The sequence below is a fragment of the Sinohyriopsis cumingii genome, chromosome 14 (genome assembly GCF_028554795.1).
Source record: "Sinohyriopsis cumingii isolate HCF-2022 chromosome 14, ASM2855479v2, whole genome shotgun sequence".
Lineage (NCBI taxonomy): Eukaryota > Metazoa > Mollusca > Bivalvia > Unionida > Unionidae > Sinohyriopsis > Sinohyriopsis cumingii.
Window position 1 is genome coordinate 12,805,000 of NC_142974.1, and position 72,089 is coordinate 12,877,088.

The 72,089-nt window shown below is 36.4% G+C and overlaps 1 protein-coding gene across 1 annotated transcript; it reads left to right on the forward strand.

Annotated features, from left to right (window-relative positions):
* The first annotated feature begins 13,162 nt into the window (after window positions 1-13,162).
* Window positions 13,163-52,344, forward strand: LOC149783272 (uncharacterized). Its single transcript, XM_089931502.1, has 10 exons — window positions 13,163-13,253; window positions 23,554-24,232; window positions 39,290-39,599; window positions 42,720-42,830; window positions 43,700-43,900; window positions 44,498-44,785; window positions 46,383-46,609; window positions 47,583-47,725; window positions 50,418-50,478; window positions 52,206-52,344. Exons 2-10 carry the CDS (start codon window positions 23,561-23,563, stop codon window positions 52,305-52,307), a joined length of 2,115 nt encoding a protein of 704 aa, XP_089787628.1. The 5' UTR covers window positions 13,163-13,253; window positions 23,554-23,560; the 3' UTR covers window positions 52,308-52,344.
* The last annotated feature ends 19,745 nt before the right edge of the window (window positions 52,345-72,089 follow it).

Sequence of the window (72,089 nt, forward strand, 5' to 3'; positions counted from 1 at the left end):
ATTCGATTTAAGATCATAGATTCGCAACAGCATTTATATCGGCAAAGGATATTGTCTAGTACTTTGAATCTTTGCTGCTTGAAAAGAATGGAATCCCGAACCTTAACGATTAAGGGTTTTTGATTTAAAAAAACAAAAAAACAATGAATATTTCTACGTAGTTTCGAAACCCTCTGGACTTAAAATAGTTAAATATAGATAATTTATAATTTTAACAGAATTTGTTTGGATAAAGATAAAAAAGCCACTTTATTATAAACGCTTCACAAAGAAGTCCCTTTATGAAAAATACATCTCATTTCTTAAAGATGAGTAATCTGCTAAGACATCAAGAACTTGACATTAGAGTAGCAATACTTTAAGGTGTCTTTAAACTTTGGTTTCAATTCCAGGATGGGGCCAATTCCAGATGAATTATCTGAAAAAATTGACTCATTTATGTTCATCGGTTGACAAATTACAGATAATACAGTATCAAAAAACTTCCAAGCAGAAACACGCGTGAGAAATATAAAATATACTGTGCCAATCACTGAAACGACAGAATTCTGAGCAATCTGTTTATTATCTTTATATCGTATAATGAAATGCAGTTATATTCAAATATCCATTATAATGTACCGTATTTTCCAGTCATGTGTGAAAAAATAGAAAGGTTGAGTTAATAGCTTTTCCGCTTGCTTTGCCGTTGATTTCTAATTTTCTCTTATTTTTGCTTCTTTTTTTGCTATGGCCGGGGTACTATGAACATATATCAGGATGGTAATACATTACCAATGGGGTGAGGCAGGGGAACCCTTTCCCATTTTGTATTTAATATATTGTTATGTATATTTTATTTAATTATATCTGATTTAATATATATTTATTTCAATTTAATTGTTTGTCAGTTTTAAAAGTTTTATTTTTCATTACATGATATTGTAACGTAAATTTATTCATTAGAGATTATATTTTTTTTATAGAAAATAGTTTGACCTTGACTGTTAGCTTATAAACACCAGGTGTTGATCTAAATCCTGACCTTCTTTAAGGGCTTGTAGCAACCTTCGTAAAAAAAGTTCTATTTTCATTGAAAATGATTGGTTGTTTCCAAGGTCATGATGGGATCTTGTCTTTAAGATATAAACAATTTGTTTTTGTTTCTTAGAGTAAAAATGGTTGGTTTTCGTCTGGGTCACACTGGGTAAAAGTGAGCTGTAAAAAGTATTTGTTTCTATAAACTTCTAGATGATGATCACGTGATCCTTGTTTAAGTTTTTGGAGAATTAACCAGTAGAGGTTGGGCTGTTAAACTGTTAGTTTGTATGTTGTGCTGTTTGGAGTTATTTCAAATTACTTGATAAGGAGTTATTTCAAATACTTGGATTCAAAATGATTAATACCATTATGTTTCTGGAAATAACATGTGCTCATGTAATACTGAGGAACAGGAACATTTTTCTTTAAATACAATTTTAGTCACCTGTCAGAAACCGGAGTGATAATTTTTATTTCTACAAGGAACTGTAGACTTTAATACTACAGATTGCAGCATACGTCATCGTCTTCCATCTTGGATTCTTCGTCGGGATTCGAACGTGAAATGAGAAGAACAGTTTTTTATTAGGACTACTAAAATTTTATGCTTGGAAAATTCTCGAATTGTTATTGGATTTGATTCTATAAATCCGTCAGTTCATATTTTTTCTCTCATTTTTACATAATTTTTCCAGGGAAATAAATTATTCTATTTTTTCAAAGCTTGTTGTTTTTACTCTTTCTTGTATTACTGTTTATTCGAGCCTAAACAAGTGACATAAGAATATATATATATATATATATATATATATATATATATATATATATATATATATCATACATACAAGATATGCTGTTTCGTATGTCAACAGTCATTCGTATTTGGGTCATATTTTGAAATCCAATCGGTCAGATAATAAAGATATGATGAGACATTACCGATTTTTGTGTACTCAAACGAACATGCTTCTACGTAAATTTAAGAATTATACATTGAATATCAAAATTAGATTATTCAAATCTTATTGCTGCACTATGTATTGTGCTTCTCTTTGGGCACAGTGAATGTATGAAAAGAAAACTAGTCATTGGTTATAATAATAATCTTCGTTTTCTATTAGGTCTTCCTAGATGGAACACTGCCTCCAACATGTGTGTAAGTTATAGTGTATTCAGTTTTGATGAAGCACTGAGAAAGTATGTATTCTCAATGATGACAAAAATATCTAGTATTAAGAACTGTATATTCAAATCTCTTTGGAAATATGACATTCGTTTAAATTCTCATATTATTAGTAGATGGAACAAGTTAGTCTTTAAATGTGCCACTTAATTTCATTCTTAACAATGCAGAGCACAGTTAATTGTGTAGATGTATCTGTATACTTGTACGTATGATATATATATTCATTTATGTTTACAATGTTTTTACTTTATATCTATATTTTAATTTAGATGTATGGACTACGTAGACTGAAATAAACAATTCTTATCTTATCTTATTACCAAAATTGATTTTCTTATTTACGTCTTGTGTATTAAATAGAACAAAGAGAATATAGGCTTTTCACTCGTTATTAGCTAATTTTCGATTCAGTGAAAATATTCCAACAAGACACTGGCAATCACTTATGGTACAGTAATTATTATGCTCTAGAATAATGAAGCGGTGTTTGTTTCTCAGAGGCAGTTTTGGATTTTCGGACATGTTTGACAGAAATTCATTAAGACAGCTAAGTTGCCTTATATCCTCGTTTTACAAGTCCATGTGCAACTGAGCAGACCCAGTTCTACCATTGTATAATGCAGTCCGTTACAAGTAATCAGTAAAACAAACAAAACAGACCCTGATATGTGGGCACATTATATGATGCGTTGTTGGCACTTGGAATAGACGTATAAGCGAGTCTATGCGGTATATTAAAATTTATCAGTCATATAATGTATCACGTGACAAATTTTGACAGCCACTTTCTAGGTCACACATCTGTATCTAAGATCATATTTGTGTAATTTTAAAGAATGACAATTCGACTGCTTCTGATCGTTCGTGACTTGACTTTGTGTCGCAATGAGGTGTTCGTTTTAACCATGTGTATCCATATATACCGATATCCATTCCAGTCATGCGTATCTAGACTATCCATTCAAAGGGTTCGTTTCTATTACACTCATTCTAACACTGCATGTTGAGCATATCCATTCAAGTCATGCGTACATAGAATATTAATCCCATCATCTTGTACCTAGAATATTCAACGCATTTGTGTTACCTTGTACATCAATTCAACGCAAGTGTGTTACCTTGTACATCAATGCAAGTCATGCGTGCATAGAATATTAATCCCATCCTGTTGTACCTAAAATATTCAACGCAAGTGTGTTACCTTGTACATCAATGCAAGTCATGCGTGCATAGAATATTCATTCACACTGTTTGTAAATGAAATATCCATTCCATCAGTGAGTGCCATGTGTATTTATTTCAATTTTGTACGTCTTTAATATGCATCAGAACTCCGCGTGTAACAGAATAAAATATGTGAGAATAGCTCTTGGGAAACCACAAAATCAAGTATATATTTTAACAAATTAAAATCCTACCTTACCAATGCTCACAAGGATTTTAAATGGATTAAACAAAATGGTGTCGTTTTCAAAGAATACGTTCAATACATAGTTAATCAGTAAATTTTATAAACTGTATCAGTCTTCAAAGGATACCGTCAATGCATGGTTTTATCAACATACATGAATAATGTGTTTAATATTAACATACTCTACAACATCATATATGATGATTTCATCTCATGACATACCGACGATTATTCGTGTTACTCCCAGTCCACAGTTCACGATGAGTGGGAGAGGTATGATCTCGTGTAGTCCAGTCCACCGGCCTGCTGAAGGATTCGTTGCAAACCCATTAGTCTACCACCCCTGGCCCCTCCCACTGAGTCGACCAGCAAACTCTGGCTAACCAGCATCACTGAGGTCATCATAAGAACAGTATCTGGCTCAAATGATCCCAGATAGATCAACGTTAACGAATCTGTCTATAATAAGAAAACTCACACTGGGTTATACGATCTCAACGTTCCTCGTTTCCTGTATTTGAATTTAGGTCAAATAGGTGAGGGGGGTCTGGGTAGAGGAACAGATCACTCACACTTCTCGTCTGTCCGTATGGGTTCAAGTCTTGTCTCGACCGATGTGGGCATGTGAGAGGTATTGCAAATAGGTTTCTATATGTCGTTGGTTTTACGGGTGTCTTTCTGGGCTCTACCTTCATCAAAATATGCTGGCTGATATGTTTGGGCTATCATGCTCTCACAATGGCATTTCTACCCGAAAATCAGAAATCACGCATCAGCTATAAAAATGTTAGCCTGAAAAATGACTGTATTCTGCATTAGCATGGCATTAGTTGGACGTTTAAAAAACTGTAGAATAAATTGGAAAACCTTCAATATATAAACAATTTTCTCACCAAACATAAGAATGTTTTATATTTTCGCATACATCTACATTGAAGATTGCTTCCTTAAAGTTGACAGCTACCTGACAGTGCTCCATGCATTCGACAGCAATAAAAGCAGACACAGTGGGTCTTTCTAGAAATTTGAATAAAAAACATGCAATTTGTTTCGTTGATGCAAAAATATTTCCATTCACACACTTCTCTGATACGTAGTGTATATAGCACAAGCGTTTGTACGTAGAATATCAATGCCCATGTCACTGCGTATTTGCAGTGCTACACATAAATACGATGGCATGTTCTAGTGTTCTCACTAACTTTAATGCACTGAAACAGAACAATCAGATTACTTTAGGAAAATTCGAACTAAATGTCATTTTCTATACATTTCGTCTATATACCACCCCAGTATTTGTATCTCCCTGCCACAGCTTTCAGTGTCCAGTTTTATACGCATTATTTTGTATGCAAAAGGTACAGTCCTCTAGATATCTGTGCTGACTCCTGTATTTTCATTGGACAGTTCTGTGCATTTAAACTGCTGCCGGAATTAAAGTAATACTTCTAAACCAGATGTCTCAGAATGGTAGCCGATAAATCACCAATCCTCGTCGTGACAGACTTCATGAAAGAGTACAGGATCCATGCTTTGCCACTTCTTTCATACAGCTCTAATTTGAATCAGTGTAGCAAAGGATTCGAATTTCAACATCGCGTGAGAAATACTGCTGACCTTTCCATTTTCGTCCTTTCCCGTGTCGTCGCCAATACAGTCAAACGAGTGATGAAAGTTACACCTAAGAAATAATTTACAGTTTATTTATTAACTTTGATTGATTGTCAGATAAATGTCATCGTAGATGTTTCATCTTATATATGAACATCCATATTTGTAATTATCTCTCTCTCACGCGCGCGTGTGTGTGTGTATGTGTGTGTGCGAGTGTTGCTACGTGTTTAGGCTCTAATAAACAGTAACACAGAAAAAGTGAAAACAACAAGTCTTGTAAAATTTAACAAATAATTTATTTCCCTGGAGAAAGATTGTAAATATGAAAATATGAAAACTTACAGTTTCAAGAAACAAATCCAAACATAATCCAAGAATAATCCAGGAATTAAATTTTAGAATCCTAATAATAAAATGTTCTAATATATTCACGTTCAAGTGCCGACGAAGAATAATAGATGGAAGGCGATGACGTATGATGCAGACAGCACTGAGCTTATCTACATTTTATTGTAGATATACAAACAATAACACTTCGTTGTTGGAAATCTGAATTAAATTTGTAAGCAATGTCTTTCCAAAAATTCTACATGAGCGCATCAAATATTTCAAGATAAACGAATTAATCTTTTAAAATCAAAATGATCTCAAGAACAATTAACATAACCCGAAACACTGGCTACAACAGAAGAACTTGACATCAAGTGTAAAAAGCCCAAAACTGAAATAATGTCTCTAAAACAATGATTATACAGAAATCTAAGACGTAGTTTCGGAAATCTCTGGATTGCGAAATGGAGGGTCATGTGACCGTGTTCACATATAACAAATCACGTACACAGAATATGGCCTTGATTAGATCAATGATTTACTCCGAGAATAAAAAAAATGGTTTACTTGAGTAAAACTATTTACAAGTAAAGAGTCACGTATCCAATACAGGCTCGATCTCAACACTTCGTATTCCCTCAGTACAAAAAGAACTTGTTTCCGTGGCTGCTACTAATTTGGAATCAAGGTCAGGATCCAGACTAACACCTGGTGTTTACGAAAGAATGATTCATGTCAACCGATTTTCTGGAAAACGTTTATCTCCAGTGAATAAATTTACATTACAATAGCATGTAATAAAAAAAAAAAAAAAAAACAAAAAAACAACTGAAAAACAAACGTTACATTTAAATAAATGTATATTAAATCAGATACACGTAACACTTCTACCGATAAAGAAAAAGAAAGATTTATAATGATAAAGCTTTCTTTTTACATAGATTAATTATACATGAGGTTTAAGAAAAACATAAGATGTCCTCTTATGAATTATCAACAGTGTACATGAAATAACACATTTCTATACACGGGAAAGCGCATCTGCTATTAAATTATTTCACCCCTAGATGTGCCTGATATCAAGATTATAGTCATGTAACAACAAACATCACCTTTGTAGTCTTCCATTTTATTTTTCATCTTGCCGATGAAAGTAAGGGGGTTTTGGTCACTAAACACAATACTCGAAGAAGGAGCTGAACTAACGTAAACTTCAAAGTGTTGTAATGCCAGTAGCAAAGCCAAACATTCCTTCTCGATTGTTGATTAATTTCTTTTAGTGCTTATTTAATTTGTTTAGAAAAATAACACACTGGATGATCAATACCATTTTATCTTTAATCAAAACTGCTCCAACCAAAACATCACTTGCATCAACAGACAATTTAAAAGATTGGCTGAAATTTGGAGCTGTAAGAACTGGCGCGCTTAAAAGTATGGCTTTAAACTTGTCAAAAGCCTCCTGACATTGTTCAGTCCAAAGGAACTTGTTTTTCTTACTCAATAAATTTTGTCAGGTGTTCTGCAATTATAGAAAGGTTTGAACACAATTTCAGATAGTACCCAAATTTTAGATAGTACCCAGCCATACCTAAATATCTTATCAGTTTATTTACAGGCACAGGGAAATCAAACATAGCCTCGACCTTAGCATCTATAGGTTCAACTTGTCCATGTCCCACAATATGTCCTAGTAAAGTTACACTAGCACGGCATAATTTACATTTAGATAAATTAATTGTCAATCTTGATGCTTTGAGTCTGTCAAGAATTTCCAAATAGTTATAGTTGCAAAATGTTCTTTCCGGGTGTCGTTGTAGATGTTACATCATCGATGTAAACATCACAATTGTCTAGACCAGAGATAATCATATTCATGAGACGTTGAAATGAACTTGGCGACCCTTTCATTCCAAACGGCATTAATGTATATTGGTAAAGTCCATTTGGAGTCACGAATGCCGAAATACCCTTTGCTCTTTCCGTTAGTGGAATTTGACGGAATCCTTTCAGAAGGTCCAATTTGGTGACATACTTGGCATTTCCGATCTTATCAATACAGTCATCGATTCTTGGTAATGGAAATGAATCTGCTTTTGTCACACTATTCACCTTCCCATAAACAGTACACATACACGTTTTATCTGGTTTTGGAACAAATATTTTGTTCGTTCTTGTAAGAACATCTGAAAATAGGTGCTCATATTCAAACACGAACTGTTTGAGTTCATTTCTTTCTTCCACTTGCAAATGTGAACGTTCCTGTTCCAGATCTTTCAAAGTTTCTAAATTCCGAAGATTTGCCACTCCAACATCAGTAGAATCCGATAATATTCCTTCACTTAAATGTTCACTGAGTGGGACAGGTTTTAACATGGCTATCTCTTTCAATATACTCTTTTAGGGTTGTCTTTGTTTTTGCCTCCCAGGATTATTTATGATATAATTTAAGTCATTTATTTTCCTGCCAACTTTGTAGGGACCATAATACTAGGTCTGAAGAGTATTTTGGGCAGACTCTATAACCAGACTGAAAACTATGTTCCTTCGAATTTGTATCATATTGATTTCATTGTTAATTAAGTGCATACAAGCCTTTGACAACTTTGACAAGTTATACTTAAAATTAGAAACATAATCAAGAAGATTGATTTCAGTATCTTCATTGAAAAGACGTTTCTCTTTCAACAACTTCAATGGTCCACGCACAGTGTGTCCAAAAACCAGTTCAAAGACACTGAAGTCTAGATATTCATGAACTGATTCCCTAACAGCGAACAATAGTAAATGAATGCCTTCATCACAATCGTTACCCGTATTAAAACAATATAAAATAATCATATTTTTCAAACTCTGATGGAATCTTTCTAATGCACCTTGGCTCTCAGGGTGATAGCCAGATGATTTGAATGATTGGATGTCTAATTGATACATAGCTTTGCTTGAAAATTTCATACATGACGTTTGAGCCTTGAACGGACAGGAAAGATTTGGGAAGGCCAAACTGAGTATAACAAAAACCTTATCAAAGCTTTTACTATTGATTTAGATTTAATATATCTCAAAAGAATTGCCTCTGGAAACCTTGTTGACGGATTTTGAGACTAAGTCTGTTGACAAATTTACACAATGGATAGGAACATTAACAAAGCTGCACTCTACTCCCAGAACAAGATCATGTTCTTTAGAAGAAGATTTCTCAGATACAAGGCAGAGTACCTGACAATAAGAGGCTCTGAGAAGCTCCTGTGTCCCTTAAAATTTTAATAGCGGTGGGATTGGCGGAAACATCCAAGAGTGATATAGAATCCTTCGATATGAATGGTTCATAATTCTTCGTAATAAAATCAGACTGGGGTTTATTAGACCCAACAAAGGTATTGCTTTTAATACATGACCAGGATTTTGACCTCTTAGAAATACGAGCATTTTGAATTGGTCTGTCTTTATTCTGATGCCTAATTTTAAATTTGTAGCAGTCAGAAATAGCGTGTCTTTTTGTCTTGCAATAGATATACGTAGGAAGAGACAAGGATCATGAACCAAACTTCCCTGAAATATGATATCTAGAAGTTGTGCCAGTTTGAGTTTTAGAAGAGCTTGTATTAGGCTGAAATACATTTCTACTAGAAGACTGTTGAATAAAAGTCTAATTTACAAAAGGAAATTTATGAGTCAAAGACTCATAAGCAGCTCGAGCAGCATTTTCCAAAGTTTCGATCTTGTGTTCGTCAACATAAGTCTTAAAATCACTGTAGACACAGTTTGTGAAATCTTCAAATAATGCCAGTTATCTGAGACTTTCATAATCGTTTTCAACTTTCTTGGCTATTCACCAACTATAAAAAACTGCTCATATTCTCTAGCACATTCGACATGAGTTTGTCCAGCTTCTTTTTTTATAGTTTCTGAATATTTGCCGATACGCCTCAGGGAGTAACTAATAACCCTTTCAGAGGCATTCTTTAACCACATCATGGTCACCACTTTGTTGAACCGACAGTGAACGGTAAATTTCACTAGGTTTACCAGTGAAAAAACATTGCAATAATTGAGTCAAATGCTCCCTTGGCCATTTCAATTTTTCAGCAACATTTTCAAAATAAGGAAAATATTTCTCTGCATCTCTTTCGCTAAAACGGGGCACTAATCTAATATTCTCTGCAACATCGAAACTAAAATTTGTATTTGAAGTGGAAATATGCATTTCACTTGCTAGCTCCATTTTATTTATTTTAAATTGATATTCCCTCTCTTCCGTCTCTCTTTGCATTTTCATCTCTATCTTTCTCTCTTTTTTCCATTTGCATTTGTATTTGTTTTTCCTCTTTCTGTAACTGCATTTGTTCTCTTTGTAATTGCATTTGTCTTTCTTTCTCTTTTTCTTCCATTTCTAAATGCATTTGCTTTTCTTTCTCTCCTTCAGTCTCTCTCTCCACATTTTCATATGGTAACTGCATTAGTTTTTCTTCTTTTTGTAATAACATTTGTTATTTTACTTTCTCCAATTTCATTTGTTCTTTCTCTTTTTCCAATTGCAACTGCAACTGCATTTGTTTTCTTCTTTTTCTTTCTGACATTCCAGCTTCCTCAACTCCAATTCAATCTTGCATTTTAGTTCCAATTCCTCTACTTTAATGTCAGAGTCTGATGCAGACTTACTGATTGAAACCAAAACACTTTTATCCAAAACATTCTTGTTTACCAAATATTGAACTAAAATATTTATGTCTTGTTTCGTTATGGAAGCCTTCATCTCAGAAAGATCGTATTTTCTGGCAAGTTGAATCAATTAATCTTTTTATGAAAATATCTAATTGTTACTCGGTAGGATTTGAAAGGAAGATTTCGACTTTTGATGCCAGTTTAGATAAAGCTTGTCGATCTCACTAAAGATTTCAAAAACTAGGAGAATTCAAATTGCAATAAACACAAAGTTTTCTGAAATATTTTAGCCAAAATTCAAATCTCGCGGACGAGCTACCCAATTTGTATCTTACGTGTTTATGCTCTAATAAACAGTAACACAGAAAAAGTGAAAACAACTAGCTCGGTTAAATTAACAATTAATTTATTTTCCTGGACAAAGATTGCAAAAATGAAAAAAATAAGAACTTACGGTTTTTACAACCAAATCGAAACATGATACAAGAATAATCCATGAATAAAATTTTAGAAGTCCTAATAATAAAATGTTCTAATGAATTGAAGTTCGAGTCCCGACAAAGAACCCAAGATGGAAGGCGATGATGTAGTTAGTACTCGAAACACTGGCTACAACAGAAGAACTTGACATCAAGTGCAAATAACCCAAAACTGAAATTATTTCTCTAAAACAATGATTATACAGTAATCTAAGACGTAGTTTCGGAAATTCCTGGATTGCGAAATGGAGGATCACGTGACCGTGTTTACATATAAATAATCACATACATAGAATATGGCCTTGATTAGACCAATGATTTTACTCAGAGAATAAAAAAAAAAGGGTTTACTTGAGTAAAACTATTTACAAGTAAAGAGTCACGTATCCAACATAGCCTCGATCTCAGCCATTATGTTCCCGGGGGCCCCGAGTGGCCGATTGGTCTAAAGCGCTCTCCGTTACGGATCACTGCCATCTCAACTCTGTCTGCATGGGTTCGAGTCTAGGATTCGGCCAGTGTTGGCATGTGAGAAACCTTGCCAGTAGCTTCTCGTGGGTCGGTGGTTCTTCCCGGGGTTTTCCTGGGTTCTTCTTCCACCATTAACACTGGCCGCCATGCATAGCCTATCGTGTGCTGAATAATGGCGTTAAACCCCACAACAACAACTTATTATTCCCTCAGTAAAAAAGAACTTGCTTACGTGGCCACTACTAATTTGGAACCATGGTCAGGATCCAGGCCAACAACGGGTTTTTACGAAAGAATGATTCAGGTCAACCGTGAATAAATTTACATTACAATAGCATGTAATGAAAAATATATATAAAAAATATAACTGACAAACAAACAGTTAAATTAAAATAAATATATATTAAATCAGATATACGTAACAGTGTGTCCTGGCTGCCACACAAGATTACCAATTCGAAACTCGCGGCCGCATACTATTTTTTGTCTTTTTTAAAAATTTGTATTTTCAAACTTTCTTTTGAACTAGCTCTCTTAAACTAGTTTATCCCAATATGTTGTTTTTAAAAAAAATTCTTTTAATATTTATGTTGATTTTTTTTATATAGAACATACGAGAAAAATAAACCTAGCCCCATTTTCTTTTCACAATACAATGCTCTAATTGGGGTTGTCCTGGTCATCAGCCTAGGAAATGATTAAGATTATTCGACAATTTACATAAATTTCGTTTCAAATGAGCACATTGTTGTATACTATTTATGAATATTACCAGAATATCAAACACAATAGCGAGTAATTAGGGTTGATAACAATATTAATAATATTCAGAATGAAAACGAAGATAACCGCAAAGACGAGATCGAAGATCATAGTAAAAGAAAAAAGGTTTTTTTTAAGACGGTTAGAAACATTATAGAAAATTATCTTGATAGGAATTCAAATGTTTTGAGTGATACAGATATAACTCTAAGGTTGATACAAATAGAGAAACAAAACCTTAAATTCTTTTTATTCACTTTCTTCACCTTAAATTTGATTTTTCCTATAGATCCAGAACAGTTTACCCTTGTGATGTTACCCTTTCACCAATCGATCGTGTTTTACCTGTAGGCAATAACTTCCAAATTAAGTAGACGTATTAAGAAATTGCTTAAGACAATAATTTCCTAATTAATAAATTAAGTAATCCGTTTTCTGATATCTATAAATAATAACTGCTAAGTCTAAGTAGATGTACTTGTGTTAAGTAATCAGTCGCGTGTTCCATACAGACAATAACTTACAACTTAAATAAACGTAACAATTAATCAGTCGTGTTTTGAATATATGCAGTACAATGCTATCAAAATAAAAGCAATAAGTAAAATATGTTTTCATAGTTTTGATATGTATCTTTTAAACTGTAAATGTATTTATACACACAGACAATTACACTGACATATTTGTTATAAAAAGTGCAATTGAATTTGAAGGTCATGTTTTCTCTGTGTGTGTGAGAGAGAGAGAGAGAGAGAGAGAGAGAGAGAGAGAGACTCAAATATTTAATTAAACCCTGATCAATATACTCTTATTCAAAACAGATATTTGCCCTTAATATGGAGATCGACCTAACAAACTGAAAAGGCATATACGTCTGAATAGAGGTATTAAAGTATACTTGTATTCAACATGTCAATGCAAAGGCGATAAATGTAAACAACTCACCTATTATTGACTTAATAGGGGTTGCTATAAAGTGTCTTCTGAATGGTCCTGATCTCTGTATGCTGCTTTCAGAATGTTACATACCTGATCACCCTATATGTCACAATAGACCTGACCGGCAATCGAATTGTCAGCACCGTATTGATCTGTTGAACATACTATATCAGACTGAATGAAGGCATGCATATCTGTGTAAGCGTTAACTATGTTGTGATTTTGTTGCATAGGAACAATGGTTGAAGGTCGGGACAAGGTGGGTTTCTTATTCAAAATAAAGTCTTTTCGGGAACCGCAGGCTTATCATTGTGTCAGTATTTCTTTCCGATGACCAGGAATTAACATGTTAAATATATGTACGTGAACGGCAAAGGTAAGCATATACCACAAGAAGTTAATTCGCAAACGTGTACCTGATTCATGCTCTATTTTTGCCAAACTTTTCAACATTCTCGCTCTCTGTCACTGTGCTTGTTTCATCATCTCCTCGCGTTTTATCCGTTCAACGTTAGGTCTTATTTCATAGTATTATTGGTATTCGCTAGCAAGAAGGGTGACACTTTGACCCATGTCCCATTGTACAAAAAAAAAAAGAGTCAGATGTTACATCTACACACATTTTCAATCACATTGACATTTTCAAACATTTTCTTAACAGATTTTATATATACAATAAAGGCTGAAAGACGCGTTATATAAGTGAATAATGTTGCATTATACGGTGCATCTGTCAGGTGTATTGCTGAGTAGCGAGAGGTAGGGGTGAAACATGCAAGAAAATGCGTGGAGTTTTGCGCAGATAAACATTGCATTTTCTCTAGTTATTATTATTATTATTATTGCTGTCTTTCTAATCTTCTTAATGGTATACTATTTTTCTCTCAGCCGATCGAGGTACTGCATTTAGACTTTCATCAGCATCATATTTGTTTCAAATAGTGGTGTTCTGTAATATGTGTGGCTTGAATAATGCTAGTAGCTAGTAGCTCCTTTAGATTGCACAACAGTTTGATATCCCATAATAATTCATACTGTCACACGTATGAACCGGGGTGAGTGGAATATATATATATATATATATATATATATATATATATATATATATATATATATATATATATATATATATATATATGTGTGTATTTATAGATAGATAGATAGATAGAGAGAGAGAGAGAGAGAGAGAGAGAGAGAGAGAGAGAGAGAGAAAGTAGTCTAATATATCTAGGGTATGTGCTATTTGTGTGTGTCGCCATATTATAGATCTAATAAATTTAGTGATTCAATGTTTAGATATAGGAAGTTGGTGTTTGGGTAATCGAGTAATTAACCACTAAGTATAAACGTCACAGAGTGCTGTACTGATGATTTAATTAGTTCCGTGGTTGAATTCAGTTCAGAGCAGGATAATTAGACTTTTAGCCAATTAGTTCCTTTGTAAATTTAAATGTGTTGATTGGTTCTGTATTTCCATATGAAATATTTGTGAAAGGGTCTGATAGTTTGTACAATGGAATATTCTCGAGGGGGTTGTTACATTGTCTGGAGACGACGTTTATTGTTAGCATGATGGTAAATGAGTGAAAAGTCACATGTAAGATGAGGCTCGAAACATTGTTCGGCTAACTCGTGGATAGAGTAGGAAAATAGTTCCATGTATTTTTTTGTTTGTTTGATTTGTAATTTCCATTTCATGGTGTGAAGTATTGACGTTACGCTACGGAATCATATCAAACAGAAGCCAGGCCATTGTGAAGTTATATCGCAAATATAAAGTTGTGATATTTTGTGGTTACTTATTGATTAGACGAAAACTATTTGTAGCCTTGTTACAATATGAGAAACTTCCAATTGACAACGACTGTTTTCTAGAAGTCATTTGAATTAGGAAAAAACAAAGGGACTTCGGACAGAACTCACGCGAGTGTTTCATTCGCTCGGTAAAGTGACCCCGTGCGTATATTAACAGATTTTAGAAGGCATGCTATTCAAAAGATAAGTTAAGAATGTGTGCTATTCAAAAGATAAGTTGTAGAAAGAGTGCTATTCAAATGAGCTGTAGAAAGTGTGCTATTCAAATAAGTTGTAGAAAGTGTTCTATACAAATGAAAAGTTGTAGAAAGTGTACTATTCAAATAAGTTGTAGAAAGTGTTCTATACAAATGAAAAGTTGTAGAAAGTGTACTATTCAAATAAGTTGTAGAAAGTGTTCTATACAAATGAAAAGTTGTAGAAAGTGTGCTGTTGAAATGGCATCACTCAGAAAGTGTGCTATTCAAATGATATGTTGAAGAAAGTGTGCTATTTAAATTCTTGGCATCCGTCCGTCTACGAGAGACGATGGCATAGCTCCAAAGTACGCTTTTGCTTATCCTTCTTTTTAGCTCTCTTTTCAGCTTGCTTTATTCTTCTCTTTTCCTCTGCGTTTTGAACTCCCTGCCTGACAGCTAGACGCCAGCTGGAACGGTTGTTTGCACAGCTCTCCCAGTCGTTGACATTGATGTTTGCTGTCTTCATATCCTTCTTGCAAACATCTTTGTAGCGCAGATGTGGTCGTCCAGTTGGTCGTGCACCTTCTGCTAACTCCCCATATAACAGGTCCTTGGGAATGCGACCTGGGTCCATTCTCTTGACATGGCCGAGCCAGCGAAGGCGCCTCTCGCTGAGTATGGAGAACATGCTGTTCATGTTGGCGCGTTCTAGAACCTCTGTGTTGGGTACTTTGTCCTGCCACTGGATGTGCAGAATGCGCCGCAGACATCTCAGGTGGAAGCTGTTGAGTTTCCTCTCGTGTCTTGCATAGGTGGTCCATGTTTCGCTGCTGTAGAGAAGTGAGCTGAGCACGCACGCTTGGTAGACACGCAGTTTGGTCTTCTCTGTGAGGTTGGGGTTGTTCCAGACCCTCTGGTTAAGTCTGGCCATCACTGCTGCTGCCTTGGCAATCCTGCCGCCCACCTCAGAATCAATGGAGAGTGAGCTGGAGATGTTAGACCCGAGGTATGTGAAGTTCTCGACAACTTCCAAATTGTACCCATCGATGGAGACAGAGGGAGGGGAGTCTGTGTCCTGTGCCATGACATTTGTTTTCTTCAAACTGATGGTCAGTCCAAATTCCTTACATGCATGGGAGAGGCAGCATACCAGCTGCTGGAGTCCATCTTCCGTGTGTGATGTCAAGGCTGCATCGTCGGCAAAGAGCAATTCACGGATGAGTACCTCTGTGACTTTAGTCTTAGCATGGAGACGGGCGATGTTGAACAGCTTGCCGTCAGCCCTGGTATGGATGTACACTCCCTCGCTGCAGTCCTTGAATGCGTACTGGAGAAGCATGGAGAAGAAGATGGCAAAGAGCGTCGGTGCAAGGACACAGCCTTGTTTGACTCCGCTAACGACTGGGAATGCTTCAGATGTTGCGCCATTGAAGCACACTGTGCTGTGCATGTTCTCGTGGAACGACATAATGACAGCAAGCAGACGTGGGGGGCAGCCGATCTTCTGCAGGAGTCTGAAGAGTCCACTCCGACTAACCATGTCAAACGCCTTCGTCAGGTCTATGAAGGCAATGTAGAGGGGCATCCGCTGCTCGCGACACTTCTCCTGCAGCTGACGTAGTGAGAAGATCATGTCTACAGTTGACCTGCCGGCTCGAAATCCACACTGGGATTCTGGGTAGACGCGGGAGGCTAGGATCTGCAAGCGTGCCAAGGCAACACGGGCGAAGGCCTTTCCGACGATGCTGAGGAGGGAGATGCCCCGATAGTTGTTGCAGTCGCTACGGTCTCCTTTGTTTTTGTACAAAGTGACGATGTTGGCATCACGCATGTCCTGTGGGATGTATCCCTGTTCCCAGCAAAGGCAGAGGAGTGTGTGTAGGGGCTGGAGCAGTGCTGGTTTTCCGCTCTTGAGGACTTCAGGCGGAATGCCGTCGCTTCCAGGAGCCTTCCCACAGGCAAGGCAATCGATGGCTTTTCCGAGCTCTTCCAGGGTGGGCTGTGTGTCTAGCTCCTCCATGACAGGCAGGTCTGGAATGGCGTCCAGGGCAGTTCCAGTGACATTGTTTTGGGTTGCATATAGCTCAAGATAGTGCTCAACCCATCGCTGCAGTTGTTTCCCCTGGTCTGTGATGACTTCGCCCGTCTTGGACTTGAGGGGGGCGGTCTTGTCGCTGGGGGGGCCTGTCGCTTTTTTGATACCCTCATACATTCCTCTTGTATCCCCGGTGTCAGCAGCTGTCTGTATACTGTTGCAAAGGTTCAGCCAGTAGGTGTTGGCACAGCGGCGGGCGGTCTTCTGGGCGTTATTCCTTGCAATCCTGAGGGCTTGTAGTGTTCTGGGGCTAGGTGCAGCCTTGTATGCCAGAAGGGCTTTCCTCTTTGCCTCAGTCACGGGCTCCATCTCCTCCCAGTTTGCTTCATACCAGTCGACATTCTTTCGCTCCCTCTTCCCGTAAGCTGTGATGGCTGAATTGTACACAGAGTCACGGATATGGGACCACTTGGAATCAATGGTGTCATCAGGTGTCACTTTGGTGAGGGCTTCCTTCAGTTTGCTGATGAACTGCTGTGTTTTCTCTGGGTTGCTTGCACAGTAGGTGTTGATACGTGGGTGACCCTTCTTCTTAGCGTGGTGCAGCTTCTTGGGTAATATTCGCACCTTGCTGGCCACGAGGGAATGGTCCGTGTCACAATCGGCACTGTGGTAGCTGCGGGTAAGGAGGACACTGGCCAGTTCTGCACGCCTGGTGATGACGAGGTCTAGCTGGTGCCAGTGGCGTGAACGTGGGTGTCTCCACGACACCTGGTGGATTTCCTTGCATTTGAAGAAAGTGTTTGTCACACATAGGCTGTGGGAGCAGCACATCTGCAGCAGTCGCTGACCATTCTCGTTGATCTTGCCCCTTCCGTAAAAGCCGAGACAGGTGGACCAGGCCTCATGGTCAGCTCCCACTCTAGCATTGAAGTCTCCTAGTAAGTAAAGGCTTTCATTGTTGGGGATACTGGATATTGCCTGATCCAGAGCCTCATAAAACTTGTCTTTCTCCTCGTAGGTGGAGTAGAGGGTTGGGGCGTACACACTGAAGATGTTGACCGGGCCTAAGGATGTTGACAGCCGGAGGGCAAGGATTCTCTCAGTACCTGATGATGGAGGTTCAATGAAGGCGATTAGCGTGTTCTTGACGGCAAAGCCTACACCATGCTGCCTAGGTTCATCCAAGGGCTTCCCCTGCCAAAAGAATGTGTAATTGGCTTCCCTGATGGTGCCGCTGTCAGCCAGTCGGGTCTCCTGGAGGCAGGCAATGTCGATGTTCAGTCGGGAGAGTTCTCTGTCAATGACGGCAGTCTTCCGTGCATCGTCGATCTGCTGTAGGTCAGTGGTCAATCCAGGACACATGGTCCTGATGTTCCAGGTTGCAAAACGAAGAGTTGGAGTCTTTTTATTTCTTCTTTTAGTCTTTCCTGGTGCAGAGTTTTGTGGCCCACTTGTCGAGATGGTTCTCTAAGCTCCACGCACCCAGTGAAGCAGGCAGGCCATGGCGGGCAGCACCTTACTGACTGGGGGCTGCCCAGCTTGAGGCGGGCGGTAGCTGTCCAGTGAGACCTGATGATCTCTCCCACCGTCAGAAGTAACCCCTGGCGCCAAGCTCTACGCCAATCGAGCTTTGACTTAGAACCGGTAAACTGCTACTTCTCGTGTTGTGCCGACGCCGTACGACGACGCTGGAGTGTCCTCTCCAATGGAGCTATGAAGCCTGGCAGGGTGGTATGGAGAATCAGCTGTTGCCCATGCAGCAGATCCCCCCTCTCCACGCAGTTATATATAATTATATGTTGAAGAAAGTGTGCTATTGAAAGGATAAGTTGTAGAGAGTATGCTGTTTAAATGGCATCGTTCAGAAAGTGTGCTATTGAAAGGATAAGTTGTACAAAGTGTGTTGTTCAAAAAAGTTGTAGAAAGTGTGCTATTCAAATGATAGCTGAATAAAGAGAGCTATTCAAATCGCACCGCTCAGAAAGTGTGCTATTAAAATGAAAATTTGTAGAAAGTGTGCTATTCAAATGATAAGTTGTAGAAAGTGTACTATTCAAATAAGTTGTAGAAAGTGTGCTATTCAAATGATAGCTGAAGAAAGTGTGATATTCAAATGGCATGGTTCAGAAAGTGTGCTATTAAAATGATAATTTTTAGAAAGTGTGCTATTCAAATGACAAGTTGTAGAAAGTGTGCTATTCATTTCGCATCGTTCAGAAAGTGTGATATTAAAATGATAAGTTGTAAAAAAAAGTGCTATTCAAATGACATCTTTCAGAAAATAGCCATTCAAATGATAAGTTGTAGAAAGTGTGTTATTCATATTGTAGAATGTTTGGTATTCATAAGATAAGTTGTAAAATGTGTACTATTCAAATGATAAGTTTTAGAAAGTGTGCTATTGAAATGGCATCTTTCATAAAGTGTGCTATTCGAACAATGTGTTGTAAAAAGTGTGCTATTCAAATTATAAGTTATAGAAAGTGAACTATTCAATGATATGTTGTCCAAAGTGTGCTATTCAAATGGCATCATTCAGAAAGTGTGCTACTCAAATGATGTTGTACTTTGCTCAACCAGTTTTTAATTTCCAACGCAAGCTCAGCTACATTTAGACAATTGCTTTCTGATTCTGGACCTTGCCAATCATTAAACTGATACCTTAATTTTTCTTTAATATTATGATACAGTCTATAGAAAGCCATCTGATAAAAGACGAAGTCCCCGTGAAAAGTGAAAATCATGGCTCTTGCATCAGCTATTTATATATAAATATGAAGAATATATATATATATATATATATATATATATATATATATATATATATATATATATATATATATATATATATATACTAATGAGAAAATCACGGGATTTAATCAAGTCTTAATATGTTATATTTGTCAATAAATAAATTCATAAACAGAGAGTGGCACTGAGTGGCCGAGTGGTCTAAGGTGCTCTCCGTCAAGGATCACTGCCATCTCACATCTGTCTGCGTGGGTTCGAGTCTCGGGCTCGGCCAATGTGGATATGTGAGAAAGCTTGCCGGTATCTTCTCGTGGGTCAGTGGTTCTTTCCGGGGTTATCCCCGGGTTCTTCCTCCACCATTAAAACTGGCCGCCATGTATAGCCTATCTTGTGCTGAAAAATGGCGTTAAACCCTATAACAACAACAACAACATAAACAAAAATTATATGTTCTCTTATTATGCTCCATCCATGACATGAAATGTATTAATAACAATCTTAACAACTTGTATTAAATAATAATATTGATCACAAAGAATTTGACAAGAATAATCATAGCAGTAACATAACAATCCTAGTAATGAACAAATTCAACTCTTTACAATTATCATGTGAAATGGATGACCATTTCTGTTACATTAAAACTGTATGGAGTCATGAAAATTTACAGAAATAGAATACGTTTTACGTAGGCCGAATGAACCTACTTACAAGTAATCTTCTTTATATATTTGGCTTTGGTTTTCTATAGTACAGAATTTTTTTTTGTATTTAAGAAATTAATAGTATTTTCAAATATGATTACTTTAAATTAATTTCCATCTAGAAAATGATATAATTCCATGTTACTATTTTTATCGGGTTTGCAAAACATTAGTACAGTATTTATATGTTACCGCATTTGTATGGGAAAATATGAACGAGTTTATTTGGATGGAATACTGCACGAACTTGTGAGTGCAGTATATCCTTCCGACAAAACGAGTTCATATTTTCCCATACAAATGCAGTAACCTTTTAGTATATGCTCATTTTTTTAAATTCTACCTAAGGTTTAATTATATAAACAAAATACACTACAAGAAACAACATAAATGAATGAATGCCGTATTCCAAACTAAATACACAAGCGCAGATTTGTCATTACACAATGACATCATTATTAATGCGCACATAACTCCGCCCAGATAAATTTGAACTTAGTCCCGCGCTCGACATAACTCTCGAAAGAAAATGGCATGTCTAGTTAAAATTGAAATTTGCAGTCATATTGTGAATGAATGTGCATTGCAACAACTGTTCCATTTGATCTGGAATGAATATATTTTGGTATTTTGTTTTGATTGACGAAAGTTTGTGAATTTGGACTGGATTCATCTGTGCAAATTATACAAGAAATACATCGGATTGAAGTGGCGCAATAGAAGCGTGTTTACGTCTGCAAATGTGTCTGTTTCTGTCATTGAATGTTTGAAATCATAATGTGGGAAAAATATGAAGTCTTTCAATTGCAATTATCAAAAAGACGCTATGGAATTTAATGCTTATTTCATTTTGAGTGCAATAAGGAGGATGCAGTTGCACTTATCATCGAAATTACAGCACAATTTCGAAATGTGTAATCCAGATTGAAAACTGATGACATGGCTTATGTAATTCGGATTTGAAAAATTAAGAAAATAAATTTTAAGGAAATTCAGGATGTAAAACTGTAAGTATATTTTATTTTGCCATTCTTATCACCAGCTAAAGAAAACAGTATATGCCTTGTCACTTGTATGTTATTTGTAAGGACCTAATCTTCCGTCATTTATATAATGTAGCTAGCCTAAATCCGAAACATTCTATCAACGCGGAATGTGCCAAAAAAGCTGTTTTTTGTGGGTTTTTTTGCAGTCCACGAAACATGTTTTAGTTCATTCAGAAACAAATTTAAACAACCACAACGTAAAGAGCATCTCGAGCCAGTGTACATGATTTGTTTACAAATCAAAAGTGCTGGCGTCTGAGTCCATTGTTTGTTTACAAAAGAAAGGAGTTCCTTGATTCACGTGAATGCTATATGTGTATTGTCGCGAGCATTCAGTATTGGGGAATACTGAACGATTATGACAATGTAAAGTTAACGGGTAAAGAAATGAGCATGCAATAAGTATTGTTATTGCATACGAACTTGATGCCGGTCAAATATAAACTTTTGGGTGTGCACGACACCCCTATTTATGATCCTTGACTACGTTACACCTTACAATACTCCCCGAAATTATTGGATATTGCTAAGACAAAATAAATATTAACTACCGTTAAAATATTGTGATTCAGGCAAATATTGAATGCTACTTATATTATTACAGTTTAGTTACAAAGATATGATCAAATTCTAAAATCATTGTGTAAGATGTATTACAGTAAACACTGGCCTCCAACTTAGGTTGGTATTGCGGGAAAATTAGAGCCTGCACGATGCGGATGTGACATCTTAGAGGGAGATAGCAAGAGCATTACTGTATTGCAGCGCAAATAATTCTATGTAAACATCGTTAAATAAACTAGTTAATGTTCGAATATGCTTGCACATATGGCAGAGGGGAAACTGGATAACCATCCAATGCTTCCAAAACAAAGATGGCGGGCATACTTCAATACATGTACGACTTCGATCGTAGCACATATTAAAAATCGTTGGTCTATCATACAGAACATTCTTTGGCAGAACATCGTACTGAAAAGGGTCTTAAAATACTCATCTGTACATGAATTTTCTAGAAATACTATTATATTTGTAATGTACAGCATTCAAACAATGCAACTAAATGATGTTAAACTAAATGCCTACCGTGCTTTATACACACTCATGCGACAAGATAATGGTACATATTAATAGAGCACAACAAATCTCTCCAAAAAGAGTAAATCTTTTGAATATATGTAAAATGTGTAAAATATGTCGCAGAAGGAGCTCTGCCCAATAATTTGCTGCAGAAGGTGTCATATTAAATTTATAATTATCCTATTCAAACACATGTTGCAGAAAACGTCTTATTCAAGTAGCATGTTACAGGATTTGTTCCATTCAAAAAACAGGTGACAGTAAATGTCCTTTTCAAGTAATAGGTTTGTAGACTATATATATATATATATATATATATATATATATATATATATATATATATATATATATATATATATCTGTGTGAGTACTGTTTTCTCTGGTCACTATCCACGTGAGTCCTCAGTACAGCACGGTGGTGGACGCAGTTGGTAAACCTTCCCCATTGGTTAATTGGGTTGCAATCATCAAACCACAGCAACGCTGAGCTATCCACGATTGCCTTCAATCGGCTTGTTTCAGCCTTAGTGTTACCATTTACAAATGGATAGTTTATACCACCTTCCCAATTTGCTGCACTTACTGTTGAGATAATTCATCATTTTATCATTGTCCTTACTCATTATGCACAAAGGCGAGAAACCTTGGTTTTCAGACCTAATTTCAATTTCCAATCTAAGCGTGCCCGGTTCTAAAATCTTATCGCTTCACTCTCTACTTCTGTTCTTCAAGTTGACGACATTTTCAAGTGTCTTTTGTACTTCCATTATTTAGTAGTAGTAGTAGTACCTATTTAGGCTTCAACGAAAGACCAAATAATACCTTATACATTAACTCTTTACGTCTGTATCGGCAAACAGTGATATTAGTTATATGCTTTGTTTTTATTCAACATTTGATTGAATTAGTAAATACAGTGTTTAAACAGAAGAAAAAAAACCATTCTTTATATCCCAGGGAAAGATATCGCTATTTCAGTCACTGTTTGATAATATGATGATATAAAAAATGCATTTTAATTTTCAGAGACGATATTTTCTATTACTGAATGTTTCTCTTCTAGAATTGCCATGGGAAGCTCGAGTTCTATTCCAGCGTCTGTAGCTTCCTCGACCACGCCTGTTCTCTATCATGAAACGATGAAAACAATAAAAACTTCACAAATGGAAGAGGACATCAAAATTGTTAATGAAAGTGTGATAAGAGAATCGGGGAAGGAAATGTTACTGGAAGAATCTGAAGTAAAGGAAACGAACCATGGAATAACAGATGAAGTTAAATCAAAAACGGAGAACATTTTTCGACAACTGAATGATGCCATAGAAAAAATTCAGAATCTACAAAATTTAAGGGAGGCAGAGATGAAATGTAATGAAGATTTTCTAAATACCATCCAAGTGATAAGTAAAATATTTCATGATATCCAGAAGATCGACACCTTGTCTTATGACGTTGTGCTAAGGTATCGACTAGAAGCTGGACGGCGTTTGTTGGAGACAAAAACTCTAAGCGTTATGTGTAACGTCATTATCGACGTTTGGGGGGTGGGTTTTAAGGATGAAGAAGAAAATATTGTACATTATAATTTTGAAGTCATGAGACTAACATTGTCATCTTTACTGAACTACTCGGATAGAAATCCTGACGTCATAAATTATCTTGTGGCGGAGAAAGACTTTCTGGAGACACTCAAGAACATATTGATATCGTACCTTCCAGAAAATATCCCGGAAAAGAAAAAGGTAAATAGTTCGTGCAGCATATATTTGTGAATAATTACAGTACACAACAAAAAAGTACTTATGCTGGTGGTAAGAACATAATGAAAAGAATAAATGATGAAAACAACATTTTAATTCACACGATATACCTCAGTCTAAACATATAATCTATTATAATTGTCTACAGTATATCTGCATTATTTATTCGTAAGCTGAAATACATTTATTTGAAATATTACAAATACATGAAAGCTTTAACTAGAAGGATGATAATGTGGCAAGTCTGTAGCATACTGAACTTTAAAATGTGTACAAACACTCTTTTGAAATAATTATCTATTATATTATCTAACGGAAAGTCTATAATGCAAGATGCTATTAGTTTATGTATACAAGAGAATCCCTGTTGTATTCTCTCTCTCTCTCTCTCTCCCTCTCTGATCCATTTAATTTTTTAACATGTCAGCTGTTTGCTTTTTGTTTATTGTTATAATCAAAACTGCCTCAGAAAAGAAAGAAAACAGCAACATCGCTATTAAGGAATTTATGACATCTGACGTTTAGAATAATTGTTCATTAAAACACAATAATTTAATAGTTTAAGAAATGACGTAGTTTACCTTGCACCAAGTCCCCTTTGCATCAATACATTTAGAAGTTTCTTTGATTTGACCACTTTAAGCATTGTATATAATGCGCTGTGATTCGTACCTTTTTTATTTTACCACTTTAAGCATTGTAGATAATGCGCTGTGGTTCGTACCTTTTTTATTTGAACACTTTAAGCATTTTAGGTAAGGCGCTGTGGTTCGTACCTTTTTATTTGACCACTTTAAGTATTCTGGATAGTGCGCTGTGGTTCGTACCTTTTTTATTTTACCACTTTAAGCATCATAGATAATGCGCTGTGGTTCGTACCTTTTTATTTTACCACTTTAAGCATTGTAGATAATGCGTTGTGGTTCGTACCTTTTTTATTTGAACACTTTAAGCATTGTAGGTAAGGCGCTGTGGTTCGTACCTTTTTATTTGACCACTTTAAGTATTGTGGATAGTGCGCTGTGGTTCGTACCGTTTTTATTTGACCACTTTAAGCACTGTAGATAATGCGCTGTGGTTCGTACCTTTTTTATTTGGCCGCTTTAAGCATTGTAGATAATGCGCTGTGGTTCGTACCTGTTACATTTGACCACTTTAAGCATTGTAGATAATGCGCTGTGGTTCGTACCGTTTTTATTTGACCACTTTAAGCACTGTAGATAATGCGCTGTGGTTCGTACCTTTTTTATTTGACCGCTTTAAGCATTGTAGATAATGTGCTGTGGTTTGTAACTTTTCTACTGGACCAATTTAAGCATCGTAGATAATGCGCTGTGGTTCGTACCTTTTTTATTTGACCACTTTAAGCATTGTAGATAATGCGCTGTGGTTCGTACCTGTTACATTTGACCACTTTAAGCATTGTAGATAATGCGTTGTGGTTCGTACCTTTTTCATTTGACCACGTTAAGCGTTGTAGATAATGCGCTGTGGTTCGTACCTCTTTTATTTTGATACTGATTTTTCTTTTTCAGAGAAAAGCATATCGCATCTTATTCGATGTTGCCGAGTGATCTAAGGCGCTCGCCATTACCAATCACTGACATCTCACCTCTGTCCTCGTGGGTTCGAGTCTCGAATTCGGCCAACGATGGTATGTGAGAAAGCCTGCCAGTATTTTCCTTTGGTCGGTGGTTCTACCTGGGGTTTTCCAGGGTTCTTCTCCACCAACTATACTGGCTGCAATATATAACCTATCATCTACTGAAACATGGCGTTAAACCCAAAACAACATAAATCTACTTCAAGGTAGCCTCACTATAATAAAACATTTACATTTCATACCATTATAACAAAATTAATTATATGTCATGAAACATCATTTTAACATGACCCTTATACGCTATTCTTGTTTTTACGTACTTGCTTTTAACACGATGTATATTTGTACTTTATTTACTAGTACACCATATCATTCATCTTTCCTAGTCAAGGTTCTGACATCGGAACCTTGAGCAGCAGAGGGGGCGAACCCACCTCATTTTATAAGGTCCATTTTTGAAAACTAAAGCCTCCTACGAAAATGAAAAAAGGTCAATAAGGACAAACCTAAGCCTCTAAGTGACCGAGAGTTTCTCTCGTAGAGTCTCCAGGAGTCTCTCTTCGGGGTTAGTTATTAAGATAATGTTTTTTTGTCGTTGTCGTTTTTTTCAAGTACGCGCGTGCGTTTTATCGTTTGTCAGCTGGTCCAACAATGATGTTTGCTAAAGACACTTCAGACTTAAGACTAAAGACACTTCAGACTTAAGAATAAATGGGCATCAAGAACTATCTCAAGATATATTGTTAAATTTTGAATTAAATCATGTAGGACTGGTATATTATCGTTTAATGGCTTTTATGGGACGTGATCAAAATATAGATACTGGTTTACAAATAGAGTTAGATTTTACAAATCTATATTCGATATACTTTTCGCTGAAACATCTTGATTTATCTAGTCAATCTGTCGTTGATGTTAATTTTCGAGCTCGCCTAAACAGAGACGCTGGAGCTATTCCTGTTTACAGACCAATTGCTGTTATACTCAGCGATAAATCAATGTTACTTGAAGGTGCTGGTGGACGAATGAGAGTTATTGATGTACCAGTAGAAAACATGTTATTGAATGTCATATAGTCACGTTGATGTCACTCTGACTTTCGGTCAGGTGAAAAAATTACAATCAAAACTTGCAGGAAATTGCAGAGCAGCAATAACGTTAAAGCGGGACCATATTTCTAGTGGCGGTCCAAACAAGTTATCACTGACCAAGACTCAGCTCAAACATTTTAATAAGGCGCTAGAATCAAAAACTGGAGTTCAACTCAATCTTTCTCCGAGCGCTATTAAAGACATGGTTAAAACAGGTGGTATATTTCCACTTCTTGCGGCGATACCAGCATTAAGTGCCGCTGCTGCTCCAGCAGTTGCAAAAGCAGCTGCCTTAGTTTCTGTTGAAGCAGTTGCTGGAATGGCATTAAAGAAAGCGACAGGGCGAGGATATAAAAAAGGGAAGATGTCGAACATTACCAGTAACCCCTCATCGAGAAAAAGGTCTGAGACTTCCATGAATAATACCACGTTGATGGAACCGCTAGATGTTCTACATATGTCAAATATTGATTTACTTGACGCTGCTAAGCAACTAAATATAAAAACATTTAGAGGTGTTTTTATGCGCGATCAGTGACAGCGTAAACCAAGCAGCGTTGAAACAGGAATTATTAATCTTGATGACAGTTTTGGTCCACGAACTCACTGGGTTGCCTACGCGATTGATCCACGTGGAATCGATTATTTTGATTCGTATGGGCTAGCACCACCAAATGAATTTCTCACGTATAACGATACAATCGCAGCGCCAATCTGGTATTCAACAATACGAACACAAACAATGACAGATCCACCGATATGTGGCCGTGAAGTAATTGCAGTACTTGACGCTATATCAAAATCAACCAAACCACTGCACGAGTATACAAGTAGACGGTTTAACCATCCATCGTCGTTTTAAACAGATATTAAAGAATAACAATGATTGATATTTACGGAAGATCTTCTAAAACTACTAAAAATATAAAAAGAAGAGGATATTGATTTATCGAATTACGCTACTAAAGATGAACTTGCTGATATTGTCCACCTCTCTAGACTTGACCGAGATGAAGTTGTTGTTTTGCAGGATATATACGGTGTTTTGAAAACGAGTAATATCAAAAGAAATGACATAGTTAGACGAGTTCTTCTTGCTACCACCGATAACCCGATAACATCCTTGTGTTTACTGACGGTAGTAGAATCAGAGTCTCAAATATATCGTTTATAACCATCAGAGACGAAATTGCGAAAACTGTAGCCGGTCGTTTGAAGAATACCGAAGACACAATGACAGGTGAACTCAGCATGAACGGAAATAAAATAGTCGCCGTAGGAGATCCAACATCTGATGAAGATGCTGCACCAAAAAAAATGTAGACGTTAACTACAGTACCGTAGACACTAACTTATCCACGTTGCGAACGTTCATGTAAATGTGTTTGCAAATCTTCGTAGAAACTTTCGAAAACTTGATGAAATCGCAGATGATTTCTGTGGAAGTCCGTTGACCATTGACGAGAAACTCTCTGATATCAAGACGAGCATAGAAACGATTTAAAAAAAAACACTAGAAGACGTCGTAAGTGGAATTCCTGATATCGTTAACAAAACCAAGCTGATTTAAATTCCCCACAAGCAGATTGTCAATAACGTATACACAGTGTCTTCGGGATTCTCAACATGGTCACAGCAAAATAATACTATCAAAAATACCGCAACAGTTACTGGTGTGTACAGACTATCAGTATTTAGCAGTGCGAAATTTAGTATATACACTACATATCCCTGGCGTTATTCAACCGATAAGTTTTCCGGGGTTGTGACTGTTGTGTTAAACAGCGGCAACGAACAAACATTTATACTGGAAGCAGCTGATAAGAAATTAAACGCAGCATCTTACTGGTGGTGTCTGGAATTTGTTGCTGAAACGCCTCAATTGCTTACTGTATAAAATATAATGGACGTTCAAAAATTTAGATATGATCAAGTACGTGAATGGCAAACAGCGCCATAAACTATCTTTGAACAATATACCGCGAAAGTAAAATAAATATCGAAGACGTGTAGTTGCCATGGATGTTTTAGTGTACTCGGTATATACACTTGTTGCGTCCATCGGTGTAGTGTTATCAGGGCTGACCCCGCTAACGGTAGCATTAGCAACGATATGTGTTTCATCATCGGCGGCCATCGCTTGGATTTATAACATTATTGCGAAAAATATATCCACGTGCACGAGCACAAAACTAAAGGATTACATGTGAAGATTAAACACGGCAACACGCGCGTACTCGAAATCATCGTCGTTGATATCATCCAGCCTTGACGATACAACGATATCAGATTCCGAATTCACCGAGATGATTAAGAAATACAATGAAGTTATTGATGTAGAACAACGCCATTTGGAAAATGGAAATTTAAATAATGACAGAACTACTTCAGCAGATAGCTGCAAATAAAAATCCGCTGAAAACCACGATGATATCAGTAAGCTCAACCAACCATAAATTCAGTATTAATTTTCCAACCGCGATTCCAGTTAAAGAAATAGCTCTTGCACAGTTGCGAGTATACTACATTTGGCCCAATATTAGATTAAAGTCGTTTGGTGGTCTGCAATCAAATAATTCGTTGGTGTTTGCAAATAAAAATAAACCCGATGGTACACCCGACTGTAACGTTGTTGGAATATCCACGGGCAGCTATAAAATCGAACAAATCAATGATGAATTTCAGCGCAGAATAAAAAATATCACCGAGAAGGAATCCAAGATAGCAATAACAGTCCATGAACCAACACTTTCTGCCGCGATAGAGATAAACTCGCCCGATTACGCCGTGGATATCTATCAGTCATCGATCACATCAGTGCTAGGATGGCCTGATTTTTCCCCCGAGACACCACCATCAATAACTGAACCAAAAAAGTCTGATTGTATCACGGATATACAGTCATATTGCGAAGTTACTCCATTATACAAAAGTCATTTACTAGATATGAAAAATGCAACACTGACTTGTCGTCTTATCTTCATTAACAAGGACGATGTAACATGGCATATTGTTCAGGAACATCTCGGTTATTGAGTATTTACATATATAAATGTTCGCCTAGATGAAATTACTGCAAACTTTAAAAGTTTTAATGAAGAACATAAAATACAACGAGAGTGACTACAGCAAAGTTTCCAAGAACATCTTTTTGATATAACATCGCGAAAGGAAATCATAAAACAAATTGAAATATTAAATCAGCTTGTATCTGATTTGAAAGTATTAACCATCGAGTAATTCAGGTAAGAGTTAATACTACACCAACCACAAACAACAATTTTAACTGCATATTCGATGACAGAAGCTGATCTGCAGAATTTAAAACTTCCCGGGTATAACGCAGACGAACTGAAAAACCTGCTGACGAAATCATCAGTGAGTTGTTTCCTACAATACTTGAACAATGGAGAAAAACACTGCCTCTGGCAAGTATTCTCAGATACAACAATAAGCCACAAAAAGAAAGCCGCCACGTTTCTCCCAGAATCGTAAACATAACCTCGGTGATCGCGGTCAATCTTGTATGTGACGTAATTGATGGAAGTTATCAGACAAATACTGAAATATCCACACCAGCACAACAAGGATATATTTTGTATGCGTTTACAACGCAAGTTTCACCCGGATATCTGATTGTGCAAGAACCGATCAATCCGGTTTATCTACGGTGTCATAATCCTCTATTATCAAGAATACATTTCAGACTAACTGACCAGTCCAGCAACTTGCTGCATTTAAGGACTCAAAAACGCTAAGGATTTAAGGATTGAAACGCTAAGGATTTAAGGATTGAAACGCTAAGTCTGAATAATTTATATGTGAAATCGTAACAGTCTACGATTTTCGAGGGTTTCCAATCTTAAAATTCTACGATTTTCGAGTGTCAAGAGACAGCATATACTTGAAAAACAGGAGATAAAAATGCATTATGATTCCCCGCCTTGATCATTGACACAGTCCTTGATAAAATCAACGGGGATATTGTTATTACTCAACTAAAACTTTGTATACTTTCACTTTAATTTCCAGGATTGAGTCTAACTTTCATTTTCATTACCAATAACAGTTTCTGACATATTTGTTTTTAATTGTCTTATGCGAGTATTGATTGAATTTTTTGCTTCGTATTCACGAGATAGTTTTGATCTATTTTTTCGATTGCACGAGATAGAGAGACGAATTCTCCCACTTCATTTTCTTTTACTGTATCCAACGACTGAAAAATCGCCGTTTGAATTTTTTTACGAATGGATATTGTGATGGTAACGTAGATCCTCCTTCCTCCTTCCTTTCCTGTAAGGCTTCAAAATCAGAAGTAATTTTGCAGGATTTAGTTTATCAGATATATTTATGTCGTCTTTTTCTAATTTTTAATAGCAGTAATAATATCATTGATATTTTCGTAATTCATTATATACTAAGTATACGTTTAAAAGAAAAATATTTTACACCCTTACGTGAACATCTAGGATATCATATAACATTCTAGCAAGTCCAGAAGGGTGTTTTCTTTTACACCAAGACGACACAACCCCATGTGAAAACCTACGGTGCCCATATGACATCCTCGTAGGCTCAAGGGCGCACGAAACAACAGTCTAGCAGGCTCAGGGGGCGTGTATAGTGAGGACGACACAGTACATAAATCTTAATTATAAATCTTGATTCTAATCACGAACCCCTATATGAACCCCTAGCCTGTCAAACAACAGTCTAGCAGGCTTAAGAGGGCATGTTTAGTAAAGGATGGCACAGTACATTTAGCATTTACAATATTTACAGTAAGGACGGCAAGTACATATAGTATTTACAATATGTACAGCATTGTATTTACAGTGTATGCAAACTTAATTATATGGACGGCGCAACACATATAGTATATACAAACTTAATTCTATGGACGGCACAGCACATCTAGTAATTACAATATTTACAACACAGTACATACACGGGAGCAATTCTCTAGATTCAACATATTTTTGTATACACACACCCGAAATCAACCACGGGATGGTGCAAAAGAACACCCCCATGTGGTGACATAACGGTGTGTTTGTGTGGGTTTTCTTTGTTGAGTTTCGAGGCGGAGGCTGGGCCCCTAATTATATAGAAAAATAGCAAAATATTCGCAACCGTCGAAATTGTCCGTCACGAGATTCGATCGCCAGACCTCGAGCATAAGAGTTCTACGCATTAGCAACTAGTTACGGAGACATATGAAATATATATTTTTAAGAAATTATTATAAAGTTACAGATGATGGATTGCAAGAAAATAATAGTTATTACAACTTAAATTTAGTTCTGCAAACACAAATTAAGAGAAAATTAGCTATTATAATCTTTTTTCTGGTTCATTTGTTATTTTTGGAAAGTTAGTTATTTTCTAGATAATATATATATAAATGAAAATGATTCAGGAAATGGCGTGACTGGTGTTTTCGCTTTTCCATCCATTAGATTATGTGACTTTTAGGAACACCTGACCCCAAGAAACTCCGGAAGAGAGAATTAACCACAAAAAATATTTATTTACAAATATCCTGAAATCTAATCTCCGTTGACAGTGTCAATATAAAAACGATATCTCTACTAACAGCGTTACACATCCGCGGAAGAGTTGTCTGCGTTGTTAATCTAACTATTGGAACATAATACAATGAAATTCATACTTGTGTGAAAACGCTGATTTTTGTATTTTATCTGCAACACGTTGTACCCCGCGTGATTTAATACCAAAATACTTGCCAGCCCGCGGTCACTGATTGAAATAATATTTCTTCATCGGTCTCAATATTGACAGATTTGACGGCTCTCTTCGCAATGGTCTTACACCTTCCGGCGTTTCCACGTGCATGGTTCTCGCTCTGTGTGATAGCTTGAAGGTTGGTTAAAGAATTATTGAGTTTTTGTCCGTCAATATGATCGATCATAAAACCATCTTTGATCACCCCAGAGAAACATTCGAATATAAATTTATGGGAAAGATAATGTTTCTTCCCTTCGGCGGGGAATCTAAGATAACCAGTGTTATCAAGAGTACCAATTGGTTTCTTCTGCCTGCAGAGAAAGATTACACCATCACGAGATGCTTCACAATTTTTTTTATGATAGGATTTCTGACAAATTATTTTTGCTCAATATATATATATATATATATATATATATATATATATATATATATATATATATATATATATATATATATATATATATATATTATTATTTGCCTAAATTATAAAATGTCTAAATTATTACTGTATAGAACCTCGCAATATAATCTTCAGGGCTTCTTATAACTTTATCACGGTCAAAGTTATTTTTTATCATAATATCGTTTTAGTTCTCTATGTCTTTTACCACCACACTGTACACTCAACTCTTTTTACACTTTGCGAATGTTGTCCGCAGAATTTATTTGCACAAGCTTTGTTACAAGGAGTTGCAGACCCTATCATTAGCCACTTGCATTGATTCTTTGTTTGAGTCATCGTATATATAATATCTTTGATACAAATTCTTGCCTTAAATATAATATGGATGAGTTTACGAGGTTATCTACAATCGAGCCTTGGAAAACTTCGTCCGGATTCGATCTTGACAGAAGAACTCCTGCCTTGCGGAGGCGGGCTCTGGCTGATCCGACGAATAATCTAATTAATATTATTCGGAATGCTAAAAAAGAATTTCGTGATGATGGGGCATCACACACGTGGTCGACATTCAAAATTATACGCTATGACAAAGGCGTCAACGAAGTCATTGATGCTACAATGAATGATACGCGGACGAAAACGATTATCGAATATCTCAACGATCAAATATATTTTTTCAGAGTAAAGTTTATTGTGCTAGCAGAAACAGATTACGCTGAGTGGATTATACGTGACAAGCGTGATCCTGTCCTTGCTAATGGAAAAACCGGTGTGCTAAGTAAAAATTTCAAACCAGGAATGCTGACTGTTACTGACAGACCATATTACGCTCGAGAGTATTCTGTGACAGCGGTTATTTATGGAATTTATCAGCTAAATGATAACCCGAACATTAATGATCTTGCACAAATGAGATTTTCAACCTTGACAGAGTCAAGGCTGAATTGTGTAGACGAACGAGTAATCGACCATTTAACAAATGGGGTGCGTGGAAATGGTTGTACTAATCAGCGACGTGAAAAAATAAACAAATGGGCTGAATCGGCCAAGGATACCGGAGATATGATAAATGATGTCGGTAGGTTAGAAAAAACATTAAAACTCCCAATAACAGTAACAACGATAATAGGAGAGATTTTACACCATTTGAAACATTATAAAAAGGGGGAGCTCCAATTAATATCGTTGACCACAATGCTCACGCCTAGACCAGCGCAGTCACAATATTTCCACGAGATCGAACCGTAAGATTTTACTGCGGAGACATGTTCAATTTTATCGACGATATAAGTAAAAACGATCCTGTGTCAGTATGGCTATTCAGATGATGAAAAATATGATCAATTTGTGAGACCTACAGCGAAATATATCGTAAGGAATCTCTCCATACGGATATGAAAAATCTTGTGCAGAAATTTTTAACAGAGAATTCTAAGTAATTTACCTAAATAGTTGTTTTACAGTTCCATCTGTTGCTGCCCACGCTGCCAGAGAGTAAAAGTCGTGGGCGCCAAGATGATTTGAATTTCTCGAAGATGTTCGTGCTAGTTGATTCGAATACGGACACGATGGATTGTGGAATGCCAAGTATGACCACAAAGACGTTATCTTGGCTGATATTGTTATCCGGGAAGTTTTCTGGGGGGTTGTTCGAGTACTTTAAAAGATTCTGACACCCCACACACGAGATGACTAGAGTATCCATAAACGGACCCCTACCCGATTTTATTTTGTCCTTATTCGCTCGAATTGTATCATTCGAGTTTGCTGAAGGTCTTCATCCGATCTGTTATGTCTGGTTTGGTAGATACTTCTCGGAAAAAAGCTGGGTACCTATACTGATGTTACGATATACGCTTGATTGTAAAATATTAATATCGTTGACTGTCAGTGAGGCAGTAGTATCATATCGGGCGCAGACCAAAGTTTGGTTACCTACATCTGAAGATAATAAAACCGCAAAAGATCTCGGTACAAAAATAATCGGTAAATTTACTCAAGGCGGGGTATATGATGATAAACGACATTATGCACGATTAATTCTAGATGATGTTGAACTCGATTTTATAATTGCTGATGCAACGAAGATAAATATATTTTTAATGGTGAGTCGCCTCAGTTTACACGTTTAAGAGCCTCAATGCTCGCTTAGGTTTCTATAAATTCATTATCGATGATAAATAGATTTCCTTGTATCGCGGTCAGAGTTGCAACTGATTCATTCTATATCGAGAAAAACAATATACAGAATCACTGACTCGTTTTACTGCACATGATGTATCATGGGGCGAATGGAAAATGAAACAAGAAATGTTATATAAGTATTCTGAATCAGCAGATGTTACGATTAAAGATATCCATCGCAGAAATAATCAGATATCAGAATTATCGTCTGCGGCATCTGTGTATGATCCAGTATCCAGACACAAGACGGTCTATATAAATGGACCGGTAGGTTCTGGTAAGACGACGCGAGTTATTGAATTATTTCGACAGAGTTCAGATGATATGGATGTTTAAACACCTACACACATACTCGCGAGAGAAATGAAACAACGAAGAGTGCAATCACCTATTTAACATAGCTTTTTCAGATACAACGGTGACACATGGACTCCTGACAGAATGGGTAAAAAATACATTCCAAAAATTATTTTTTGGGATGAAGTATGCACAGTATCTAAAGATATATTAAAAATGTTTCTCAATTGGTTGTTATTAAAAAATGTAGCTATAATCATGTGCGGCGATCACGGTCAACCACCAGCTTGCTGGGCCATCTCCGTACGGGGGGACTGAAGATGTTTGTAGATAATTACGAAGAGATAACTAATGCTCATAGATCTCTTGATGTAGAATTAAGAGAATTTAAGAAATTAATCAGACCACAACCGAATAAAATTTAATGTGATATAATGCGTAAAATAATTTCAGAAACTTCTATGAACGATTTTCTGCAAACGTGGAGACCAAACGATTTGATAGTGACAAGTAGAAAGATAGTTCGTGATAGACTTCAACAGCGTTATTTCAGTTGCATAAGGAACAATTGTCAGATTTACGTGTACCGTTGTGTTATAGCGCAGCTGATACACGACGGCAAAACATCGACTTTTAAATACCAGGACAGACTGAGAAACAGAATCTCGTATTAAATGATGTTGTCGCAGTTGATGCTAGTGTTGTTGAGGATGCGCTGAACGCGGATAAGACTCCATGGACACTGGGATATGCGATGACAATTCACTCCTCACAAGGATTTGCTATTACTCATACATTTGTTTGGATCGTTGATGATCGTATTTAGTGGTCAAATTTAGTTTATCTTGCAGTGTTTCGAGTTAGAAAAATATCTCAGCTGCGAAGATTTGTCATAAAACAGAAAATACATGATGCCCTCGATAGTGATATAGTAAGAAAAAAATTAGCTGGTTATAAACAATGTGAAGAAAAAAAACGCGACCTTGATCTAGATGTTGATGTATCATAGCGCTACAATAGTAGCAGAATAACCATTGTGCAAGCTGTAATTGTATAATGTTGTGGCAGTACTCGAGTAATAATCTAGGACAATTTACCGTAGACAGAAAATGTGATGTTGACCTGTCTTGAGTGTAATCGAAGTAGGGATGCTAGGTAAGTGAAGAGGGTGGTAATTATGTATCCTCGGGAATTACTTGTAATTGTTCACGTGTACATCCACGTTGAAGAGCAGTTGAATCTAATCTGTAGACTGCGGGCATACCCGTGGATCTTACCACGTTGAAAATTGTATGTGTTGTAATACTCCAGATGAAATCAGTCGCACTTTTGTTTACCAACTTCACGTTCAACGGGTTCATATAAATATCTTACAGTCACATTACCCATCACTGGCTGTTTTGAAAAATCACGTCGTTGTACGGGTATATTTGTTTTTTTTTTTTGATTGCGCTAATAGGTTTCATGTTAGTTGTTCGAGTAATTTCATTATTTAATGCAGCTATCACACTTGGTAATCTTGCAACCCATTCGCGAGATCTCGTATCTTGAATTATTTCCTTCGCGTATTGATATCCAAATAACCGCTCAACAAGTGTTCGATTAAATCACTCAACAATTGCCTGATCACGATGAATTGCAATATGTCCTCGTCTCGTTGTGACGTTTGGTTGCTTCATCAACGATGATACTGAGCCTTGAAATTCTTTGCCAGGATCAGTTTATAGTAACTGTGGCCATCGTAGATCACCTTGTGGTACAAGTCCACGCCGATAAATTCGTTCAAACGCAGAAGCTACTTCAGTCGCTGGCTTTCTTGATAACGGCTCTGCTTCCTTGTATCTACTTGCAACATCAACGACAGTTAAAGCGTATTTGTATCTTACACGACGTCTTCGTATTTTAATAGCATCATGTGGAAGAAATAACATATCCGCCTTATGAACTTCATTTGGACCGCTGACATCAAAATGTGCAAAGTGAATTCGTTTAAGTGGGGGTAGCTAAATTTGCCATATTGTCTATCGTGCTAACCATTTTTCAGCAGCGACACGTTTGACACCTGCTGCTTCAGCGAGTTAACTAATAGCTGCTCTACCTTTCCAATATCCTCTTGGACTATAATAAATCGACTCCATTATAATGATACTCGTCTGATTAATTAATAGCTCCTAGCATTAGTTTACCCTTCATCTCGGATCTCACCAACCACTTAGCTAATGATTCTTTCAAAGATTTGCATTTTATGGAATTTAACGCATGAATTAATTTCACATCTGCGATATGCCTATGCTGTAGGTCTTTTCTTTTATAAGCTGCATCATGAGCGTGGCACGCTTTATCAATAGCGTTTACTGGATACTCACCTAGCCTTGGCTGATCTTGGTTATCAAGCCTGATATCAAGTCGAGTACCATGACCGCAGTAGTTATATCCTGGGAGGTGTTTTTCCCCTGGGTATTTTCCCCATGATGTTCCTGATAACTTTGCTTACTGCGCCGCAATATCATCTCCGTGCTTTTTAATACTGTTTGGATCGAGAACAAATTTAATTGTTTTTGTTCACACTTACCTGTAACTGCTGATCTGTTATTTTTTGTTGTAATAGTTGTTAGTCCACTTGTACGGGTACGCGCGTTACACTTTACACAATATAAATCCATATTATTTATTATATTTCTACAATATGGACGTAATTGACAGCGACAAGAAAACGAGACCAGTCAAGCATCATGCTGCGTTACCAAATTCTGTCCGAATGATCATACTAGGTCCATATGGGTCTGGTAAGACGCAAATGCTACTTAATTTGATAATGAGATGGTTGAAATGGTTTAAATTGTACTTAGTTTCTCCGTCTGTAGATGAACAACGATGCTACGAAGTACTTAATGATTTGAATGAAAATGTTAAAATGTTGGATGAAAAGGAAATGGATGTTGTTGATTTTATAATAGACGTTGATGAAGCACCGTCCCTAGATGATATTGATGGATCTATCTTTAATTTAGTTGTATACGACGATAAAATGCTGGATAAACAGTCAAATCCTGCTCTTATATTTTCTCAAGAAAGACATAAAAACACAAACGTAATTTATGTTGCTCAGCGGTATATACACATACCAAAAGTGATCTGAGATAACTGTAACATTTTAGTTGTGTTTAACGGAGTTGATACACATACGATGCGAAATATTCATCAGACTGGGTGCAGCGGAGATATGGATTACAATCGTTTTAAAAATGTATTTAGTCAGGCTCAGTCAACCCCGCATGGTTTCATAACATGATCCACGGACAGGATATCGTATAGGTCTCGATAAAATCTTGGGTAATATCAGCAGAGGGGGCAAGCTCACAAGTAAGTGTCAAACGATTAAACGCGCGCGCGTACTTAACAAAATACGACAACGCAAAAAAAACAGTAACTTAGTAACTAACCCCGACGAGAGACTCCTTGAGACTCTACGAGAGAAACTCTCGGTCAGTTAGAGGCTTCGGTTTGTCCTCATTAACCCTTTTTTTTTCTTCATTTTTGTAAGAGGCTTTAGCTTTCAAAAATAGACCTTATAAAATGAGGTGGGTTCGTCCCCTTTGCTGCTCCTTGGCTATCCAAGATGCGTACCATTTAAAGGTAGCGATTCCCAGAAAAGGTATTTTGTTCATTTAAACATATCTTTAAAGTTCAATTTATTTCACTTTCAGATGTACAAGAGCCGATCGCTGGTGAATGTCACTTTATCTGTGCTTTACAACATTTCCCAAGTTGACATAACCGTTCCGCGCCTTCGCAGTCTTGATATCGTCACCATTGTAGGTTCTTATCTAACATCAAAGGCTAATGACGATCGACTGACCGCGCTAGCCCTATTAGCAAACATTATCGATGAGAAAGAAAGTGAAGTTCTACAGGACAAGCAAGATTCACTGACGTTTCTAATGAGCATTTTGGGATCGGCGCTGGAAAAGAAATCTCACGACTATAAGGGATGGTCAGCATGCGAATGTGCAATGAGTGAGTTTATACTTTTTGGAATATATATATATATATATATATATATATATATATATATATATATATATATATATATATATATATATATATACCCACATATTGTACGATCTATCCTTGCTATACCATTAGCTGTACAAATTTGCCTTTTTAATTCTTTTAATTAAATATTTGTACAAAGAGTTGTATATAAAAGATACAGCGTACATACTTATTTTATTTATATCACTTACAAATACAAATACATGCATTTCCAACGCAGTTAAGATTGACTAGAATCAATTGTGTATTGAGGGAAGGAATGCACTCGGCACAGCCCTATCCAGTTTGTTCGCTACAAAATGTAGTTCTTTTCCTTTTGTGAATAATCGCAATCTCCTTTGCAAATTCAAAATTTGCTTCTTTTAGTTTTGAACTCTATTTTCATTCATACTAATTAAATAAATATAATACGTACTTACGATTTAAACAAGAAATACGGTTTAAATAAAGAAGGTAGAGCGCTATGAACACAGCATTAGCAATGAACGCGCTGGCTTTCACAGAACGGCTAGTATCATATTTAAACGAGTTGGAGATATATTCTAACAAAATGAGAAACCGGCAAGAGATAATTCAAGCATTTAAATGCATTTACGGTGAACTTAAGTCACTATAATAGTTTAATTAGCATTCCAGACAACGATACCATTGTTTCTATCCTACATTTCTAACTTTCTAACTTTCCAAATTCCGTTTCTTCGTGTGAATACATTTTTCCATCATTATTAGGTCTAGAGACAGAAACTAATTTCGAACATTCCTATTTGTTTGTCTGAACTAGTTACACTCTTCAAGGGCTCAAGTAATAGCGGTTCATGATGTAATGGTAACTAATTGATGTCGCATTCATGGTGTAATGGTAACTAACTGACGTTGCATTCATGGTGTAATGGTAACTAATTGATGTTGCATTCATGATGTAATGGTAACTAACTGACGTTGCATTCGTGATGTAATGGTAACTAATTGAAGTTACATTCATGATGACATTGCAACTAATTGATGTTGCATTCATGGTGTAATGGTAACTAATTGATGTTGCATTCATGATTTAATTGCATTTAATTGATGTTGCATTCATGATTTCATTGTAACTAATTGATGTTGCATTATAAGTAATCGTGGCATGTCGGGTGGACAGACCTCGCGAGTCTAGATGCTTTTTGCACGTGCGTTTACTCATACTCTGAAGCAGCATGATCTGACCAACAACTTTATCTTTCTCGTGGGACTTTTATTTATTGTTGGCCTTTGACTTTGATTATTATTTTTCCGGAGGACTACATAGCACAAACTGGAAAATAACAAACCATCTACACTGCTCTTGTTGGATTTTAGTTGTTGAAGAGAGATCATCTTTCTCTAAAATCACAGTTGCAGTTGTCTTGCAAATATTTTAGTTTATTAATATGGTTTTAGGATAAACCGATTTTCCGTTCGTCAGTAATTTTTTTTTCTTTATTGATTGCTGCAAATTTATCGGGGAAAGTCCCATCGAAATATTCATAAATCTATCACATTGTATATAGACAATCCAGCAAAGAAGCTATAGTAACTGGCTGTTCCAACCTAAGACAGCAATCAAACAGCAAAGCAAATGTGCAATTATCTCAAAACAAATATCTGTAGGTTTACGTTAAAGAGGCAATAGCTATGATTTTGAAATTTATGCATGAGATATTATTGATAATTTCTCATTTGCTTATTTCTAGACCGATTTGCCTGCCCGATATATATGAAGCTTCAGCTAGGAAAATATGAGGGGGGAAAACTATCACCGAGTAACCGTGTTTCCTGCTCTAGCAAAAAAATAAAAAATAGACGTCTTTATCCTAAAACTTAAACATTCTCTCTAAGCATACGTTCACAACTATTTCACAATACATGAATAATACGATTCTAATTCCCTTTTAATGATGCCAAACTTTGTATGTTTTGCCTCTTTAAACTTCTGTGCAGAATTTCATCTCTAACATATATTAATATAGTCCTGTCATTTTGAATATTAAAAACATACACCACGGATCACTTAACAATTTTTCCATCAGATGACCGATTTTCTACAGTTTGGATAACCAAGTTTGCATAATTACGCCAATTTCTTTGTTAAGTCATTTAAAATGACTCAAAAGAATGTCGATATTTAAATTTCGATTATCTATTATCCCTAAGATGTTTATCTTCTCAGGGTGTGCATATATTCTTCCAATGAAATAATTATATCGTGGATGAAATATATCACGATTCTCTAAAATCGGTAATCCGCTACAGGGATCTGAGACGAATATTATACCTTCCTTAAATTCTAAAGTATTTTCACATACTCTGCTACGGTTATATGTTAAAATGTTATTGTCGAAGGCAAATCAACACTTGCTCGTAATATATTTCTTAAACAATAAGCAATTCACAGCAAAGGAGTAAATGTGGATTAATGGAGTAATTTCCGTCTCGTAATACAAAATGTAATAAAGCAGTTTAAGGATCAACGCGACTTTTTCAGTTAAAAACTTTAAACATATCAATTTAATTGAAACTAATAAATTTTACGTTTGCAGTGATTTTTTAAAGATTTTATCACAAGATTCGAGATTAAAAGTAAACAGAAAGAGACTAATTTTAAGCTGTACTCGATTTGTCAATATACAGGTATAGAAATAAAGCTAAAAGATATTTTCAAATTATTTTGTGAACAAAATACAGAGCAGCATACTTTTATTCATGCCTTAATTGTATTAAACAAGCAACCCGCGCTTCTAAAATACTGATTATGAATGACGCGTAATTATTACAATTATTACGCTGTTGTTACGTGGCTCGTTTGTTGTTTCTAGGACTGAAATTCTTCATCTGGCTTCCTTAAAATTGAGCACATTTTCTCAGGCTGACCAACCCAACCAAACGCTATAGCCAATGAAACGTTGCAACATATTAACTTTACGACAATGCCTTTGCAACACATATCAATTTGGTAAAAGTCCAATGAAAAAAGATTAAAATCACGTCCTCCAGCATGGAAATCGTTGTTTCCAAAAGAATAATAAACAATATATATAACTTATTGTTTATGCTATAATTCAGCTGTGCGCCGACTAGCCAGGAATGATGCCAACAAGAAGATTCTTGTTGAGATGGGCTGCCTGCCTCATTTAACAAAACTCGCCAAAAGTGGGACTATAGAGGAGCAAAGAGGTAAAGGCATTTAATACATTAAACTATATTGCCGTTTTGCATACATCTAAAGACATCTGAAGTTGGGAAATTAGAAAATAATATACAAATACAAAAATCGACTTATTTGACTACACATGTTTCAAACAATACCTGAATAAACTAACATCATGTTTACCTTTAAGATATTCGCATTCTAAAAACTACATAAAACATATCGCTGTTATCGTTTAAACAACATATTCGTATGATTTACCAGTTAAACAGCAGCTGTATGGAGCTCATTAAAGCATTACGTTCCTCGATAATGTAATTATGTAATAACATTGTAATGTTTTACAGAGACTACTAAGACAATATTGATAAAATAACTGTTGGGGAAAAAAATGAATTGAATCCTATACAAAATCTGAATGTTTAGAAGTCCATTATAAATGTTTGCAGTCTAATGTAAAGTTAAAAAATAAGTTCACAATGTTTATATTGCATGAAGTCCTCAATTATCGTAATAAAATGAATGTAACTAATTTGTGCCTTATTACAGCAAGCGGTTTATTCTAAACATATTTGCAAAAACTAATTTCGAGAAACAATACGAGGTCTGATATATATATATATATATATATATATATATATATATATATATATATATATATATATATATATATATATATATATGGAACATTGTATCATACTACGTAACGTGTGACATTTGAAATCAATCAATCATGTTCTATCAGTGACAAAAGATGGGTGTGACGGCCATGTTTAAACATTCACTCGATGGTAAAAAAAAAATAGTAAATAGCATGCTCGCGAAAATAAATTATTTCAGTAATTTCAATGGAGATGTCCTAGAATGAATGACTTCCAGTTTTATCATATTTTAGAGGCTGTTGGAGCTATTTGGGTTCTGGCTTTTGACAAGGACAATCAAATAAAGATTATTGAAAATAATGACCTGAGGATTGTCGAGTTTTTGATTGATCTGAGGGAGAAGTCAACGGACCTTGAGGTCAAAAAGGCTGCCGACGGTACACTGTGGAGTTTACGTCAAGAACTTCAAGGAGACGAAAAGTACAAACAACTCGGTATGGTCTTATATTGTAAACAGATTTCTAAGTAATTAGAATTAAAATTGTATTTGTTTGAAAGGTTATTCTGTATAACGATTTAGTTTTAAATTAAAGGCCCTGCTTCCATTGATTCTTGAACTCCATGTGCCAAAATATACACATATATATAATTTTATTTGCTGGAATTTGTTATCATTATCGCATCTATTCCGATAATAGAAATTTCAAATACTGTTGACAGATGCAATTGTATTCGTAAAAGTCTCATATTTTATTAAGATTATGTTCCTTGCGATTGAAATCATTGTTGGTTCCAGATTTTTATCTACACTATTTGTTAAAAGAATACAAGAAGAAAACATTAATTAATCCAAAACATAGTCATATCTTCAGCAAATATGTATTGCATCGAAAATGTAACTGCTACCTTCATATTCTAAAGCATATTTAACATGCAAATAGACAAAATGCATCCTCCACCCTTATAAATATATATATATATATATATATATATATATATATATATATATATATATATATATATATATATATATATATATATATATATATATATATATAATATGTCATTATCGTCGCCTTCCCTTTATTCAGATGTTACCTGGAAGAAACTTAGCACCAGAGGGAAAAGCGGTACTAGGACTGACCAGCCAGACAAAAAGGATATAAATGGTCACATCATGATCAGCTACAACTGGAGTCATCAGAAAGAGTTGATGAAAATACGAGACTTGCTTCAAAAAGATGGATACGATGTGTGGATGGATATTGGCAACATGGCTGGGTCTACACTTCAAACTATGGCCGAAGCTGTGGAACTTGCACATGTTGTTTTGATGTGTATGTCACAGAAATACAAAGACAGTCCCAATTGCAGGGCAGGTAAATTGTAATTAATAAGAAAATGCACTTGCATGAGATCATCCCAACGTCAACCACTTAGCATTAATTGATCATTAGGTACATTACTTATTAGGCTAGATGAAGAGTGGTAGCTTGTAGTTGTTCTAGAAAATGTGCAATATCGTCTTATTAACTTTCTTGTTCATCCTTCGAATGCAAAGATCACAATGACTTCACTAATTGGTTTGTTTTCTGTGACAACTTGAATGGCTGCTCTGGCCAATTTGTACGATGAACTTGTCTGTGTCACACTACACAGGTGATGCCGCTTGGGGTTGTTTGATCAGTAGAGGACGTGCTGCAGTTCTGAGATTGATGCAGCTAGCGCTTCTGAACTGCCTCTGCAATTCTTCTCAGTTCAATGGATGTAGCTGCAGCGTGGATGAGATTGCGACAGATGAAGCAATTCTATGCGAGATATTCCAAAAGCTCAGAATCAGTGTTGAAAAATTTCAAAGATGACTTGAGGGAATCTTTCAAACCATTTTTCTGACCACCTTAAGACCGCCTTCCCTCTTTCAGTTCTTTGATAGTCACTATTTTGATTTCAGTATATCGAGGCCTGCCTAACGTATATATGACTTGAACAGCTTGGAATGCCTACCTTTGTGAGGACCTCAGAGGCTGTGACCCTGTCCTGTCGTCTTATTCTCGTCAGTTTCTTCTGGCAGCCCATGTAAGAATGGTACAGATTTTTAGCATTGCGTCTGTACACCATTCACGTTTTGCATGTTGCAGCACGTTCGGCAACACAATGGCTTTTTAGAAATTCAATTTTATTTGCAGAATGAGGAGTTTACACCCCTACACACTTGCACCTAGTCTACGAAAGACCACACTTTGCTTTATCAATTCTATAACTGGTTTTGACATCGATGTTAAATGCGCGTCAAATTAATCTGCCAAGATCAGTAAACTTGTCCATTGCAAAGAAGATCTTGCCATTTACTGTAATGCTAAACCTTTCGAAATGTTTTTCTTGTGCAAGTTGGGGTATCACTTCTCACCTATTGATACTGACTGAGACCGAAATTGTCGCAAGAGAGAAATGGTCTATAATAAGACTTAGCATTCAGGGAACATGGTCAGCAAATAGACGGTCTTGAGCAGTCATTTCCTGTTGTCTCCCCATATTGAAAAGCTTGCATTCAGTCTAGTATCTGATGTCAATCCCAGTGTCATAAAAAACATTAATGCATGTTTCTACGCAGACGAAGAGCATTCTTCATTGACAAAGAACGAACGCACAAAATATCTTTAGATAAAGCAGAAGTGATTCACGTGCTCGATATCTTTGGATTAGAATGTATTCAAATACCCTCTAGCGTTCTAACCGTTCAAACATATATCCCATATCCTTAAAATGACTCGTGGGTCGTTTGAATCTTCTGTCAAGTAGTTGTTATTCTACACTCCAAAAACTTCGTGTTTAACTCACGCAGTACGGGTTAAACGCAACCTAACGATACCCTTATAGACGCGGGACAAAATAGGGTAACACACTGAGATATAAACATAATTCGTCTTTTCTTGCACAGCATAATGCATGTATGAAATGGTAGATTGTAAATTTCAGAGGCAGAATATGCATTTCAACTGAGAAAGAAAATTATTCCACTGAAGATGGAAAAAGAATACAAACCAGACGGATGGCTAGGACTTATCGCTGGAGCAAAGGTCTTTTATGAATTCAGTGGGAAATATCCGTTTGACGCTAAGTTTAAGGACCTTCTAAAAGAACTTGCTGCTTGCTATGGCAGTGCAAAGTCAGAGCCAAAAAACATGTCAATCACAAGTCAAATTGTAAGTATAGATTTCGTAGTATCAATCGCTTGTCTAAGTGTTTTCTCTAGTTTTAAGCTACTGTCTTCGAAAATTATAAATTAAATAAGCAGTCAGGCGTAAGACTATTGGTCTTTTTTATTTTGTACGAAAACAACACATATGTTGGCCTAAATTCAAGCGATTACGTAAAATATCCATTATGATTACGTGTATATATATATATATATATATATATATATATATATATATATATATATATATATATATATATATATATATATATATATTAGTATTCCCACCTCAACAATGTCTAATACTGCTCATGTGGCTTAGTGGTTACAGCATCCGCCTAGGATGCGGGAGGTCGCAGGTTCGATTACCGGCCGAGTCATACCAAAGAATTTTAGAAAATGGTACTAACAGCTGCCTCGCTTGGCGCTCAGCATTAAGAGGTTGGTGTTAGGACTGGTTGGCTGTTTGTCAGGATAATGTAACTGGGTGGGACATCATGCTACATGTCTGCGGCATGATGCCCCAGTGTTAGACCTCACTATCAACCGCCACACTGCAGACATCGTAACGATATGACTGAAAAATAGTTAAACCTACGTTAAAAATGCAAATCACACACACACACACACACACACACACACACACACACTGTATAATGTCAACAGTGTTAGGATTTTTAATCCTACGTATGGACGCCAATACTTCATAACTAGGTTAAGGACTGAGCAAAGTCATTTAAAGCGCTGTAGTGTGCAAATGTGGTCTATGAACAAATTTAAAGTATGTTTATATTTACACTAGCATGTACATTTGAGGTACAGAATACATAATAACAGAATGTTACGAGCAAAAGACAATTACAAAAGTTTCTCTCTTCATTTTGTCACGCATTGACCTGTCATTTTCATTTGTCACATTTTGAAGTAGATGAACTTATACGTCTTAATTTGTGATTAAATGCAGTCAACTTTTGCAATAGGCTGAAGACAAAGTTGACGCCATTCCTGTATCAATTACTCCTATGGTTGTTACACGTCCCAATCACAAGATCACTCTGGCTGCTCTACGTAAATGGACATCACAAGATGTAGATAAGTGGCTTCAACAACACGGTCTGCCTAGGTACAAACCGAAAGAGGTGTTGTTAATGTGAGAGTGCAAACAAACACAACATATGCTTTCTAATTCATGTCATGCTATCGATAAAGCAAATGCTGCATACATCAAACACATATTATTTCTTACTAAAGGTATACAGTTTAAACCAAGGACCTAGATACAAATCATTATTTGATAATGAAAATTAGGTCTTAATTTGATACACTTAATATTTACCAGACATCTTTGGATTGTAATACTGTGTTCTTCGTATATACTCAGAATCAAATAGCAATAGAAATGTGTGCACATATGTGTGCTTCTGTGTTTAGTCAAGTCAGATCTACTAAATATTTTATGGTCAGATTATCTTACCTTTATAAATTTTTAACTATATTGAGATATTAACAAAATTGCAAACGTTAATTAGGTATTGCGCACTAGAGTGAGATATTACAAACTATTGCAAACGTCAATGAGGTATTACGCACTAGAGTGAGATATTACAAACTATTGCAAACGTCAATGAGGTATTACGCACTAGAGTGATTTATTACAAACTATAATGAGGTATCATAAATTATATTGAGGTATTCAGAATTATTACAAACTATATTAAAAAATTGCTCCTATTGCAGGTTCACAAACTGATAAATATTGAGTAAGAGTGTTCATACTCATTCATTAACTGACACCTGTTGAGCTACTCTGTTAATTCTTACTGTATAACTGATACATGTTGAGCTAGGATGTTAATAATTACTCTTTGACTGACAACTGCTGTTATAGGGTCTTAATACCAACTATGTAACTGACATCTCTTTATCTTGGTTGTTAATACTTTGTAACATATGTGTTGATCACGGGTATTAATATTTACTCTGTAACCCACAAATGCTGAATTGGGCTGTTAATATTTACTCTATAACAGACCTCTGATGAATTAGGATGTTAATACTTTCTCAATAATTGGCATTTCTTTATCGAGGGTTTGAACACTATGTAACTGACGAGGGTTAATCTTGGGTGTTAACACGTACTCTGTAACCTCCTATTGATGAGTTAGGGTGTTAATATTTACCGGTACTCTGCAAATGACATCTGCATGACTAGGGTGTTAATACGTGCACTGTAATCGACATTTCTTTATCTAAGGTGTTACTACTTTGTACCTGACGTATTCATCTTAAGTGTTAATACTTACTCTATAACATCCAACTGCTGAGCTAGGGTGTTATTATTTACTCTGTACCTTACATATGTTAGTCTAGGGTGTTACTCTTTAGTATGTAACTGAAATATATGGATCTAGGATATTAATTCTTACTCTGTAACTGACATCTGTTAATCTAGGGTATTAATCTTTACTCTGTAACTGACATCTCTTGGTTTAGGGTATTAATCCTTACGCTGTAACTGACATGTTAGTCTAGGATGTTAATCTTTACTCTGTAACTTACATCTGTTAGTCTAGGGTATTAATCCTTACGCTGTAACTGACATGTTAGTCTAGGATGTTAATCTTTACTCTGTAACGGACATCTGTTAATTTAGGATGTTAATCTTTACTCTGTAACTGACATCTGTTAATCTAGGATGTTAATCTTTACTCTGTAACTGACATCTGTTAATCTAGGATGTTAATCTTTACTCTGTAACTTGCATCGTTTGATCTAGAGTGTTAATTCTTACTCTGTAACTTACATATGTATTCTAGGGTGTTAATCCTTACTCTGTAATTGACATCTGTTAGTCTAGGGTATTAATCCTTACGCTGTAACTGACATCTGTTAATCTAGGATGTTAATCTTTACTCTGTAACTGACATCTATTAATCTAGGATGTTAATCTTTACTGTGTAACTGACATCTGTTAATTTAGGATGTTAATCCTTACTCTGTAACTGACATCTGTTAATCTAGGATGTTAATCTTTACTCTGTAACTGACATCTGTTAATCTAGGGTATTAATCCTTACGCTGTAACTGACATATGTTAGTCTAGGATGTTAATCTTTACTCTGTAACTGACATCGTTTGCTCTAGAGTGTTAATTCTTACTCTGTAACTTACATATGTATTCTAGGGTGTTAATCCTTACTCTGTAACTGACATCTGTTAATCTAGGATGTTAATTCTTACTCTGTAACTGACATCTGTTAATCTAGGGTGCTAATCCTTACTCTGTAACTTGCATCGTTTGATCTAGAGTGTTAATCCTTATTCTGTAACTTACATATGTTAATCTAGAGTGTTAATCTTTACTCTGTAACTGACATGTTGATCTTGGGTATTAATCCTTACTCTGTAACTGAAAGATGTTGATCTAGGGTATTAATCCTTACTCTGTAACTGACAACTGTTAATCTGGGGTGTTAATCGTTATTCTGTAACTTACATATGTTAATCTAGGGTGTTAATCCTTACTCTGCAACTGAAATATGTTAATCTAAGGTGTTAATCCTTACTCTATAACTGACATCTGTTGAGCAGGGGGTAGGGTGGTGTTTAGCTGACATCTGTTGATCTATGGTGTTAATACATACTCTGTAGCTGATATCCCTTGACCCAGGGTGTTAATACTTATTCTATAGCCAACAGCTGTGGAGCAAGGGTGTTAATATTTTTTCCTCACTATTAGATTCGCTTCCCTTAGTCATTTGGTAAGATACACATAAAACTTAATATAGTTTTCAAATGTTTATTTCTTTTGTTAGAGAACAGTTTGGACTACTGACAGGAAGAGACATTGCATCATTAGTCAAAATGAAAACACGGGTATGAAATCGTCAGAAAGAATATATTTCGTTCTGACAATTTGTTTTCCTCCGGTCGCCGCTGACAGCAAATAATAAACGCTCATATGTCCAGGGGAGATAAATCTTGCAACAGCTGACATCCATTCGTAGACCGTCGCTACCACTATTTATAGTTGTTTACTAGAAGCTATTGTCAGGACTGCATATTTTACAGCTCACTGTTAAGGTGCTTTACATTTGCATACATGTCTATCAAGATACATTGTCTTGGTTTTAAATTTATGGACTTGTATCCAGAAACATCAATGCAAACAAAATTAAACGTTTTTCGCCCCCCCCCCCCCCTCCTCGCGTTTGATTAGATTTAGCTTGATATTCAGTAAGTAGTGCAAACCGGCTCTGACACAACTTATCATTTCTCGAGTCTTCCGTCATTCTTCGTCAGCTAAAATATTCATTATGGTACATCGTTCCTTGTCATTTTAGTGTTGTCATTGTGAACACAACAAAATCCTCATGCAATCTTTCTGCTTCTACAGTCAATAAAACATTTGAATGTACAAAATGTGAAAGGGAATGAATTTGCAAATATTCCCTGACTGCTTTAATTCCATATTAATATTTATAATGTATGGAGGTCAGCATCGGGTTCGTCTACTAGAGAATAAACAATCTGCAGTTTCAACTATATAGGGTCCTATAAGTCTTCTCTCTCTCTCTCTCTCTCTCTCTCTCTGTATGTATTATATATATATATATATATATATATATATATATATATATATATATATATATATACACACACACACGGATGATTTTGTATATATATTGTGTATGTGTATCTGTGTGTGTGTGTGTGTAACGACTATATATGTCTTAACAATTCAAAAAAATAGATTCTTTCCCTTATTATAAAGTGACGATTGAAATGGGAACTTACATTGGTGTGATCTAAATCTAAAATAGTCACAAGTCCGAATAAAGTCCAACGGTGCTCCGAATAAAATCCAATCTTGAACGTACTGATGTACCAGTGGTGTGGAATGTGGTGATGTGTCATCAGATTTGATGTATGACAATAACATAATCCAAGATGTTCTTGACTGAATTTGCAATAATGCCAAAATAATAATTTAGTTCTACAATATATATATATATATATATATATATATATATATATATATATATATATATATATATATATATATATAAATCCTCTCAAATTAAAGTTGAACAAGTCAAAAAGACTGATTCCACTACAGATGTTAACTGAGTAAATTCCGATGTAAACAACTTTATATACTTCACCACTTGACCTGTGATGCTTTAGTCATATTTTCGAATACTCTATCAGCTTAACGGAATTTTCCAATCAAATTATTATTAACGAAGGCCAGGTCTGTTTTCTAAAGTTTTAGCAAGCTACCTTCTTAAGTACTGTTTGACCATTTTGAAATACCAATATCATATATTTAAACTCAAGTAAACATGTTTACTTCTAAGTAAATATTATCTTAATATATAATCTAAAATCATAGACAAATATTAGGTACCTAATATTGTTTACTGAATAACAAGACTTTAGTCTTTTATGCCCAATCTCCAACCCTCAATTTTGGACAAAGGTCAACCATACTATATAGAGTTTCTAATATGTATCTTTATCGATAAAGTCCTTTATATGTATAATGTTTACAAGATATTTTCAGATAGTTATTACTAAATTTGTTATTATTTTTATTTCAGGCTCCAGAGTTTTTCTACTATTATGTGTATAGGGAACTGAAAATAAACAGTTTGTCAATTATGGACATACTTACGGAAGCCCTGGAGGGTCTGGCTGTATGACTGAAAGTGAAGATCGTGTGGATTATATACATGCTTACGGATATTCTGGATGGTCTGGCTGTATGATTGAAAATGAAGATCATGTGGAATATGAATATACATACAGATATTCTAGATGGTCTAGCTGTATGACTAAAAATGAAGATCATGTGGAATATGAATATACATACGGATATTCCAGATGGTCTGGCTGTATGACTGAAAATGAAGATCATGTGGAATATAAATATACATACGGATATTCTAGATGGTCTGGCTGTATGACTAAAAATGAAGATCATGTGGAATATGAATATACATACAGATATTCTAGATGGTCTGGCTGCATGATTGAAAATGAAAATCATGTGGATTATAGACATACTTACAGATATTCTGGATGGTCTAGCCGTATGACTAAAAATGAAGATCATGTGGAATATGAATATACATACGGATATTCCAGATGGTCTGGCTGTATGACTGAAAATGAAGATCATGTGGAATATAAATATACATACGGATATTCTAGATTGTCTGGCTGTATGACTGAAAATGAAGATCACGTGGAATATAAATATACATACGGATATTCTAGATGGTCTGGCTGTATGACTAAAAATGAAGATCATGTGGAATATGAATATACTTACAGATATTCTGGATGGTCTAGCTGTATGACTGAAAATGAAGATCACGTGGAATATAAATATACATACGGATATTCTAGATTGTCTGGCTGTATGACTAAAAATGAAGATCATGTGGAATATGAATATACTTACAGATATTCTGGATGGTCTGGCTGTATGACTGAAAATGAAGATCACGTGGAATATAAATATACATACGGATATTCTAGATGGTCTGGCTGTATGACTGAAAATGAAGATCACGTGAAATATAAATATACATACGGATATTCCAGATGGTCTGGCTGTATGACTGAAAATGAAGATCATGTGGATTATAGACATGCTTACAGATATTCTGGATGGTCTAGCTGTATGACTAAAAATGAAGATCATGTGGAATATGAATATACTTACAGATATTCTGGATGGTCTGGCTGTATGACTGAAAATGAAGATCATGTGGAATATGAATATACTTACAAACGTCATGGAGAATCGGAGTGCATGACTGGTTCTAGATTATGGACATACTTGCAGAAGCTTTTGAAGATCTGGCATTGTTATATGCTCATCTTTTTCTCCGTTATCTTTACAAAGTCAGAATCATGCAGTATTTTTTCATCATACAATGCTTCATACTGCACGACATATGTGTCTAAAAATAGTACCGTGTATTAGGAACAACTTTTAATCAAACAAACTTACATTTATGCATCTTGAATTCCCTCGGAATGTCCTGTCTTAATAATTGCAATCAAAACATTGATATTTTCCCCCACATTATGATTCCAAATTATCAACGACAAAACAGAAATTCAGGTTGAGTTGATTCATCAGCTCAAAACATATACATTGTACGGAATTGGCCCAATAAACTGAGTGCATCACAAGCAGAAAAGCAGAATTTAGTTGTATCAACAGAAAAGAAAAAAAAAACATAATCCAACCGTTCCATATCAACTGGAAAAGTTGTTTCAATGCGTATTTAAACACATCATGACTTTAAATTGTATTTTTAAGTAGAACAAACCTAGAATTACTTTTGAACTAATGTCAATTACGGGAAGTTCAAATGTCTCAGGGCGGTGCTATGGGCACATTAATATTGTTCCTGTATGTTGATGAATTTACAGTTGTGTATTTATTTTGGAATACTGCATAAATTCAATTACTTTGTTCCTTGAATTGTATTTTTTATAATTAAGTCTTAGGTAGAAAAACAAAATGAGTATGTAAGTAAAAGGTTACTGTATTTATATGGGAAACGATGAACTCGATTTTTCGGACTGACAATGCACTCCCTAGGTCGTTAGTATAAATAAGAAAAACTCGTTGACATTTTCCCATACAAATGCAGTGACTTATTTGACTGTATGATTCATACACCAAAAAGATGCATGACGACAGCATTGCTAATACAATCCAAAATAGCAAAGGTCTTTAGACCTGTTTACACTCTGTAAAATGTCAAACTCAGAAACAACAAAAACTGTAATTAATCTTCCTTATTCTACTAAGAACTTAATTTGTTCATGACACTAACAAAGGTACTCAGAATCTTGAAGTAATTTGTATTCACAGAATGATGCAATTTAGTTTATATTCAACGGTTACATTAAATTTATATAAAAAAAGCATTAAGATTAAAGTTACATCACAACCATCTGTCCTACATGCTCTAAAGATCTCCCACAAAATGCACTTCTAACAGAAAAGGGTTAACAAATTATGAACAAAGGCAGAATAAGGGTTTCTGTTTGTCTAAGGGCTTGGCGTCCTTGTGAAAGAACACAGTATACACGACACAATTCAGCATGAAAATCTAATGATGTATATGCTGCGGGTGTTACATTTGTAACATTGCAACTTTCCTTAATCTGATCTCCAATGACCCAGTACATTTTAAACTTTAATTCACAACTAGTGTTGCTGTAGTCTTCTAAGGAACAAATACATATATAAGTTTAACCATAAACAATTGAAACTCCTACTGATATTACTGCTTCTAACGGAAAGATATTGACAATATTTCGTCGCTGGAAAAGGGGCGTGTGACTCGGGCGGGCCAGGGGTGATAATTACCGGCAATAACAGCGAATTATTTCATTTTGCCTCTTAACTCGTAAAAACTTGTAAAATTCATGAAGTCTGCCAATTTGCATGTACTGGTGAGCCGCTGACGAAACACATCGATTTTCCTTATTGTCTCAAATAGCATAATAATCCTACATAAGGTTATGAACGTTATAATTAATTAGGTTTGTCAAATTTCATTTCTCTAGGAAAAGTGTTTATTGGGCAATTGTATTATCAACCTTGATAGATATTAGGTGATAAACTAACATATGCTATTACGCGTGTTACCACGCAAATGAAGCAAATTCTTCATTGACAAAGGGCGAACGAACTAAATATCTTCTTTGAATCACATCACCTTTCAAAGGGAGCTCAGAGCGTTGTCACATATTCAGCACTACTTTCTTCAAAACAGTTACTCACTCAGTAACTAATCCTTCAAAGACGTACAAAGATTTCTTTCGAATATTATCGTTTCAAACGAATGTCATGCCTTCCCTTCTTTATGACAAATATATCTTAATATAACAGGAAATTGCAAGCGTTTCCTCTGCTTAAACTGCATGTGTAATTCACAGTCATCTTAAATGTATAAACCCTAGCCGTTATCTTCTTTCCAAACTATCGCTCAAGAACACCAACAGTAGCAACAGAAACGACAAACGCAGTAACAGAAGCCATTCCAGAGGCGTTGAAGTCGTGGCAACCCATTTAGACTCGTTGGAAAGTCATTTTTCACCTCAAGCTTTGTTGTTGTTGAGTTTAATTATAGTAGCGTTCGCACAATTGTGCATGTGCCACTTTTTTCTGACTGCACCGCAGCCTGCTAGTTGTTCCTGGAGATGGGGATGGTGCCACCTCCCCCAGGCTTTTATGGATTCAAGGAACCCTGATAGTTTGGCCTCAATCTGTGGGTCCATAAAGGTCCCTACAGTTGAATGGTTGGCTGTCATTATGGGAAGGAGAGCTCGGGAACGGTCCTGCTTGCTTTACGTCGCTGGTTTCTTGTTGCATTTGCCTGGTGTTTTTTTTTTTTTTTTTTTGAGATTTTTTTTCTCTTTTTTTTCTTCTTCAAAATGTTCTAAAAGGAGGGGGGATGTTCTATGCTGTTTATAGAGGTTCTTAGTAGATATCATGTATGAAGAGAGATTTTCAAGGTTATTATGGTATTACTAGTCGAGGTGTTTAGGGTGTGTTTCCTACGTTATGTTATTTATAAGTTTTTAGATATTACCTCTTTAAGTTATTTATTAATTGATGTTTTTAGAGATTGAATGTTATTTATACTTTATTTAGCAAGAGACCGGAGTCCTAGCCGATTACACGGTTCGTTAAGGACATCTAGGACAGGAATCCTAGCTGATTACTCGGTTCGTTAAGGACATCCAGGACATCCGATTTTGCGGTTTCCTTAGTTTCTTATAGGTGCTTTGTAAATGAATTATTTATTAATACTTTTATAAAATTGAATGATACGTTATGGTTTATTATGTGGTGGCTTCTAAATGTATTTAGCTAGTTACTGGGTCTTTTGGTTTTGTGGGGATAGTAATTATATTTTGTTCCTAAGTCCTGCTGAGTCTATGAATTGATTTATATTTTTATAAGCTGATTGTTTATTTTTATTAGAGTCCATAAGTAACTCTGGGTATGTGTGTGGTGATCCAATCTCTTTTTGGTTTTTGATAAATATTTTCCGAGCGGGTTGATATTTTGGGCATATATTGAATACGTAGTGTAGATCTTCGGTGGTGTGGCAGTTAAAGGAGTTAATGGTTGCTGGTTTGGGTCCTATAAACCTTCCAAAACTGCTTAGGTAGCTGTATGTTCCTATCTACGTTTTTTTGGATTTCATGGTGCTTTTTACCTTTTGTGGAGGAGTTCCAAAAATCTTGCCATGTTTGGTCTATATATGTTTGTGCGAAGCTTATTGCTTATGTAGAGCTATAGTTAAGCTTGATAGAGTTTTGATCTCCTAGTTTGGTTTTTGCAACTTTGTCTGCTGTTTCGTTGCCAGAGATTCCAATGTGCGACGGTATCCACATGAGCTCGACTAATTGATGTGCTGTGGTGATATCGTCGATTAACTGGCATGCTCTGTCGAGGAATTGTTCCCTAGAATGTGTATTGCGAATTTGGATCGATTTGATAACGCTTAGGGAATCGCTAATAATGACTGCTTTAGGTATTTGGTTGTCTTTGATCCATTGTAGTCATTCAAGTGTAGCCCAGAATTCAGTGGTGTAAATGGAGCAATAGTCAGGTAATCTGGATCCCGTTTGTATATTGAATTCAGGGATGACTATTGCTGCTGCTGTTCTTGGTGGGTTGTTTGTTTTTGATCCATCGGTATATATTTTAACATAGTCCGGGTATTTTTGGTTGATTTCGTTTACCAGTACAGGTTTTAGTAAGTTTTCTTGTCCTTCTTTATTGCCTAATTTGGTAGCTTCAGTGTTAATCCTTGGTGGTTTTGTAACCATGGTGATTTGTTCTGGTCTGTATTGTTTGTTACCTGTTTTTTTAGTAGAGGTATCTTTTCTCTTAGTTCAAGGATTACTTTGCCACTTGGTGTGATAGGTATGATTTTGGGTTTGAAGACAACTTTACACTTATTTATAGCTATTTTGGTGGGATGGTTGTCTGGGTGGGTATCTAATCGAATGGAGTATCGGAGGAGCAGTTCTTGCCTACGTAATTTTAAGGGTAGTTCTCCTGTTAGTGTTTGTAGTTTTTCTAATGATGTTGAGGGGAGTGTTCCTGTGCATAATAGGCTTTTCTCTGGATAGTGTCAAGTTTTTGTATTACAGGCTGCTTAGCCGAGTTATATGCTTGGCAACCGTAATCCAGTTTTGATCTAATTAGGCTTTTATATCTCGTGAGGAGGGTTTCCTGGTTGGATCCCCAGTCAGTCCCTGTGATGTTCCTGAGTAAATTCAGATCTTTGTTACAATTCTGGGTGAGTTGTTCAATGTGCTGTTTCCATGTGAGGTGGTTGTCAAAGAACATTCCTAGGAATTTTACTACTGTTACATATTTGATTAATTGATTTTGTATATAGAAGTTTGGATAGACTAGGTTGTTATTTCGTTTGGGGGTGAATATGATTGCCACAGTTTTTTCATGAGATATTTTGAAACCCCATTTGTCCGCCCATCTCCCTATGTTGTCTAGGCTCTGCTGGATTTCTTTAACTACTGTGTTATTGGCAGGATTTCCATTCCTCCACATGCCACTATCATCTGCAAATTGTGACAAGTTTATTTTTGTGGAGGCTACATTGAGGTCAAGGTCGTTTACCATTAGGTTAAATAGCAACGGACTTATTACACTGCTTTGCGGTGTTCCATTTTCAAGTGAAAATTCTTCCGAATGGGTTTTGCCTATTCTTGTGGTAATTTTCCGGCCTGTGAGGAAATCGCCAATCCAGTTGAACAAGCGTCCAGTTATTCTAAATTGGTTTAATTTGGCCATTAGTCCATTGGTCCATACTAGGTCGAACGCTTTTTCTAGGTCTAAAACATCCGCTATGAGGTCGCGATCGGTTTTCCTATGTGCGTTAAAAGCGAGTTTGATGTCTGTTTCCAATCTGAGAAGTTGGTCAGTTGTGGACCGTTTGTTCCGAAAGCCACATTGATTTATGGAGAGTAGGTTATTGGTTTCTAGGGTGTGTTTTAACCTATCTGCGATTATTGTCTCCATTATTTTGCAAATATTGTTTGTAAGGGAGATGGGTCGGTACGAATTTATGTTGTTGGGATCTTTACCTAGCTTGGGGATTGGTATTACTATGGCCTGTTTCCATTTGGTGGGTAGCTGGTCTTTATCCCATATCCTATTAAAGAGTTTGATTATGGCTATTGCTATATTGATAGGTAGTTTTTTGTAGATAATGTAACCTAACTGATCCTTACCAGGGGATGTTTCGTTTTTGGATCGTAGGGCTATCTTTCATTCATGTACTGTGATGTCGCTATTTAGGTGAGATTCTTTTGTTCCTTGGTCTTAAAACATTTGAGGTGGGGTTCCCTCCATTAGTTTTTTGTGTTCTTGAAAGTTTTTGGTGTGATTATTGTTGCTACTCATGTTCGAAAAATGCTTCGCTAGGAGGTCTGCCTTATCTTTATTTGTTATGGCATTTTTAATTTTTGGGGCTGAGGTAGTTGCTTTCCCTTTTATGGCTTTTATCTTGTCCCATATTTGTTTTGAGTTTGATTTTAGACTCAGTTTAGAGCAAAAGGTTTGCCATAGATTAATTTTAGCAGTTTTTTTAGTTTGTTTTAGTGCTTTTTCTTTATCTTTATGTTGCTGGAAGTAGATAGAATTTTTGGTGCGTTTATATTTATTTAAGGCCCTTTTTATGTCTTTATGTGCTATAGTGCACTGTTTAGTCCACCATGGTACAGGGTTTTTATTTTGGATATTAGTTGTCTTTGGTATGCATCGGTTAGCTGCTTCTATAATTGTGTCTGTTATGTTATCATAATACATGTCAATACTTGGGCTTTCTAAGTTATCTGGATTTACTCTAGCTAGTAATAATTGGAATTGGTCCCAGTCTGCCTGTTGGTACCTCCATTTAGGTGGGGTTTCGTTAGGAATGTGTTGAGTTTTTGTTTGAATATTGATTGTGATGGGAAAATGGTCACTTCCTAACGTATCTTCCTGATCCACCCACCAATTTGTGATTTGAGCCAATTTTGGGGTAGTGATGGTTAGGTCTATGGCTGAGAGAGTGCCATCCTCAGGGTTTAATCTATTGTTCAACCCGTCATTTAAGATGACCAGATTGTTATCAGTTATCCATTTTTCAACCATTTTTCCTCTTTGATCTTTCTTTTTACCTCCCCATAATTCACTGTGTGCGTTGAAGTCGCCACAGATCATTAGATTGTTGTTGTTATTAGTGATTGCCTTTAGTGAGATTAGGTTGGTAGGGCAGAAGGTACCCCCTGGGTCGTATGCATTTTTCATTTGAATGTTTGTGGTTCCTATATTTATCATTACTGACATTATTTCGATGCTATTATTGATGTTTAGGTTAGGAGGTACTTCTATTACTTCATAGTAGATTAGTTTATCTATTAAAAAAATTGCTAGTCCACCCCGTTTCTGCCCCATGGGTCTGTTTTTAAAGATTCCCTGGGTATAAGCCTTGTAGTTTGGGCAGGCGTTTGTGTTCTTGTGTTATGAGGGTTTCCTGTAGGCAGATTACGTCTGGTTTTATGGCCGTATTATTCAGTTTGTTCTGCAGGTTTTTAAAGATTCCTCTGCAGTTCCATTGCCAGATGGTGACTTTATTATTTTTTGTCACCTCAAGCGATAACGATGAACACAACGGAAGTAATCATGTTGTTGTCATATTACTTAAATGCTTCCAACTTAACTCAAGAATTTATGAAATATGCATGCAGGTTGAGCCCATTCATAAGTATGTTAATATCAAACAGACAGATGACTGAAAGGTCGACAAAAAAGACCGGAAATTTGGTAAATATTTTGTCAAAAATGGAAGAAAACAAAGAAAACAATTCAGTTCTTGAAAGGAGAGCACTATTTGCGTTACATTGTGCCTGATGGGGACGAATATGTATGACTCGCATAACGTCCTATTTCAGAAAATTTAAACATCCAAGGCATATTGTCCCTAATTTTGTCAGGAAAGATCTTAAATATTAGAATATCTATCTTCCATTTTGCAAAGGTGAGCCATTGATTTTGGAGGTACGGTCTGATTTAGTTCATTATATTTCTATGATGCTTGTTTGAAAGGCTGCAGAGAATTCTGTCAGGCAAATTTCTTTCACAGTACATGCAGAGAAATTAGTCATAATCAAAGACTGTATATCAATGTGTCAGACTCTGAAGCAGTATTGCTTGTTTGGAGATATGGCGCTCTCGTTTTAACGGTAAGATATATAGAGGGCATGCATAATAGATTATCAGATCTCTTGTTTCGTTGGAACGCAGAGCCATCCCAGGAACCAGAATTTTCTGAAAGCATGTCTGATATTGACATTTTGCAGGTAGTAAGAACGTTCAGTGCCTTTTAGATATGGACGATTCGCGTGCAAACTGGAGTTATGTTTAAAATAATAACAAGGTTAAATTGTCGCTTTCCACAGAAAGCAGAACATATGACACTGGAATTCCTATTCGACATTGTAAGTATTATTCATCATAAATAACCTGTTGATAATACATACTGGTGTAGATTCGTATTTGTCTTTTGTTTTCTTGCCAGAAAATTAAATCTGATTCCAAACATCATTGAATCATTGAATTAATGAATGCGGATAAGATTTAATTGAGGCCGGATGTTTCTATGCACGACGACTACATTCTTCTTCAGCTGAAATGGATAACAATAATCCATTTTGTGGAATGAAGTTGCAGACGCCATGAGCTAAAATATTCCATTCGGGCCCTTGTCCCGATTAATCCTTTCATTTCATTCATTGTGCCGATTAATCCTTACATTCAATTTGTTCATGGATTCCTTCTGAATTTGGGATATTACATATTCAATGATGATTCATTTTGTACAAAATATAATTAGTACAACAGGCAGAGATCCCTCATCCCTTTTTCATCAAGTAGTTTTATAATTTTTATAGCTACGCTGTCTCTTCAGGGTAACTTTCCGTTAGAAATAATGCAAAGCTTGGAAAACTGGAGAAAAGGATGCTTAAAACCAAGATATCAAATGTTCTTTGAACGATAAATTGAAATATATCTTAAGCTGAATTTAAAAGGTTTAAAATTGCAAAGGTGTTATAGGGACGTGTTCTGGGGTCAAACAGGGTAAAGTAATGTTGTAATGGTCTCCACTACTACTTATTATTCAAACAGGCATACAATGAAGGGAATTTTTCAGTTGTAATTTGTCAACGAGATAGACAATGACAAACACATTTACAAAACACACATGGCAGTAATATTGGTATCTTTCTTTCATTGAGATCCGTGTATCCTTACAAAGGGCCATTGCAGTTGTTAACAAATTGTAATACATGCTGCACCTATACCAGTCTATTTCCCCTTTAACGCCTTCATACATTGACTTCATTTCTCGAAATAGACTCTCCCCTTCCATATTGCCGTGTCCGTCATCTTGATGATGATCCATGAGGAATTCAAAGAGTCTTGATAGTCCTGGTTATAAAAAAGCATGTTTGAAATAAGCGTAGAATATTCTACAGTAGTCCACATCTTGAATTTTCGTTAGAACAGATGAACCAATTGAACAATGTACTTGTATATATAGCCTAGGACCCGATTTAAACGAATTAAAGCGTTCATCCAATCTAAATGAGCGTTATAAAAGTAAGTCAGAGCGCGTGGTTTCTCGTCCATTAAGAAGAAAGCTGATACAGGACGTCTCATTCTCTATATAGGCGCACCAGCATTCGCACGGTTTATCATGGTGACATTGCGTATCATACATATGGCTGAACCAACTAAGACAATGTAATTGGGTTCAATTGCTGCGGATAAATTGAAATAATAGTACCACGACTAATAATACAACTGTGTTCAGTATCATTCTTCCACAGCAGGATGATTTTGATTTAGCTTTGACTGATTTTCTGTCGTCTTCGCAAAACATTTTTGCCCACGACAGTAGTACCACCACATTTATCCTTCTCCATCGTTAGCATTGGTGAATCACTTCCGAAAAAGACAGAATTACGAATTGGAATAAGAAGAAGAAGAACAAGAAGAAGACATTGTAGTGTGACTGACAGAAGAAAGAGAGTGAACACAAAATATTATGTGTGATCAAAGACATTTGGCAGAGTTAAAGTATCTATGATAAATCTATCAGACGTATTTAACTCAACCAAATAACAAAGAGACATTCACGTGCCAATATTTGTTAGTCTTCTATCACTATATACACTATCGATGTCACTGAGATGCTAACAGCAGCAGCAGTAAGTACTACTACCACCACCAAAACAGCAAAAGCAATAAGGGAGGAGCATGACTTGGCTGTGGATAGGTCATGAGAAGTTAAAGATGATGATATCGAGTCCCTGAGTTGTTTCTTTAAAACTAAAATGTACCAAAGGTCCTTTTCAGGGCCTATATCTCTTTAGAAACGAATGTACTCTGTGATTACCAAATCAAGTAAAACTTCAAATTAAAATATTGCCGACCAGATGTAGACATTTTAAACAACTGCCATTTTTTTCTGGATCACGGCAGTATCGATCCTTTGAAGGAAGCCATTGTTAAAGCGTGTCGATTAGTGTACCGAAACAAGTTCATGCTTGAGAACAAACTAGCCATTATATCGACTCAATGTTTCCTCTCGGTCCTGCTTATTTCATGGAATCATCATGTGTTTCCCTCAACGAAACCTAGCAAGTCATTAATCAAATATCGCTATAGATGAGTTGTGCGAGCAAACATACCAACGATGCCTGAGGTTAGAAAGACACGGATAACAAGAAGTAGAAATTTGGGAGTACAAATACGAAACCGATTCAAAATTTAGACCCATTGCCGAAAGTTACGACATGGTGGGCATCGGACCTTTGAACAAACGCGACGGGTTGTTTTGAGGACGAACTAATGTCACACGCTTGCTGTAAAACAGAAGAATCCCAAGGAGAAGGAATCAAATCAAATGCATCATTGTGTTCTTTGTATCATTGGTGTGTAAATATGTTCGATTCCCTACAGCGCACCGTGAAATGTTGACAGAATATAACAATATGGAACACATTCGTGAATACGAATGATTGATCAAAGACAAAGTCATACTTCCACCTCACAACAGTATTGCCAGGAAATAAAAATAAAGTTTTCTTTGTGCTGTACGTGTGCTTAAACTTGTAATCAAGACCAACCTTGTTGCCACAAAGATGATGAACGCGCTTTAAAAGGAACTTGGTCGAGTGTCCAATTATTTAATGTTCTTCGTGTTTCCATACCGAATGTTCAAAGTATTCAAAATTCGGTACTTTTCCTACCACAGAAGAATACCATTTGGACAATTCTAGTCCATGATTTTCTCAGGCTACGTCAACGAATTTCTAAATTTTATGGTTATCCATTTCGGTGTCAGACTCCAGAAGACAATAACAAACTCAAAGACATATAGTTCCATTAACGCACGTGGAAGGAAGTCGATCGTTTGCCAAAGTCATGTTAAATTATTTGTCAAGGGGAAAAAAACTAGCAAAGTTGGAAAGAATTTCACGATCTAGCAATACATCAGTTAGGCAATTTTCTTTCATGTAAAACCAGTGATATAGTATGATGTAGGCCTCAGAGTTTGTATTGGCAGAGTAAACTCGAAGGCTAAAGGGCCCTCGATGTATGTACTACCAAGCTCAATGATATGACTGGTACCCATTCGCTCCTTTTCATTAAACCCACTCTTCAATCAAAATTCACAACCAAGAGGACGAAATATATGTAGGCTACTGTTCAAGTGGTTACCGTCTATGAATCTTTTACTCGTTCTTTTTCATATGGATCTTCCGTCATATAAGGAAGGATACGACCTAAGTGTTAATTCATTTTTTATAGTCGAAATTATAGAGCGAAATTTACTGTTACATTCGGGTTCAAAGGACACACAAACACCAAGTAAGGGTCCTACAACTTTATGTAAAATAAAGCTAAAATCTTAAAAAATAAACTAGATAAACCAGTGTTCATTACAGTACCAAGCCCAGCTAAAAACTGCCTGCTCTATCACTCTGCTCTTGTTTTAGTAAGGGTTAGACACATGGGATTCTAATTAAATTAACATTTGTGCCTTATCCAGGCTCAGATAGCCATGGGAAGATAAACAACAGCACTGAACCTGTTGACAGTCTCTGGTATCAAATATCCAGAATGCTGGGAATAATGTTCTGCTGTCACTACTAACAATTAGATTCTGCTAGAATATGATACAGGCACTTATAACACCTCTCTTCTTAAGAGGAAACTTTATGTTTTCGATATAATATTTTTAAAATACTTGCTGGCTTGGTACATCAGTAAAATTGATAAAACTTGTATAAAGCTTACATTATTATCAGAATGCATAAAGCTTACAATCACTATTAAAATCCAACAAATTGGTCTATATTCGCATAAATTTCTTATGATTTTAAACAGAACACAATGAAGTTCCAAAAGTCCAGGAATCCTGAGCTATTCCAGGTTTTTCAGCGCCCTTGGAGTGTACTAATCACCAGTATCTCTCGTCATTTTATTCCTACATACTTCTGTTACATGCGCGGTAGTCCGTCTGCATTCCCATGTTGTTTTCCGCTCCTGTGCTTGATAATGAAGTTGTAAGGCTGGAGTGCCAAACACCATCTAAGTAGACGCTGATTTTTGCTTTGCATATGATTTAACCATGTCAATGGGTTGTGGTCAGTTACGATTTCAAATGTTGTCCCTGACAGGTAATACTTTAAAGAATCAACCGCCCACACGATCGCAAGACATTCCTTCTCGATAGCTGCATATTTCTGCTCTCGCGGAAGAAGCTTCCGGCTTAGATAGGCCACCGCACGTTCTTCACCATCCATTGTCTGGCTTAGCACAGCACCAATTGCTGTATCACTAGCATCTGTCTGCACGATGAATTCCCTGCTGAAATCCGGGGCAATAAGGACTTGGGTCTTAGTAAGAGCATCCTTCAACATTTTAAATGATCGGACGGCTTCTTCATAGTCCATACAACTATATTTGGTCTTCCTTTCTGTGTCATGGAGGTTAATGGTACTGCTACTTCAGCAAAGTTCTTAAGGAATTTTCTGTAGTATCCAACCATTCCAAGAAATGAGCGTACCCACTTTTTCGTGGTGGGTAATGGAAACTCACGCATTGCTTTAATTTTATTGTCGTCTGTCTTAAATTTTCCTCCTCCAATGATATGCCCGAGGCATTCGATCTCAGCTGCTCCAAACTCGCACTTTGACGGTTTTATTGTAAGGCCATCTTCCCGTATACGTTTCAGCAAGGCACGCAGATTATCTATATGTTCTGACCAAGTTTTGCTTGACACAATGCTATTGTCAAAATATGCTGCGACATTATGTAGTCCGGACACCAGTAAGTCGATGAGTCGGGCGAAACTGGCGGGTGCAGTTTTCATACCAAAGGGCATAACGTTAAATTCATAGAACCCAAACGGAGTCACAAATGCAGACTTTTGCCTCGATTCTTTAGCTAGAGGAACTTGCCAGTAACCGTTAGTGAGATCTATCTGACTCAAGTAACTTCCATAACCAATCTTCTCAAATAGATCGTCCATTCGTGGGACTGGATACGCGTCGAATACGGTGATATTATTAAGCTTGCGGTAATCTACATATAGCAGAAGAGTTCCATCCTTTTTGTCAATTAATACACAAGGCGAACTCCATGGACCGATTGAGGGCCGAACGAGGCCTTGCTCTAGCATTTCATCCAATATTGCTTTTACCTCTTTCCGTTGCGCGAAAGGTATTCTATATGGCCGTTGTTTAATTGGTGTCTCCGAAGTTGTCTTTATACTGTGAGTTAAGATGTTTGTTCGACCAGGCCTAGTTGTTAGAACATCCTGAAATTCATTGCAAAGATTTCTAATACCCTCTCGTTGGTCTTTTGTCAAGTTTACCCCCAGCTTAACGCCAGCATCACCTTCACCTGCTCTTGGAGGAAAATCAATATCCACACCATCGTTCTCGTCTGCCTTCGTCGCTAGCAGCACAGCACGCTTGTATCCACGCGGCAAGTTTATATGATAGGTAACTGTACCGCGCCTACCGGGTACAGATACCTGGTAGTTAACATCGTTTACCTTTCGGACCACACGATAAGGTCCCTGCCATTGTGCCTTCATCTTGGACGAACTTGATGGCAAGAGAATGAGGACTTCATCTCCAGGACTGAATTCTCGTGTTTTCGTGTGACGATCATACAGTGCCTTGATTTTCTTTTGGCGATCCAACAGATTATATTTGACAAGAGCCCCGTTGTCAGCCAACTTCTCACGCATTTTCACAACATGCTCTACAGTTGACTTCCTTACATCTTCCTCTCCTGTAAAAAAGCCTTGTAAAATCTGCATTGGCCCCCTAACTGGCCAACCATACAACATCTCAAAGGGTGCAAATCCAATTTCCTCATGTGGGACTTCGCGGTATGCAAACAACAAAAAGGCAACATCTCATCCCATTCATTCTTGTTGTCTGTACAGAACTTCCGCAACATTGACTTCAAGGTCCCGTTAAAACGTTCTACTTTTCCATTCGCTTGCGGGTGATACGGCGTTGTTGTAACTCCACGAATACCCACTAGTTCATACAGCTGTTTCAATAAGGTGCTAGTGAAGTTGGTCCCTTTGTCTGTTAATATGACCCTTGGAAAACCAACACGGCTAAACAGCTCAATCAGTGCTCTAGCTACACTAGTTGCCTCCATATCCTTCAAAGGAAAAGCTTCGGGATACCTCGTTGCATCATCAACAACCGTCAGATTGTATTTGTGTCCAGACTTCGTTCTAGATAACGGTCCAACAATATCCATTGCAATTTTTGAGAACGGTTCTGTTATCACCGATGGGCATACCAGTGGTGCTTTCTCACCTGCAGTCCGTTTTGCTGTCATCTGGCATTCATGACACGATGTACAATATCTTTTTACATCGGAAAACATTCCAGGCCAAAAGAACGATTGGAGAATCCTCTCTTTTGTTTTCTCCAAACCCAGGTGACCTGCAAGGGGTCGATCATGTGCCAGCTCCATTATCATTTTCCGTAATCCTGCTGGTACAACTATTTGCTCCCCTCCATGTGAACCATCACCAGATTGACATTTCCGTCGCAAAATATCATTCTCCGAGAAGAATGCCATTGGCTCCTCCTCAGCCTCTTCACGAGTAGCAAAGGACTTCTCTCTAATACTCTGCAGTGAAATATCCGCAATCTGTAGTTTCGACAACATGTCCGCATTCATTGCTGAAAGTTCGTCAACTTCAATGTCATCACGCTGATCAGGATCTTCTATCTCGATGCTGTTGTTGACAAAGTCATTCTTACCCTCATGCTCACATTGATCAGTATTTTCCACAGTCCTCTCATCGTCGAGTCCTTTTAACATCGACCTCGTAACAACAAATGACCCTTTCTTGCTAAGTATATCCATCCCCAATAGGGCTTCAGCGGCTAGATTTGAAACAAGACCCACTTGCGCTGGTCCCTTATAATATGTAGTGTCGATATTTACCGCAGCCAACTGTGCGGTAAATGGCTGACCCACTGCTGTGTATAACGTAACCTTGTGCCCCTCTAGCTTGCAACTCTCATCAACAAGATCTTCTCTTATCAAGGTCATATCTGATCCAGTGTCCTTCACAAACATGATCTCGCGCCCATTCACACATCCTGTTTCTGAAATAAGCCTTTCACCAATTGTTGGCTTAACAAAACAAGTTGCCGGATTGCCACGATGTTTCATGTCATCTGTTGGACAATACCTTGCAATATGTCCCCTTTGTTTGCATCGATAACACTGCCTATTTTTCTGCTTGGACTGGTCTTTTATCAATGTTAGTTTTACTTGCCGCTGTAAGTTCTGACTATTCATCTTGTTACTATTTACATTTATATTTTGATGAAACTTAATCCGCTGCCCTTGCTGTTGTAAATTTGTGGGAATATAATCTTCCGCGGCCTCTACGACTGGACTAGAGCCCTTGTTCCTCCTAATCCACTGTGCTTGATCTTGTGGCAAGGCTTTCAAGAAAAATTCCTCACGAAGACAAATAACTGGGTCATGATCTTCCAAGAAACGCTTTATGTGCTGATCAATCCTGGCCATCAGACCACGATACGTCTCAGTGCTTTCCTTCTTCATGTTCAACAGTGCCGTGAAATGTTCATGCGGTCTCTTTCCAAAACGATCAATCAGTCCTTTCCTGAGTTCCAGGTAATCACCACAAGCTTGAGTTGCAACATATCTAGCCTCCCCTGTCAACAGACTTCTTAGCTATAATACTTTCAACTCGTCAGACCACTTGGCATGTTTTGCAATTGATTCAAACTCTGCTAGGAAAATCACAATATCCTCTCCTCGTTCATGGTCATATGCATGTAGCTTTACTTTTAAAGCATTGAAGATGTTTTTTTCAGTCGTGTTTTCTTGACGTTTTACTTTTTCTAACTCAATTTCCAAACGCTTCATTTCTAATCTTAATTTCTCTCTTTCCATTTCCCATTCAAACTCCTTCTGTCTTAATTCAAATTCTCTTTCATTTTTCTTTGCGCTAGCTTTCCGCTTTGTTTCCTTGGGTGGTTGCATGTGCTCAAGGTTAAGTTCCTCTTCATACTCCATAACTTCATTATCTGTAAATTCCATCAAATTCTGTGCTGCCGCTTTTCTTCGTGGTCCTCCTGAAGCAACCGTGGCTCCCTCAACTTCGACATCATCAGCAACCGACATAATGACCAACTATATGTACGTACTGTAAGTTCTATCACTGTATTCACAGCCACTGGACTAGCTTTAATTATCTACGAGTTTCTGGGCTTACACGTGTACACTCGTTACAGTGATACACACTTTGCACTTAGCAATTAACAACTGTACGTTATACACACAGTACAACCAGTCACTGCTAATATCACAGATTCACTGAATTCACAGCTTTCAGAATTGTCAAACACAATTCCAACGTATTGAAAAAATTCCAAATAATTCACGCAGGATTTTTGGAATCCGTACCGCTGCCACCAAAATGTTACATTCGGGTTCAAAGGACACACAAACACCAAGTAAGGGTCCTACGACTTTATGTAAAATAAAGCTAAAATCTTAAAAAATAAACTAGATAAACCAGTGTTCATTACAGTACCAAGCCCAGCTAAAAACTGCCTGCTCTATCACTCTGCTCTTGTTTTAGTAAGGGTTAGACACATGGGATTCTAATTAAATTAACATGTGTGCCTTATCCAGGCTCAGATAGCCATGGGAAGATAAACAACAGCACTGAACCTGTTGACAGTCTCTGGTATCAAATATCCAGAATGCTGGGAATAATGTTCTGCTGTCACTACTAACAATTAGATTCTGCTAGAATATGATACAGGCACTTATAACACCTCTCTTCTTAAGAGGAAACTTTATGTTTTCGATATAATATTTTTAAAATACTTGCTGGCTTGGTACATCAGTAAAATTGATAAAACTTGTATAAAGCTTACATTATTATCAGAATGCATAAAGCTTACAATCACTATTAAAATCCAACAAATTGGTCTATATTCGCATAAATTTCTTATGATTTTAAACAGAACACAATGAAGTTCCAAAAGTCCAGGAATCCTGAGCTATTCCAGGTTTTTCAGCGCCCTTGGAGTGTACTAATCACCAGTATCTCTCGTCATTTTATTCCTACATACTTCTGTTACATGCGCGGTAGTCCGTCTGCATTCCCATGTTGTTTTCCGCTCCTGTGCTTGATAATGAAGTTGTAAGGCTGGAGTGCCAAACACCATCTAAGTAGACGCTGATTTTTGCTTTGCATATGATTTAACCATGTCAATGGGTTGTGGTCAGTTACGATTTCAAATGTTGTCCCTGACAGGTAATACTTTAAAGAATCAACCGCCCACACGATCGCAAGACATTCCTTCTCGATAGCTGCATATTTCTGCTCTCGCGGAAGAAGCTTCCGGCTTAGATAGGCCACCGCACGTTCTTCACCATCCATTGTCTGGCTTAGCACAGCACCAATTGCTGTATCACTAGCATCTGTCTGCACGATGAATTCCCTGCTGAAATCCGGGGCAATAAGGACTTGGGTCTTAGTAAGAGCATCCTTCAACATTTTAAATGATCGGACGGCTTCTTCATAGTCCATACAACTATATTTGGTCTTCCTTTCTGTGTCATGGAGGTTAATGGTACTGCTACTTCAGCAAAGTTCTTAAGGAATTTTCTGTAGTATCCAACCATTCCAAGAAATGAGCGTACCCACTTTTTCGTGGTGGGTAATGGAAACTCACGCATTGCTTTAATTTTATTGTCGTCTGTCTTAAATTTTCCTCCTCCAATGATATGCCCGAGGCATTCGATCTCAGCTGCTCCAAACTCGCACTTTGACGGTTTTATTGTAAGGCCATCTTCCCGTATATGTTTCAGCAAGGCACGCAGATTATCTATATGTTCTGACCAAGTTTTGCTTGACACAATGCTATTGTCAAAATATGCTGCGACATTATGTAGTCTAATTAAATTAACATGTGTGCCTTATCCAGGCTCAGATAGCCATGGGAAGATAAACAACAGCACTGAACCTGTTGACAGTCTCTGGTATCAAATATCCAGAATGCTGGGAATAATGTTCTGCTGTCACTACTAACAATTAGATTCTGCTAGAATATGATGCAGGCACTTATAACATTTACCATTTCTTTTGAATTTCTACATTTAATGCTTATTTTCGTTCCATTTGGCTGATGAGCAGAAATTTTTAACTGACATGATGAAGCAAACTTTATTGGTTAATTTTACTTGTATTATTTTATTATAGTTTAGTTTATTATTGTTATCGTTTTATTCAATGAAACTAAATTAAAGCCACATATTTGCTTTCCTCTGATAAAACATAATTATCAGTTAATAATAATAATAATAATAATAATAATAATAATATAAATAATAATAATGACTTCCTTAGTTATTGTCAGCATGTTTTCGTTTTGCAATTTCATGGTGTTTGTTTTTGTAATCTTGTAGTTGTATATACTTTTATGTGATAATTAATATTGTTAAGCGCTTAGAGCTCTAAAGATTATGTGCTCCACTAAGTCCACATTATTATTATTATTATTATTATTATTATTATTATTATTCCTTATTGGAGGTATATGAGACTAACATAAATGTGTTATATACTGTCTCATATTGCATCTGAATGAATATTTTTTTTTGTTTGTAACTGCGGACTAAAAAAAATGTCATGTCTGTTGTGTTAACCTGTTTGACTCTGAACATCGATCGATCGATCGAGAGAGAGAGAGAGAGAGAGTTAAGCGCACGTGTTCTTGCATCAGTTTAATATATGCATTTTTAAAGAGACTAGCATTTCATG

Coding starts and splice junctions, on each gene's coding strand:
- LOC149783272 (XM_089931502.1), top strand. CDS start 23,561: ATGGGAAGCTCGAGTTCTATTCCAGCGTCTGTAGCTTCCTCGACCACG. Junction 24,233..39,289: donor ATATCCCGGAAAAGAAAAAG/GTAAATAGTTCG, acceptor TTTCACTTTCAG/ATGTACAAGAGCCGATCGCT. Junction 42,831..43,699: donor GACTATAGAGGAGCAAAGAG/GTAAAGGCATTT, acceptor ATCATATTTTAG/AGGCTGTTGGAGCTATTTGG.